This window comes from Dermacentor silvarum, chromosome 7 (assembly GCF_013339745.2).
Source record: "Dermacentor silvarum isolate Dsil-2018 chromosome 7, BIME_Dsil_1.4, whole genome shotgun sequence".
NCBI classification, from domain to species: domain Eukaryota; kingdom Metazoa; phylum Arthropoda; class Arachnida; order Ixodida; family Ixodidae; genus Dermacentor; species Dermacentor silvarum.
In genome coordinates, this window is record NC_051160.1 from 99,286,790 (window position 1) to 99,358,878 (window position 72,089).

Consider the following 72,089-nt stretch of genomic DNA (forward strand, 5'->3'; position numbering starts at 1 on the left):
CGGTCCAAGAGTGCGTGCCGCTCTTGCATGGCAAATAATTTTTTTCTGATATTCCCTGGGTTGGGTGGAATCGAACCCGCATAATATTATTCAGACAGTGCTCTCTCCTTCATAGCCGACAATAGCGAATTGGCCTCAGCCATAAAGATGCTGTGTAGTAGGCGCAGAATGTCGGATTCCGAAAATGATGGCTCCAACTGCTGCTAAAGTTACGCGGGCATGCAACTTAGATGCATCCGTGTGAAATTCAGGGCATGAGTATTTCGCTTGCTGTTTTAAAGTGCATTTCGAATGTGTTCATGTCAAGCATGCTTCAAGTCTGTTGCAAATGACGTATCGCATTCTACTATCTCCCTGTGCCACGGTGGCTGGGATCTCTCAACGGTGTTCTACTACACGACACTCATTTCTTCACTGAGCCTCCAACCCGCGCCGATCAATGTGGGGCGAATATGAAAGAGTGTAGCACATCGTGTCACTTAATGTTGCGTAAAAATCATGTTCAGGGTTGGAACGCACTTTCAGGAAATACGTAAACCTAGAGTTTAACCGTTAAGGGATGAGCGACCACTCATTCAATTGCACATAAAGAGTGTGCAGGAGCTGTCTTGAAGGCGCCTGTGCCCAGGCGGATTGCTAAATGGTGAAAGGGATCCAGCATCTTTACTGCACTCGGTGCGGCACATTCCTCGCGAAGTTAGCTCTACCGGGCTGATGAACGTGGTACTGCAAGAAGCTGCAATTAGCCGCCAAGCCCTGGTGCAAACAGGATCGGTGACAGTAAATCTACAGCTCCAGACACTGAGCGAACTCGTTCTTGAACCCATACACCGTGGGACCCTCGAAGAAGAAACTCCTGCTGGGAAGGTGAGCTGGTTTTAACTGTTATATAACAACTGCAACGGTAAATGATGCATCAGAGTAAAATAATGAGAACGTTGGTCCAACTGACTAATGAAGAGAAATCAGCACGAGATATTGTAGAGCAGGATGTTTTTGAAGGAGGATCGCAAAGTGCGCATTATTGGCTGTGGTTTTTCGAGTACGCCTGTGACAAAAATAATGGCACTCCGACGACACAAAGTTTTTGAATATGCGCCGCTATTTGGGCGCATATCGCCAGCAAATGGTATGACGTGCAACTCATGGATCAGGAACCAACATGTTGGGAACTGTGGTAAAGCAAACTTTAAGTCGCTTTCCGATGCAACACAGTAGAAAAATGGGATGTGGCAGTACGGTTCAGATATACATGTGGCTCTCTACTTGAGTACTGTCTTGAGAAGCGTCGCGCATTGTATTCTGCAGAACCGAAGCTGGCACTTCCTGCAGTTGTAGCTTTGGTAACGCAAGGGTTGTGTTCGACATCCGCAGTCAAGTCCAGCTCAAAGGTCCAAGAACATTTAATGACCTTTTGAGCTGTCTACAGACCTTAGTGCCAACGGTTACATTGAGAAGACCACCAGGTGGCAGAAAAGAACTTGGTTCTCATAACCTGAGTGAACATCTAGAGTCGTTGCCGTCGCCTGAATGTCAAGATACCTTCATAAACAAACACATGGGAAGCATCGATCATGACTATGATGATGGTGAAGGGCCAGTTGCCGAAGTTCGCGACACACAACTTCCACATAAACTGACTACCGTGGGTCAAAATGCCGAGAAAAATAGCTACAGTGAGACCATGCACTTGGTGTCGTCAAGCCTACTGTATGCCCCCATTAAGGTAAACGGCATTGAATTGAAGGCCCTCGTTGACAGTGGGGCTTCTGTCTGGATTATCAACAAGAGTCGAGTGGATGCCGGTCGTCTGAATGCTGGTAGAATGCTGCGTGTGCAAGCCTACGATGGTTCAGTGACCATGCATATCGAATGAATAACCCTTGCTATTGAGTTCCAAGGACATTCGGTTACCAGTGACGTACTGGCAATTCCCATTGTCGCCTGTGATTTTCTTTTATCCCGCCCAGACATGAAGAAACTTAAGATAAACATATATTGGGACGAGAAAGTAATGGCCGAAGACAACATACGAACAGAAGATTCTGGTGAAGAACCTAGCATATCAAGGCTGATTTTCAACCAGGAAGACATCAAGACAAAGTACCCAGAGCTTACATGCTTGGGGAGCTATCCTCTAGCGATGAAATCATAAGTCGTTCCTTTCGTGCTCGCAGATAAAACAGTGGTTCGTAGAGCCCTGTGTAATACATCCATAGATAAAACAAATCACCGCATACCCACGAAGTGAATGATGGTGAGTGGGCGAATGGGCGAAGCACCGGTGGATCTTTCGGGTAACCGTGAATCCCCCGTATATATATATATATATATATATATATATATATATATATATATGTGTGTGTGTGTGTGTGTGTGTGTGTGTGTGTGTGTATGTGTGTGTGTGTATCTCATGTATATTGCAGGCGTTTGTTACGCACATCTTCCCTCATCTGTATGTTATCATCATCATCCTCACAATTTTACCTATCCTCCTCTTCTCCTGTATATGTGACCATCATCATCGCCTATGTGCTGCGCTTGTTAGCTGGCGAGCTCCCGGGCCTAATAAACGTCCCCCCAACCGAGACGTCACAAGGGGTGGAGGCGCCCCGTCACAATTGGGGCGCCAGGCTGCACGTCCTGCGGCATGTTAGCTGACGGTGGGCGCAAGCGCCGACCTGAACGAAGCTCCAGGAGGCAGACCGGACGGCCAGAGGACTTAGAACTGAAGAGCACACTCAACCACTTGTTACGTCGCCCCAACCGAGACGTCACAATATATATATATATATATATATATATATATATATATATACTGTACATGTGTACAGTGTACATGTATGTACATGCGTTGGTATACACAGTATACATGCAAACCAGAGCTACGGACAACGGACGACGACGAGGGCCAAGGCTCGGCCCTAAGGTGCTTCGCCCCTAAAAGGTGTGGCTGAAAAAGGAATTGCAAGAGATGGTGGACGCAGGTATCATCCGGTCTTCTGTAACCCTATTTGCTTCTCCTATAACTATTGCGCCAAAAGGCGACAGAACGTTCCGCCTCTGTACAGAATACCGGGCTCTCAACCGTCAAACTGAATTGATATCTTATCCGATACCGCGAATCGACGACATCATTGACGAAACTGGTCGTTGCCATTGGTTTTCACGAATAGATCACCGCAATGGCTTTTGGCAGATTCCACTAAGCGAAGAAACGAAAAATACACCGCCTTCATAACCCCATTTGACTTGTTTGATTACAGCCCCCTACCATTTGGTTGCAAAAACTACCCTGCGTGGTTTCAGAAGATTATGAGCGACATTCAGAAACCTTACTTGGGCACATTTTGCAATGTGCACATCGACGACATCATCACCTACTCAAAAACAAGAGAGGAGCAACGTAATAATCTTTCAAAAGTTCTTCACGCTCTCAGACTTGCCCAACTTAAAGTAAACTTCAAAAAAAGTGCGTTCTTTTAAAATGAAATAGTATTTCTTGGCAGGGTGCTCAATGCACACACCAAAAGCACTAACCAAGAATCGGTAGAGAGGATCGCCAAGCTGGTAAAGCCTTATGATGTGCACTCCGTGCATGTATTCCTTGGCCTAGCAGGACACTTCAGGGCGTTTATCAAAGACTATATATGCACAGAGAACAAGGTGCCTGACACGTTTAACTCAGAAAGACGTGCCTTTTCAATGGGACGAGGAGTACGAAGGTGCCTATTGTAAACTGTTAAAACTAATATTGTCAGACCCCATCTTGCGAATAGCGGATTTTTCTCTGCCTTTCGGGCTGAACACGGACGCATCACACTATGCAACTGGTGCAGTTCTATACCAGAAACCTTTAAAACAAGCTGATCAAACGAAACACCATGTTGTGGAGTACTATAGCTATGCACTGAAACCCGGTGAAATTAATTACTCTACCACAGAAAAGGAAACTCTGGCCGCATTAAAAGCTATTAAATATTTTCGTACTTACCTGGAAGGTGCAAATTTCATGCTTTTCACTGACCATCAAGCACTGACTCGACTTCTGAGCATGGCACAACCAAGAGGCCGCATTGCTAGATGGGCAAATTTTCTGCAACAGTTTGATTTTGCAATTTCGCACCGTCCTGGCCCGCTCCTCACTAATGCTGAAGCACTATCTAGGTTACTTGTGCACGAATCAAGCGAGAATCCAGAAGCAATCAATCATTTTAGGCTGTGTACACAAGATTTGCAGTTCATCAATGGAAAGTATCATGTATCACCAACTATCGTTCAAGGATTCCTCATTTGTACCGTGACAGTCCTGGATCGGGTGGACATGATGGCTTCTGGCGCACGTATAAGAAATTGCTCATGTGGTTCACATGACCGGGCATGAAAAACGACGTCAAGCCATTACATCCGCACATGCCACCTCTGTCAGGTGAAAAAAGTTAAATTCAAACAATCGACATACGTTATGACAAACCCCGAATATTCAAGCGTTCCGTTCCAGTAATTCATTTGGACTTCTCATAAAGAAGGGGGAAGGAGTCAAACGAACGCAAGCTTTCCTGCTTTCTATAAATGAGTGCACAAGGACGATTGCGGCTAAGGCTGGTAAAGAAGACGCAAATAGCGCTATCGATCTCCTTAAGGCTGATTGTTTTAAACGCACAAAGACAATAGTCTGCGACAACCGATGCTCGAGGTGCAAACGCACAGAATCACACTGGGGACAGGAGTGTACGTCACAGGAAACGCTAGTTCAACAATGACGGCGTTTTAAATCCTGTAGCAACACATCATTGCAATCTAAACGGTCTCTTCGATATCAACTGTCCTAAAAAATGCTGCTTGTCTTCACTGATCACATGAAAGCCGGCACACACGCAATGTTATTTTGCTTACCTTGTGTATAGTGAACGCGATTTCCAGAAGGAATAATATAATGGAGTCCAGCACACTATTGCTCACGTTTTTGTTATATGGATGTTTGACATTCACACAAACATTTAGAACCAGAAAAAGCCTACCATTCGTACATAAATTATGAATGAATCGAGTGTCTCCTGGTACCTACAATATGAACTAATGAATAAGAATGTTCCCAATACTTGCAATATAAGGTGAAAGTTTGGCCGTACCAATAGCACCAACGCTTATTACCCAGTTCTCGCAACTTACCATAGCACCAATGAAGTACTGGCAAGGCAGAAAACTGCCTGCCTTTCCTTACAAGTGCCTCGAGCGGCCACCCGCGCGGCAACTTTGCGTGTCTTCACGGGCTTCTTTTGCATATATTCGCGGGCTTCACGCTCGGAACAAACCTTTTATGTAGCACGTATTGAGCAATACAAAGCTGAATGGTTTTTTATGTTGCTCTACAGTTTTCTCATTGCCACTTTTAATCTAATTTTAATATTTGATGAGTTCATTGTTTATTAAGACTAATGTAATTATTAGGAGTGGAAAAATAATCTGAGTATCTCGAAGCGATGGCAAAAACATTACCTTTGTTTTGTCCAGCTACGTGGCATTTACATATTTTAAGATCTTTGTGCATGATAGTTGAGACACTCTGTATATAGTAAACCGCAATTCTATAGAATTGGCACTTTTTTATTCCTGCTTGTTGATATATATGTCGGGGTTTGCATGTTATACCTTCTCTCAGGTCTACCAGCACCGAGACCACCAGTTTGTTCCTGGGCACGTTAATAAAATTGATTGAATAATTGGTTGATTGATTAGTTATTTTAACCAACCAGTGGTCCTTTTTAGGGAGGATGAATCAACTCGTCGGCACGCTCGTTCAGTTTATCCACCTCGTCCAGTTTAGTACAGAGGCAGTGGTTGTCCTGTTCCTACATAGACACTTGTATATAGACCCTGTATAGACATGACGGGGCTGCACGGCTATGGCGCAGTGGTTGATGTACGTCAGGCAGCATTCAGGGGAAAAATGTTTATCATTTGAAAGAAATGCATGATAGCAGTAACCGAGATCCCGCCTCATTGCGAGACGTGTAGACGACAAGCACAGATAGAATGCATGCAAGTATGCACCACTACATTTGGCCGTATATACCGCATGTCATATAGCAAGGCGTGGCATATACATATGACTGAATATATACGACCATTTTCGCTCACAGAACGCCAACGACGGCCCCGAGGCCGGTCGCCGACACCGCACCATACCATATCTTCGTTTACATAATGCTCCTGCAGATAATGCCTTAGGGACGAAATACGTGAACTGGATGCAAAACAACAAAAAAATAAAAAAAAGAAATGTTCGTCGACTTTCGCGTTCGATTCATGGAAAATGAGACTTCTCTGAAGTTGAAGCTAAACTAGGAAAGTTCTTCGTTTACATAATGCTCCTGCAGATAATGCCTTAGGGACGAAATACGTGAACTGGATGCAAAACAACAAAAAAATGAAAAAAAGAAATGTTCGTCGACTTTCGCGTTCGATTCATGGAAAATGAGACTTCTCTGAAGTTGAAGCTAAACTAGGAAAGTTCTTCGTTTACATAATGCTCCTAAGGATTTCAAACTTCCATGGGTTCTCTTATGCGTAACATGCGACACATTTTAGATGTCGTTAAACTGATTGTGGTCAGCCCATGATGGGCAACAAACAGGTTTTTATTGGCAATAAAGTGCGGCAATATGGAAATAACATAACGTTGTCTTAACCAATTGTGTTAATCGAAATAACAGATTAAACTCGTGTTTATTAAACTTGGTAAACAATAATGTGCGATTGTCTTCAGAATTTGTGCGTATTTACTGTAATCCATGAAATTTTTTGCGTTCAATGCAGGAACGCTTGAGAATTTTGCACAATAAGAAATGGACGACGCGTGCTGTGGTCCTCCTTTTAACGAAGCGTCGGTTATACCACAGGTGGAGCCGTTCTTTCTAAGGAAGATATCACTTCTTCTGAAAGCGGACCAGGGGGCTGCAAAAGAACAAAAAGACATACACCACTTGTTAGCACCCAAAGTCAGCTTGGTATTGAGGTTTCATATGATGTTTAGGTATTGGTGGGAAAAGTAATGAAATGCGTGAGCTCTAAATAACGTGGTAACGTTTGAAAACTTAGGGAACAGACAAAGCAAGGGTGACAAGAAAGAAGGGCAGGTTCGTGGCTTGTTGGACTCTCTTCTGTCGCCTGTGTTGTGACAGTGCATGAGCACGGCCGACCAGGCCTAACGAAGCCATTCTTTTAAATTTTGCAGGCTGTTCTTTATTATTAGTATAGTACTGTATAGTATTCCTAAATCTACTGCCATTTTTTGCTTGCCCTGCCGTGTTCAGAAAAATATTTTAAGGCCACGCCCGCGTGTTTCCATGTTTCAATGCACTTTTCTGTGGTGATGTTGAAGTGAATCCCGGTTCTGCAAATGTTGAATTATTACCAAAAGTGTCTTGATACTGATAATGCCTAAGGGACGAAATACGTGAACTGGATTCAAAACAACAAAAAATGAAAAAAGAAATGTTCGTCGACTTTCGCGTTCGATTCATGGAAAATGAGACTTCTCTGAAGTTGAAGCTAAACTGGGAAAGTTCTTCGTTTACATAATGCTCCTAAGGATTTCAAACTTCCATGGGTTCTCTTATGCGTAAACAAAATATATCGGAGATGAACGCAAACTTTCTAACATTGTAATTAATAGTATCGATGAGGTATAAGTAACATGCAGTAAGGGCCTCAAACATAACGTAACGATTGTGACGTTGGGTGCCAGCTAGTGTGAAGCATTGATCCATCGGTCTTATTTACTGATTTGAAAAGATGGCCTCTGAGGGACCTGTCATCGTGTTTCTTCAAAATTTGAATGAAGACAATCGGTTTTTATGAACGGTACCAAGCCCAAAGGAGCAAAACGTTTTTGTGCAGAATGTCTGTTCACGCGAAATTTTAAGAAAAAGAAGTCTGCAGTGAAACCCCTCAAGCGAGAGAGTGAAAAATACCACTGTTTTTTTTTCGAAAGGCTATGCAATCCATGGATAGCCATAGGAAAGTAATATACACATACACGAAGTAAGGTTTGCAGTTTTGTCGACCGCACAAGTCGCAGGAAACAGTCACGTCCAAGTAAAGTTACCAAACATGGTGTCACGCGTGCAGCGTCAAACTAATCTCGCTCGATGAGCGTGATCACCCGCTGTGGATAGCGCCAGCCGTGGGAAGCGCGTAACTCTTGTGCTGCTGATCGCTTCACCGCGTCTCGGAAACCTAGATTACGCGACGTCCAACCACCTGTAATGCTAGGCGCGCGTGATGACAGTGCGCCTGAAGCCACCAGCCATCTCGCCTTGCCTAACGTTTACACCCGCGTAGATTCGCTCCAGGATACGGCCCGTGGGCCTCTTATACTCTTATATGCGCTCTGCCTCGCGGCCAGCCATGCCCTACTACGCCTGAACCAACGCACGCTTGATCACGTGGACTCCAACATTGGGTGCGAGGGGAAGACGGCGCGAATCTGCCACCATACCTCGGGGCTCACCCTCGTAGGCTTAATATTGCAGTCGCCGCTTACGACGCGTGGGCACCTCGTGTGGCACCTGGACTGTATGCGGAACATCACGGCGTCGACAAGAATCCGCCTGGTGTGTCCATATGTTTGCTGTCGTCATAAAAACTTTGAGGATGCTTAAGCTTCGCCTTTAAGATTGAAACACGATAGCATTTATTAAGATCCCTGAGAGCTTCTCACGCTTCCCGGCAACTGCAGCTTATGTTACCGTAATGCTTACCTGGAAGCGCTGGTGCCGATCACTATGCAAGGGGGCGAGCTTTCTGGTAAAAACGCGGCCTCTTGCGTGGGCCGATCACGGAGATTGCGCGCAGCCGCGCCAAGAAAATTACATTTTTTTTCACGTTTCTCTTATTGTTTCACAAGTTTAATGTGCACGTCTGAGAAGATTTAACATAAAAGGCATGCGCTGTCGGTGTTTTGTTTCATGACATTAGTTTGTGGTCTGTCATTGTCAAAATTCCAAGGAATAACTTTCTCAAGAATGAAAGACAATGTATGAGCAACTTTAGCGATAGAATGGTGGGGCAATATAACCCGCATATACCGCATGTCATATAGCAAGGCGTGGCATATACATATGACTGAATATATACGACCATTTTCGCTCACAGAACGCCAACGACGGCCCCGAGGCCGGTCGCCGACACCCCACACGGTGCCCTTAAAGCTATCGCCGCGTTAAATGTACTGTTCGTTCATGATGAGTTGCATGATGAGTTGCTCAATAAAGTAATTTCTTATACCTAGATAAAAAATTGCGTCGAGAGTTTCGAGCTGTCATTCAATGCCTTGATATTAGTGATCCCTTCAAAATGGCCGGATCAGAATGAAAAATATCAACGCCCCCATACCCTTGCTAACAATACAGAGCAACATTTTGTGACTCCTATTCAGCACGTGACAGTGATTATTAATGGGCCCTGGCGGGCTCGGACTTGAATTTCCCGCATTTGAAGGATGTGGATCTTTATAGGAGCCAGCGGAAGCGTGGAGCCAGAGCACTTTGAAGCTGGAATAGTAAACATGTCAATTCTTCTGCTGTACACAAACCGGACGCACATGGGCCTTCGCACTGTCGTGCACGCCACCGCGGCATACGCACCGCCGACAGGGGTAGCTGTAGGAGCCACGTGACCGGATTTCCGACAGCTGTCGCTTGTGATCCCTAGACAAAGTTGACTACGTCTCTGAGTGCTCGGAGCTAGAGCGCAGCGCTCTCACAGAACCAGCCAAAAGTTCTTTTTGAGCTTTGAAACCGCGCGCCGTGATGATTTGAAGCGTTCCAGTACGGCCCTTCCACTGTGCCATTGGACTTGGCTGCACCAATTTGTCGCGATGTCTTGATTTCTTCTACACGTAAAATTTATCGTCGTGACCGGCCAACTAAAGACTTGGTAAACCTCGTTATGAAATGATTGTTTTATGTTAACTTAATGATGCTGAATGTTTATGTTTTAGTAAGAAACTGCTTCGGACTGTTTTTCTTGTGTCCGTTGTGTACAGGCCCCATGATTTGTTTCCGGGTTTTTATTAACGTACGGAGTCATGTACTACAACATAAAACACAACCACGCTTGCGAGCGCAGACCTGTTTATAGACCTTCCGCGGGAGCGTCACTGCTCCAGAATTTTATGTAATTTCAAGATGTAACTTTCCTTTTTATATTCTTACTCTTCTCAGTATGGAAGACGTTGAGGAATTAGCTCCATTCTCAACTCTCGCTACCAGCCTTGGTTGCTGCCGCAAATTCGACGTTCTTCTGGCGGTGTGAAAACTCTTCCTCCAACCTTACATCGAAGCGAATCTCGCCAAAATCTGTATCAGCCATGAGGCGTGTTCGCAGGACCCGAGCGATGACGTTCGGCCGCGGCCACGCACTTCGGCGAAGAATTCTCAGCGCCCCTACCCTCACTGCTCCAGACACGAGTTCGTCTCAAACAGCAATCGACAATGTCTCCCCTCCTGATACGTGCACTATCGCCAGCATCGTAGAGGTTCTAAGTTGTGAGCTACTATTTCATCTCGCCTGTCCAACAATCCATCCAGCCTCTCGCGCGCAACCCACTATCGCTGCCACCAAGAAGACCAAGACCGCTCGCCCCACCCTTTTTTTTTTATTTACGCAAGCAGTTGCGATTCTCTGCTTGCTTGAGACACAGATGAAGGCAGCACGTCATCCACAACGAGCGCCGTCACAACACCAACACGCACGTTTTCGAAACTCGCGCTATATGTAAATGCTCCTTACCTGCAGCGTAGTCTCCGCGGTGCCCATCTGTGCAGCATTAGCGAATATATGTAGAGGAAACAGCATCAAAGTAGGAGTGCGTATTTACTTGCATGAGCGAAAATTATTTTAAATGTGTACAGAACTATGACGTCTCATACGACGCCGTAACTCATGCCACCAAGTTTTTATTAGTAGTCTGCACAGCGGTACGGTTAAAGCAGCTTCCCGAAAACGCTTCAAGAAAGAGCTGCTTTGAGCGACAAAGCAAACGGTACAAGTGTCACTCGCACCTGTTAGCGAACGAGAACTCAAGGTGACTCCAAACCCGCCGGGGTGGCTCATTCAGCTAAGGCATTGCGCTGCTGAGCACGAAGTCGCGGGATCAAATTCCGGCCCCGACGGCCGCATTTCAATGGAGGCGAAATGCAAAAACGCCCGTGTGCTTGCATTGTAGTGCACGTTAAAGAACGCCAGGTGGTCAAAATTAATCCGGAGCCCTCCACTACGGCGTGCCTCATAATGATAACTGGTTTTGGCACGTAAAACCCCAGAAAGAAGAAAGAAGGTGACTACAACGGTCAGCAGAGCTAACTGTTCAAAGAATAGTTGCGGTTCTATGCTTCAGGTAGATAGCGTTTGTGTAATTTTTTGGATCGCAGTTACGACTTGGACGTGTTCATAAGTTCAATAAGCACACATTGTCACAGTATCGCCTCGAAGGGCACTGAACGGTATGCGCTTTTCTTGCTATGAAACCGCTCTTTATGCTATGGAAGCAGATTCGGCACTTGTAGCGCATACGGGCACGCCGATCCGCGCCTATTCAGACACGCTGCGTCGCATCACACACAAAAACTGTGTTGACGCCACGGAGGCGTGGATTTAGTGGCTCATCATGCTTACGCTCTATATATTAACAAGAAACATGCCAAAACCATTGCAATGAGACACGTCGGATGTGCTTTCACCACAAAACTGCTACATCCGTACTGCGTACCTGTAAAAAAAGTGGAAGGCAGACGTCAGACTTACCTTTAGCCACAGTGAAATCTTTAGCGACTTAGTCCCAGTTTAGCTCGAAAAAAAGTTGGACACTGATTGCAGCAGAGATATCAGAACATACCAGTCGGGCACGTTGGCGGCGTCTTCGCAAGTGTAGCTGTAGTGACTAAAAGCCTGGCCGTATCCGCAGCTGATGAGGCGCGGCTTGTCGTTGACACAGGTGATCAGGCGCGTGCAGTCGGCCGGGTGAGGGTAGCGTGGATACGGGTAGAACTTCGCACCAGGGCCCGTCACTTTGTCGGGGCACCGGAATCCCACGATCGCTGCATCAATTCCATCTCGCTAATTAGAGGGCTTTCTCAAAAGAAATAGCCACTCGCGTGGCTAGATAAACACACAACCTTTAACGTTCCTAATAAATCATGAATTTATTTATTGATGTAATTAGTATACCTAGGGTACGCACTTTTCGAGGCAAGCTTTGTCTCTAGCCGTTTTTCCGGCCAACTTGGGTGACTGGGTATTCCACGGTCTAAGTGGTACCGCTGCTACGATCACAGAACAAGGTGCCAAACACACCGCCGAACAAACTTGGGTAGGTGGGTATCTAACAATGGGTATTTGTCGCTCATCATTTCATCAACATGGGTCACTACCTAAGTACCACTCGGTTTGCGCCGCTCTACAATGAACAACTGTGATGCAAGCTCGGGTCACTGGGTATGTAAGCTTGGTTACGTGCACCTTTTCAATGTCAATAAAGATTCTGTAATTTGAATTCATTGTTTGGGGAAATTGAACCCCCATCATATTTTTTCGACAGCCTTGTCTGATTATATATTCACAAACGCGCCATGCGCGTCCTTCGCGGCGGCAGCGTTAGACAAGACAGCGTTTCCAGTAAGCAGAACAGAGGAGCCCGGTTCAATACGCACCTGATGCATGACGCGTTTAGGCGCTGGCAATGTGGCGATTCGCTACATTCCTTCAATGCTAATCGCAATAGCATCGACACTCATCGTTAGATGAGTTCTGACGCAATTGTTATGCAGGTGGCTCACGGGGTCTACTTCAGCAGAAACGTTTGGACGGGCAATCAAGCAGTTTATTTCTTGCAAGCGACAGTTAAAACTACATACAGTAGATCAAGGATGAGGAATAAATTTCTGGCTTCTAAAAAGTGTAACAAATGTAACATCATTGAATTTTACGGAGGATACAATTGCTGGATACAAGCAGCAACACCTAGAAGAGGAAAACATGGCCTATTCCCGTGTGCTCAATGCGCTGCGGTATGTACGAAGAAATAAATAAACAAATAAATTATTTTCAGAGCCATGTTAGTGGGGAAATGGTAAACAGAAGTAAATAGACAGATAGGTACACAGATATATATGGATGGTTAGCCTCCGCTAAGTGCATGAAATACTCTAACAATGCTAATCGCTTTAAAGCAGCCTTTTATACAGCGCGATGCCAGGGGCACTCCAACCTCCCATTTCACGCTCTACACATCAGAAGGCGCAGATGAGACGCGGGAACATAAATGTAGCATAAACATTAAAGAGATTCTTCTTTAAATTATTGTATTAATGTAAATCATTCAGTGCCAGGAGTTGTTTGATAATGAGGCTTTCATGTGTTATTTTCATATTTTTTTATAACATCATATGCACTTTCGTCCACTGCAGGACGAATGCCTCTCCCTGCGATCTCCAATTACCCCTGTCTTGCGCTAGCTGATTCCAACTTCCGCCTGCAAATTTCCTAACTTTATCACCCCAGCTAGTTTCCTGTCGTCCTCGACTGCGCTTCCCTTCTTTTGGTATCTATTCTGGAACTCTAATTGTCCACCGGTAATCCATCCTATGCATTACATGGCCTGCCCAGCTCCATTTTTTTCTCTTAATGTCAACTAGAATATCGGCTATCCCCGTTTGCTCTCTGATCCACACCGTTCTATTCCTGTATCTTTACGTTAGGCCTAACATTTTCGTTCCATCGCTCTTTGTGTGGTCCTTAAATTGTTCTCGAGCGTCTTTGTTAACCTCCAAGTTTCTGCCCCATATTTTATCACGGGTGGAATGCACTGATCGTACATGTTCTTTTCAACCATAGTGGTAAGCTCCCAGTCAGGTTTTGTTAATGCCTGCCGTATGCACTCCAACCCAATTTTATTCTGATGTGCTGTGCTGTGTATATTATGCTGTGTATAATATGCTGTGTATATGTTGTTCTAATTATGTGCTCATTTCTAGCATGTACGATGGCACAAGCTGTATACACGCACAAGCTGTATTTCTTTGCGAATTTCTTTTTATGGATCCCGCACTCAAATGTTACAACTCACTGCAGGTAAACGTTAAACTAAACTCATCGCCCCCACCCCGCCGACTCGTGATGACATCAATGAAACTTCAGCTGGGGCTAGTGGGTACATACTATTTTAAGGCGAAAAAAAAAGCTGAGCAAAAAACCCAGAACAAACCGCAAAGAAGAGACGAGACATACACTGGCGCTTCTGACATGATACAAAAACAATACAGCGCTGACAGCCAAGGCGGGGCCAATAGCACGTATGGAGGGAAGCTATATAATTAGATAATCGGTTCGCTATGGCTTTCTGCGGAATAATATCCACTCGTACACCACCTTGTCTGCATATCGAGTACGTTTCTTATGTCGATTTCAAAAAAGTGTTGCAGTCACATTTCAAGTTTGGTTACAAATAAGGAACAGTCATATATTTCCATGGGTCAGCTCTATTTTGAGTCGGCGAAGCTGATCGGTAGGATAAAAAGGATCGAACCTTCAGAGTCACAGCCGTCGACTAGGTCCGGCCAGTTGCAGGAGTGTGTTACGTCGTCATATGCCAGTCCCGGTTCACAGTTGGTCAAGTTGGCAAGCCCGAATTCGCACTTGAAGTACTGCAGACAACTGCCACTGGGAAAGATTCCAAACTGCCACGGGCAGTCAGGCGAAGGAATGGGACCCGCTGAAAAGAGAGAAAGACAGCGTTCATTTGCTACGGTACTTAAGACGAGGCAGATCGTCATCATAACGAATATCCTCTGGTGCCCATGACGAGTTACTTCGTCGTGAACATTCTGTAATTTCAGCACATGGGTATGGGCAGTTTCTAGTAATATTGACGAATAAATGTTATAAAATAATTTTTACTATATTTTTGTCAAGACTAATAGAATACGATATGCATTTCTAGTGTCATAGTTTCTAGAAAAAACATTGGCGCAATATCTGCAGGCTTACAAAATCTCTGGACTTTGTTTCATAATTTTCTAAACATTTTTTTCGTCAAATTTGTCACGACAGTTAAGGGGTAATAAGGGGTACACGCTACAAGGTAGAAAGGACGCGTGTACAGGCAGCACAGAATACATTGGTAACAACAGTACAAAATGAAATAGAGGGTGATCACTTTTAGGTTGATGGATTTTTTTTTAAATTGCCTGTTGCATACATCACCATTTTCATCCTCGAGCTGGATTATGCGAAGAGACGAACATTCCTAGCACGAGAAATCGAAACATATTCAACGAATTAACAAAACATTACCAATTACTTCTTAATTATTTGCTTTAAGGCACATATTGCAATTTGCTAATTGTAGTCGGTCAGTTTGCAAGATGTAATAATGAATCTCCATTGTGAGCCCAGCATCGAGGTATTATGCCCGAAAGTGGGGGACGACATACACGTGCGTTCCAGTTAATTTCATTGTTCACCGGCAAGTTTTATTCAAAAAGTACGTGGAACAGTGCATTTTTACGGCGAGCTTGACGGCGCATACCTCCAAACTGGTGTAACTCTAGAAAGCCATTCCAAGTGGATGCGGCTTGCAAGCTCACCGGCAACAATTCGTGAATTCCTTTATGTGCCGTAAAGTATTTCCTTAAGAAGTATATTTGTGTTTTTCGTTAAATAGTTGAATATGTGTTTTGATTTCTCGCGCTAGTAATCTTCGCCTCTGTGAATAATCTAGCTGAAGGCCTGGAACTATGTTAGCTGCGACAGACGATTTTTAAATATTCCATAACACTCAAAGATCATCACTCCATATATCTGCGACAAAGTCGTATCCTTACGGCTGTTCCTTTCTCCCTGTGAATGCGTTACCTATCGGTTTATTGCCAGAATATACTTCGCGTATTGAATTATGTTTTTGCTCAGGTTGTTAGATTGTACAAGACATTAACCATCCTTATTGCGTATTCACAACGCGTTCCATGGGTGCACTATTATTGCAATTTTGTACATGCCGCCCTGCGATTATTCGAAATGGAATTTCTAGTACGTGTAAATAAATCAATAAAGAAATAAGTAAACGGGGTGACTTCCTCCTGAAAACATATCTCTAGAAACGTGGTTGTTAACAGTGAATGCATTGCTGACTCTGCATTAAAAAACAAACGAGCTAAATGTTTTAATACTCCGTTATTCCGGCAACAGGAGGATTTTGGAATATATTACATCGCATAAAGCGAACGTAATTGTTGTAAAGAACTCCTTATGAACATTTTTGCTTTTCATGATTCGGTTTCAAACTGATACGGCGTGTGAAAGTTTTTAACGAATTAGTAATATCTAGAGCAGGCGTTTTAGTTTCATGGTTGCGTGTGAAAACTACCATCGAAGGTTCCTCACAGCTTCGTTATCATTGTTAGTTACATAGATTACGTCAACTATCCATGTGAGACCTGTTCAAATGTGAGCGCCTAGGTATTTGTAAGAGCGCACTATTTCCAATCGGGTGATATTCAAGTAATGACTTTGTCATTCACAAGTGGATCGAGTTAGCCGCATGGATTAAGAATTAGTGTTGTTTAGTTTTATATGTAAAATTTTGCATAAAGAAGAATAGACGTTGTGTTCAGACTGAACGCAAGCTTTCGCTAGTGTGGCTCAATTTGCTAACGAATACACAGTAGCAATCCAATCAATGCATTTGAGATGGCATACAAGTTGACAAGTTGTTCATTAAGGTAAAAAAATAATGGGCAATCTACTGTACCTTGTGGCACGCAGGAGTTGACGGGAGCTGATAGGGAGTTAACATTGTTAGTGGAAACGAATTTGGTGCTCTATGGCAAAAAAAAAAAAACAACTGAGCCAGGCGAGTTTACAGTGTATGCATAGAAAACGTAATTTATGCGGTAAAATTGATGACTCAGCTTATAAGGTTTACTCGAAAATCTAGGAATATCCTTTCGGCCAAACCCGCCGTGGTTGCTTAGTGGCTATATTACTGGGCTGCTAAGCACGAGGTCGCGAAATCAAATCTCGGCCACGGCGGCCAACCACGATGGGGGCGAAATCGGAAAACATCGGGTTTAGGGGAACGTTAAGGAACCGCAAGTGGTCCAAATTATTCCGGAATCCACCACTACGGTGTGCCTCATAATTAGATTGTGGTTTTGGCTTGCGAAACCTCAGAATCTCTTTTTATTTATCTTTTTTTTGCGCTTGGCCAGTGCACCACGGTCAGTGTTAATGTTTAGCTTATGCATGAATAATATATATCAGTTGTTTTTTACGGGAGTAAGCTTTGCAGAAGACGTGCTCTGAATCACTGAAGAATAAGTTGTATTCGAGAAACTTGACCAAACTTGAAAGCAAGATATGTTCAAGGCTTTTGCATGAAATGCTGGTGAGTTAAATGGGCCAATAATGAAGCGGTGAATGCTTGTTACCTGATTTATGTAGTGAATACACCTTCCCCACCCTCAATTCGTCAGGTAGAAAGCCGTAGTCATGGAATTGCCGGAAGATCTTTGTTAGTAATATTCTAGAGTAAGAACTTGTGCTTTAAAAAAATTGGCAAGTATAATTCACAACCAGGACATTAGACAATTTTACCTCTCTGATTATGTTTCTCACGCCACATGAGTCAATAATAATCGGCGAGATTGACTATGGCCGGCAAAGTGGCCATAACACTGTGCTGCCAGCAGGGGAAATAGTCGAAAGTGTCGAAACATTTGCCGCGCAAAGTGCATTAGCACTATTGTGTACTCATTTAAGGGATAACATTTCCCGAGCAGTCAACCAGGTATATTGAGTCATTTTTCTTATTGGCGCACCAAAACCGTTTGGCGATCAGATGTTAGCATGATTGTTAGCATGTTATGCAGGAAATTGTGTCTTGCAATCTTCAGTGCAGGTATATATTTCTTCGAAGCGAGTTTGTGTGTGTTGCATTGATCTGTAGTTAAAGATAGATTGGGAGATCTCAATACACGGTACTGCTTGTTTCATAAACGTTAATTGTTGCGATTATACAAAGGAACCTTGTGATTAATGATAAAAGTACCACTAGGAATATATGTGATATTTAAATTATGGACTTCTTCCAAAAACTATTTCCAATTAGTTTGAGCTCTAAAGACACTGAAATCATGAAGGAATATTTCAATAGATATCCTCATTTCATTCTTGGTCACTTAGGAATTAGCAGACCAATAGCCACGGAGATAGCTTTTATGCGGTGCCTAGCTGTAAGTCACGATATCTCAGTATAAAGCAAAGCAGATAATGGTCACACAAACCTGGTAAAATATTTATCGGCGAAACAAGATCACGGCTAGTTGTTAAAGAAAGACGGTGGGTATTTTTTTACAGATACCATCACTCTATTTGCTTTAGTGATTATTTGAGAAAAACGAGAAAGGGATAATTTACCGAGAACTTGTTTTGCTAACATCGGAAAACGGATTTATTGTCGGTCGGTGAAATTCCATTTGTAATAGGAATTGTAAAGCCGGTCAGTAAAAGAAAAAGGTAAAATGGATAACGAGACATGACCATGTAACCGCGTAGCATAGTTGATTAGCTAAATTGGAGGAAGAATTGGGGGGGGGGGGGGGGGCTCGGTAGCAAACAGCAATTATTCGTCTTTGCTGACTAAGCTCTATAGGAACGCACACTTTTCGCTGAACACATGGGTCAACTGCGATCTCTGAAAACGACTACAATTACGCTGCCTACTTTTCGTGCTGTGCCGTGACACTTGTTGATCGAAAGATCAGATGCAGTTAGAAAACGTTCTTGGTCCTGTACTTACTATTGCAGACACGTTTCTGCTAGTACAACAGAATCAGCATTACAAGTTTCAATAGAATACGGTTAGCTGTCATGCTCTAGCCGTCTATTACACCGTTATTGCATTAGAGTAATTTATTCCTATGTGGAAAGACCCATATACCACGTGCTATGTTCCTACATGACAATATGGGCTTATTTGGGAATGTACAGGTTTTCATTCAGGATACTCTAAATGAATAACGGATAAAGAGCATATGGGCAGTACGGAATTTTTCAACAGGGATCAATTACAAGACAACAGAAGAAAGTTTGTTATTATCGTGAACAAAGTAATACACTTAGGTATCTACACTTAGATGCCCATAACGTATCTAACAGTTGTGGCAAGTAATCGTGTTGCAAACATCAGAAATAAATGTAGCATGAGCTAACTCACCGTAAATTAAAGTAAGAATGAAAGAACTTTATTAAAAATAATAAACCTATTGTGGCTGCAGCACATGGTTATGCACTCGGGAGATGAAATTAGTGTTGTAATAGATAAGGTCGTAACATCTTGAGGAAAGAAATCCCATAGTTTAGTAGCATTAAATACAAGTTAAAATTTGCCATAGTTTTTTTTTTCGTATGGATGCTGATTGAAAACCGCGTTTAGAGAAACTCGGATACTTAGGTGGCATTAGATTACTTTTGTGCATGTGTGGCCACAGCGGTTGGAATACGTACGCTTGTTGATGCGGTTGCCGCAGTCTATGCGCCAGTTGTAGTTGCAGAAGTCGTAGATGCCTCCATTGGGGTCGAAGAGGAGCCCGTTTGGGCAGACTTCCTCGGTGACGGTGCCATTCTCGCAACGGGTGTAGCGGTCGCAATCTGTCGGGTGCGGCCAGGCCAGCAAGCCCGGGTCAGGGCAGTGCCGCGGTTCCACCAGGTACTGCTGGGCGCCTGCATCGTTTGCAATTCATTAAGACTCTGTCGCGCCACTTTTTTTTTGTTGTCACAGAAAGACCTTTAAGGTTTCTGAATAAACCAGCAATGTTGAGGTGACGGCAAAGCAGTTCATTTCCGCCTAAGCGATGTGTACTAACAGTACGAGGAAGCGAAGACATTATCTCAAGTAAAATCTGTGCTTGATCAAGTCGTATTTGGAGGCTCCGCATTATTTTCACAGCCTGAGATTACTTAACGTGCGCCCAATAAACAGAACATGAGCTTTTTTTGTGCATTCAACCCCCATAGGAATGAATGGAATCCGCTTCCTCGTCGTGATCAAATCCGCTTCCTCGAGCTCAGCATCGAAAACCCACAATCACTGGGCTACTGCATCGGATAAGCAAATACTTAACAAGAAGGGCAGCAGAAAGGAACATGCCGGGTGGTAGATTTCAACTCTCTTTGGACAGCGAAGGCTAAACGATACACCGATTGCGCGCGAGTGCAGGAAAAGAAGTTGGCAGACGATTCAACCTCCACTTTAGGTCATCGAAAGACAAACTCTTCCCTCGTGATTTTGGGGTGTATAACCCATAGTAATATTTTATGACTGTCCCGCTGCCTCTCAAACCATAGCGGCTGCGTCTTCTACGAGAGTCGCAGCGTCTCAACGACAGCATCTCAAAATTCTAGCTAGGACGGGGGAAGAATGCGTGAACATTCCGCTTATTACCGGTACCATCAGCACAGTAGCACTACTGGTACCAATACCACATGTACAGCAGGGCGGTGCCACCCGTATCAATACCACCGGCAGCACCCGCACTACCGGTAGCAAACTACCTTTTGGATTGTCGTAACATTGTGACTGCACTAACTGCGCGATCGACTCTCAAAATGTTCGTGCCATGAAAACCTACCTGAGCAAACTTAAATTTGAGCTATTTCGCACAGAATCATCTTGATATCTTGAGCACCAAACAAACCACAGTGGAAAAGAATGTCCACCATTGTTCGTCCTATTCCTATCGTTGTCTCCTTGGCGCCCATGACACAATAAACAGCGTGTTTAAGCGATCACTTTCAAAATTTTTGAAAGGTTGCCTGTGGCAGATAGCGCAATTTTAGTTGATGAGCTGGTCTACTCGAAGAGGTGGACATTACTTGCAAAAAATTGAAATACATAATCTACTAATTACCGAAAATCACTAATTATGCTTTTAACTAATTACTTTATGGGCATCATTGCAATTAACAAAGTCTAGCCGTAGAGTTCGCAAGCCGGATCCACTTGAAACGAATTCTCAGGATGACACGAGTTTCTAGATAATAATTCTCGAACTTTTTGGAGAAATGCACTGACGTTCCCGTTACTTTCTGAACGAAACGTCGTTTTATGCATTGAAGCACGAAAGTAACTGAAGCACAAAAGTTAACTCCTTTGGGCGTTGTAGAAATGCAGTTCAGTAATATACGAGCTCAAGTTTGTTTTTCACTTGAGTGTGTCGGTTAACCAAGCGCTGCTCGTGCATGGTGATATTGTCTGCTAACGGAAGGGAGTCGTGCTCTTCAACAACTGAGTGCCTCTTGCGTACGTGAAATTCGCGGAAATTCATTACGCTGCCGAAAGTCGCATCAGCTTTATAAATGTTTTGAACTGGATATCAACTAGGATCTTCCGTTAGGAATATTACTCTATGGATTTCGGTTAACAACCTGATTAGCCTAATTTTCATAATCACTTGTTTATTGCTTCTTGGAGACATTTGAATGTGTGTATACTTATGTTACAAATGCGATTTCGCGCAACTCGCCTAGTTTTTCGCGTCTGTTCCGCATTTACTGAAACACGCTGTACGCTCTTACGACTCGCGCTGGCAGTCATTACGGGAACCCTTCAACATCTGAGTCTGCAGAGGTAAGCGTAGCCTAGCTGGCAAAATGCCTGGTTGGAATGACACTTCATTACATCAATAATCGGCAGCGCCTGTTGCTCAAGGCACTGCCACACCTTCGAGCCTTTCTCTTATCCGAAAAAAATGTAGTGGGACACACAAGTGCGTCATTAGACTGCCGTTACTTGCTAACAGCCCATTTCCTTCAAGTGCGCTACGAGACAGACATAGCAGTCGCTGATGGGTTCACACGTGCAGAAGCACAAGTTTTTGAACTTATGACGAATCTGCCTGTGATAATTGCCATTTATTTTTACTATCAAATCGCTTCTAGCGCATATTTAGCATATTGTAGACAACATTGAGAACTGCTTTCACGAAATATGATGCAAGGATAAAGTGCAGAAACTGTTTTCATGTATTACAACTTCCTTTTTGCTATGTCTGATTCACTAGCTTCTCCATAAATTATGCTTAGCTTCCCGTTTATTCAAGCATTATAGCTGATTCTAGCAGATTTTCAATCAAGCTTCTATAGAATGCTGATCACAGGGCAACACAGCCTGAACAGTTCCCGCTTGGCACCGCAGATCCCGTAAAATGGGCTAATTTTCAACAGCTGGCTTCCATTCACGTGCGAGTAATGCACTCTACGCGATCGTTCTTGCATTCCGCCCCCGTAATAATGTAGCCGCCGCCACAGGTATCGAACCCGCGGCCTCGATGCAGTAACAAGGGGCGTGCTCAATTCCGAGGGTTATCGAGTACGACATTACTGGCGTGCTGTTGGCCTCGAGCCACGTCCTTGCCTCGAGAAAGAAAGGGTGGCGGGACATACTTATCCGCGAGGCCTCGCTCTCAAGGAGTGAGCGGCGACATCTGGGTCAGCGGCCTGGGCGCCCAAGATCTCGGGGCGTGTCGCGAGTTTATTCGTTTTATCCGACGAAGCACGGCCGCCGCGTTCTGTTTTTTTTCGTATTCTGTCGCATAAGCGCCCGCCAGCACGTGCGACAACTTGATGCCGCGTGGCTTCACGCAGCGGTGTGTTCCAATTCATTCCAACAAGCAAAGATGTCAAACCTGACGTCTTATGCAACAGCTTTGTCTCTGCACCGGCACTGCGCATGGCAGCACGCACACACCTTGACAAGGTTCACCACCCGGCGTTCAAGTTCTGACACAAAGTTAAACTGTAAAGCTAATTTGAGTAGCTTTCTTAAAAAAAAACCTACTATTACATTGCTAGTCACTTGGCTCACTCTATTTTATTCTGCGGTGCTCCCTAATCTGCGTCATGCCAGATGAAATAAGACACGTATTTTCCAGACTAACATCTCGCGCAAGTTGATTTCCTAAGCACTCCTTCTCACTCTAGCCTCAACGGCACTCACACTTACGATTGTATACACCATTCAAGCGTGCGAGCCTTCTGCACAATTGTTAATGATGGACAGGGCTCACTAGACCCGACACCATTCAAGTATTCAAGTACTCCCCATAACAGCAGTGGTCTGTGTCATCAGCTCGCTAGACAGCAAAGTAGCCTACATCGTCGCAGACTTCGGTTCTGTCTCCTCTTTGCCATCTACGAGTATGTCATGATTGGTACTGGACGTGATGTACAATACACGGGATTGGTACAAAATGTGAAGATCACAGCTGTCTGAGGAAGACGGCAAAGTAAGTGTCTATGCAGAGATTTGGAACACAGCGTGGATTGCTCCACCGCAGCACATTGTTGCCTGCTGTCAGGACAACGATGGTATTAACCCTTTCAATCAGAATAAATGTACACCTTTGGTTCACATATGATTAGAGCTGTTTGTGCAAACTTCAAACTAAGCCTCAGGTGGCTTGGGGTGAGGCCCACTTCCAGTTTTATTCCTCTGGCTTTCCCCTTGCTGCGTAACATCTTGGCGCAACGTATTTTTCTTTTCATTTATTATGCTTATCCTCGATGTATATCGCGCATTTGGATAGAAAAGAAACATTTTCCTGGGTGTATATACATGCCATCTATAGAGGGTTAACGATCTCATGTTGAGGCGACTAAAATTGTATTAACATATGGCTAAGACAGTCCAGTGTGTCTTAAAATTGCAGCTTCCACCAATCTAGCCTTGCAATGCCGATCGTGTGGTTGTTTACGTAGTACTTATATAGTAAATATCAGACTTCCCCAGAAGCGGCCGAAGAATAACACATTCCAAGAGAATGAAAAATGCATTGGCCGATCTGCAATTGTTATGCATGAGAAGGAAACGGCTTTTTTGTGGAATATACTTTATTAGCAGTAACTGAATCAGGCGGCTATGGCTACTTGTGTCACGTGTACGTTTGTGCTTGCTGTTATATGTGAGAGTGCGTCAATAAAATTTTCAGTAGCAAGTCAGCGCTGGTGGTGTATGCCGTTCTATCTATCCGTTCTAGCTTTCATGTGCGCTGTTGTATATCAAAATGAAGCATTGCCAACTAGCCCAAGTCACTGCTTTTTTTGCGACTACAGAGTTTGGAAACGGCAACGTCACACGAGATGGACGGCAAAGCGCCATTTCTTGAGCAGTTGAGATTTCAGCACGGGGTAAACCTATAAAAACGCCAAAGCATAAGTTGCGATTAAGAAGCGCAATAGCCATTCTCCGTGAAGCAAGTCGGGCTCAGATCGCTCATGCATTTTGCTAGACTGTTGCGTGAGCCAAATCCAAGATTATTGAAGAGAAGGACTGTATGATGTTAAGGAACAAGAACAATTCACATCAATCCGGAATCATCGGTCACAAATACTGTAGCCCGTGTTAGTGTTTGCTGTTTGTTACAAAGAAAACGGGCATTTTATAATGTTGATATAGCCCATATACTGTAGCGTTTATAGTCTAAAGAGACAACACCAAAGTAAACAAATTCAGCGATATTGGTATAACTGATACGAAACGCTTCAAGGAGAAGACACAGCTCCTGTTAAGCATGGGTTCATAAAATGATGTCTAGCAAACTACGTACTACATTTCTGTTGGTTATTCTTTTGTAGGCTCTTGCAGCGTCTTTTTATTCTGGACCGAAATCTTTTGCCTTTAAGACACCAGTTTCCTGGTGGATTATTACATGTCCGTGCTACATTTTTTTAAGAATCAACATTCACTCTTTGAAAGAGAGGCCGCTTCTGTAATCATGAAGGTTACACAAATCTGATCGTTATACTTAACTAACAGCAGTTACTTAGTTTGGTAAACATTACCAGATATCCTTAGAGTATTTAGACAGGCAGCTACCAGCTCAGAAGAACGTCCTTGCACGATATTTCCTGCAACTGTTACGAAACGGTAATCACTACGTAAATTTTCTCAAAAACTAAAATTGACCTGCAACGAAATAACGGACAAGAACTATCCATATGACCTACCATAACGCAGAAGGGCGTCCATAAAATTTACTTTAGCGACTTTAGCGACATGCATGTATGAATATAATAGCTATCAAAAAGCTCTGTGCAGAAACACACTTGTCCAATGAATACGTTTCGGTGCCCAAATACCAATGATTTCTACATCGATAGCGGACGAAATTAAATACAGGTGTTTTTTGCCGTTAAAATAATTCTAAAATTTCCTGCGTTTATCCCAAGTGTACTCATTGAGTTGAATTGCTAAAAGGAGTGGACATACTTAGGACTAGTATTAAAAATCATTGATTCACTAGACAATGCAGTTTCATAATAAACTACTTTAGCGCACATATTGCAATAGACGAACTGAGTCCTTTGCTTCTACAAGGCGTATCAACCTTAAACAAATTCTGAAACTAGCACCAATTTTGAGATAAGAGGTGTCAAAGTTGCATTGAAATGCAGTGTAGTTCTAGTGACTTGCTTCTACAAAACACATTTTTATCCACTGAAGCTAAAAAATGACTGGCACACCAATGCGTTTTGTCGGAAACTTTGTAAAGGCAAATTTAACAACTGGATTCATCCTAAAAATTGCTTTTAAGTGAATACGACTTGCGAAGTCACCGGGTAAAATTCATAAACCGCAGTATGTGCCATCACTAGTTTTTGTTAAAGGTAAATAACGAAACTCAGTCGATTAACACAATATTGATTTTGATTTGGGTGGAAATATTGTTTGCCACTGAGAGTAATCCCGCTGAAGAAGGTGAAGTATGCGGCCTGCCACAGGTGATATTTATAAATTTGGTTACAAAATACAACGCCCCGTCTATTCGAAGTGGGCAGGTTTGGCACCCAACAGCTGCATGTTGCGTTTCTCCCCAGGTTCATTTCTGCAGTTCATTTAAAACACAACACTTTCATGTGTACTTTCAGTCACTTATTTTCTGTGGGCTTCATAAGGTTGTGACCTTTACATTGCCTCTAACGGTTTTCTGGGGTATTTCGCGGTTTCAGGCCGAGTTCTGGAATCAAGTTCTACACTGCGATATTTTCGTGCAGTAACTTGTTATGTTACTTGTTGTGGATAAAACAGCGAATCAAGCACGTTTTTTTTTCTCCACCGCGGTAGCTTAGCGGCTACTGGCGTTGCACTGCTAAGATCAAGGTCGATGGTTGGATACCGGCGAGGCAGCCGTATTTTAGTGGGCGCGAAATGCAAAAACACTCATGTATATAAATTTAGGTGCTCGGTAAAGAATCCCAGGTGGTCGAAACTAACCCGGAGTCACTCATTACGGTGTGCCTCATAATCAGCTCGTGTTTCTCACACGTCGCTGCAGATAAATCTTGTAAGGAATGCCTCGCGGTGCATGCGTCCATGGTCCCTCTTTCCTTCTTTGGTGCTCTTTTCTTTTTCATATATTTCCCAGTTGAAATAAACTGCTCGTCTTTCTGCTCCGCGATATCGGTCTTGTTTTCACCTCGTAGCTCTCGGCTACTGGCCGATAGAACGTAAAAGTGGTGACAAGGGTTTTGTTGTAGCAAGGAGGACGGCATATGCCAACGCGCGATAGCCCGGCCGACCGAACCCACAGCCAGCAGTGGCCGACAGGCTACCAGAATTAGAAGTGGTAGGTGGCAAGTAGTGTTGTATTGCTCACCGCACGAACTTTGGCCCTCACCCGCAGCGCACACAGTTTCATCTGATGTCCCTGGTATTGAGCTTAAGTTAACCTTATCACAGCGGCCGAGGTCGTGCGTCTACTCTTCTGGTATACTTGAGCGACTGGCCTGAAGCTAAGCGAGGCATTCGTATGAAGAAAAGTACTTTTGTAGCTCAGTTTTGTCCAAATGAAGTTGAAATGAACTATTCTTCATTTCGTACAGTGCGCACACAAAAAGCGAGAAGCGACGACACGGCGACCTATCAACATCGGTACGTTGCCGTTCTCCAAGGCTCCAAGTCACGTTCGCCAGCTCTTCCCTAAATAAATGTGGCTACGAACATGGGTGTATTTTTACGTACTGTTATTCTGACTCATTATTTAGCTTACGAGGTGCACTGTTTGCCTCTCATCCGAAATGGGGAACAAGCGGAGGCCTTTTTAATGCAGCAGATCAAAGAGCCACCTCGTTCAGCTGCCAATGATTGCGGGACTGGCATCGGCGTTCCCACTAGAAAACTACGCGTTCTCTGAATGAATGATACATGCGCAAACTTTTAATGTGTCTACTTTATGCAACACATGAATTGTGTTTATGTGCACATGAATTATTTTGTTGTGTTCTGTCATTATTTGTTGTCACTGATGCGCGGCTTGCATTATATTTCAAATGAACGACGAGCGGTGGTCTGTGCTATGCCGGTACGAATAAATCCAACAGTAAGTACTTTGGACACTTTGCATCGATCTTACGCTACAATAGATGTGCATACAAATGTGGAAAGCAGCGCTCCACAATACCTTATTCCCTATGCGAAACACTTCCCTGGGAAGGGGTAATACACCTAAAATAACAAGCAACACGTCTGAAATGAGCGGTTAGGGCTACTTTTGGTATTCTTGTTGCAGCGCGATATGTTCTACTGGGCGCTGGCTCTCGTGGTGGCGGGTGCAATGTCAACGACGATTCATGTCTATTCGTCGGAACCATAATCTTCACTGTTCGAATGCTCCGAAGAGCTGGTGCAGCTGAAATTATCACCCGAACATGTTGTGCCAACGGTCCGGCGGCTGCTGTGCATCTGCTCTTCACCGTTTTTTTTTTCTCCGTGCTCGCGATACCGGCATGTATTGCGCGCCTTCCTAACTGGTTTGCCGCTCGTGACGTCATGCGATGATGTTTGCTCGACTGCTCGGTCGCGTTTTTTTTTAAATTTATTTATGTAGCACATACTGCGGATCAATAAAGGTCCAAACAAGAAAGGGAGAACAAAAGAGTCAAGGCATACACGAATCATTTCAAAAATTTCAAATTAACAGTAATACGAACTCCACAATAATATAAAAATGAAATACAACTTCAGTAAAATGCAATTCACTCAGGAGGCCTCAGAAAATGATAACTGTTTGGTAATACATTCCACTCGCCGATTGTCATTAAAAAAAAGGGAATACCAAATACATTGGTGGGTGCGAAAATCGGTTATTATTATGCATACATTTACGGCAGGATGGTTGTTGTATTTTTGTCGATGACATCGTCAGGTCCTTTCAGTTTCGTGTTGGCGCTTTTTCTTTCTTTTTTTTAATTCCCAAACAATTCTACTATCAGACGAGTGACAGGGGCGCTCGGGAACCTAAATATGTCATTACCGTGACATGATAAAAAATTACGGCAGAAACTCACAAGTGGGCTTGCCAGATGATGCGTAAAATTTCCAGCCACTCATCTTGCACTCATGCAACGAATGATTAAGTGGTAAAGTTATGTACACTACGGCTCATTGTGTCGAGGATGACTCAACGTGCTGAAAGTATTGCAAAGGACCTGTTTTGAGCATCTAATTGGTTAACCTAATTTGTAGGAAATAATTGTTTTAAAGTTATTTACTGCAGAATGGGGGTAAAAAATTTCACATAAATCATTTTAATTAGCTCCCCTATTCTTATTCGCCTTCAATCGTCATTACGCCTAAATAGTTTGATCGTAATTAATTTCTAATATGCTTCCTTACAGTTGGATTCCTGAAGCTTGATGCGACTATTTATAAGCGGTCTTATATGTAGTTAAATTTAAGCTTCAAGAGTCTTATTCGCAACTCCTCTCAAGGATTATCACCGAGTCCGCACTTTCCTATTTCGGGAAGGGTGGTTTGTGCACCACTGTAATGTCATCTCCTGAGTCAACTCAAGCATTTAGCCTGCTCTCGGCACATTTATGCGTGATCCTGTTCCCGCTGTCCTCTGCTAGTTGATTAACCCCGGTCGCCTAATTAATGCGTCTTAAGTAAACTTATCTACTGCCACGTGCGCAATTAAAGCTGTTCCATTGACACGGCCTCTGTTCGAGTCATTTGTTCTGACAACTCCGTTTTCCGTGCTATGCTTCGCAGGATGACCATACTCCTGGCATTTAAAACACTGTTAATAAAATACAGTGGCGAGCTCGCACCCTTAGATGACAGTGTCACTGGCTTTCCCTCATTGTACGGCCTTTTACTCGCATTTTCTTCGGCAGCTGCCGTCGATCTACATCAAAGGCTCTCAACAAATACCGCTCTAAACTAACAATTTCAGCAGGAGTTCACTCTTCATTAGTCACAAGGAGTATATTATACGTTTAAATAATTTGATCGTACTAAATCCTAACTAAGAATAAGTCATCCCAGTTGGCCTAAATATTCCCGATTAGTATTACCTAATAGTTGATAATCAATCGAAATTAGGCCTCAATAACATCAGGTACCCTAACAATTCTTGATTAGGCCTAATTATTTACCCTAATTACTCTCTAGCAGGCTGCAAATCGAACCTAAATATGTTGTTAGTCTCGTGGTTATTTATTAGTAATTACTAGTAATCAGTAATTCATTATACCCAATTATGCTTCCTTAATTATGCATCATTAGTCTTCAAGAGTCTTATTTAGCCTTAATTAAATTCATGATAATAATTATTCTTATTCTTATTACCCTATTTACCCTTAATACGTGTTCAGTACTCACAATATATATAATCATAATCATAATCTCTGCAGTAATACGCAGTTATAAGGCATTCTCATATATACGGCCATAAAATTGCATGTATACCTATAGAGCGCATCGTGTCACACGATACAGACAGACGAACAGACGGACAGATTTTTCAGGGAAGTAGCCCTAGAATGCTCAAGCATGAAAAATAGCCGGAGTTGCCTTTCAAAGTAGCAACTATCTTCGGCATCGCGTTCCAGTGCGTGCCGCGCGGCCGCACATCGTAGCATCATGAGGAAGCTATCGCCTGTGATGTGAATGCCAATCGAGGCGGGCGTCCTTCCTTGGTCCGCCCTGTGCAGCCGAAGAATGCTTGTGGGGCGCCAACCGCTTTCGACAGCAACTGCTTTCTACCAACCAGATCCAAGGGCATACTACCTGCTGTTCGTCGCAACCGCGTAGCTGCCGGTCACGCTTGATTGCCTTGGATGCTTCAGCGTTACCTAGTCAACGATGACGTTATAGCGATGCGATAATAGGCTCAACATGAAAGCATCACTTTTGAGTGGGCTTGCTAGCATGTCGCATTCATTCGGTGGCATTCATGCGTTTTTCAGAGGTAAAAAGATCACAACTGCCTCTTTAGCCGCCGTAGTCTACACATGGCGCTGGTGGTGCTGCTCACCGAGTGGTGTTGCATTGCGATATTTTTTATTGTAATCATGTCATTCTTAAAGTCCTACTACGATCTGGTGGCATTAAAAAAACACGGACCGGACAACCGTTCTCCAACTACACAGGCGTTCTGCCACACTCTATCAGCATTGACTGAAATTTAGGTCAGACAAGCTTGTGGTACGAAATGAAATGTAGCCACTCCAGGTTGTTTCAAAGTGAAAATATCAAGGAAAAAAACTTCGTATGGGTCCAATAGTCAGTATGCGATATCGAAGATGTTTCTTCCTCGATTATGGAGCGCTGAACTGGTTTGGTTGGTGCCTATTTCCGATTCACTTCCTTGGTTGTGTTCACCAAGTCCTAAGTTGAGGAAGTTCACACTAATGCATAAAAGAGCATTAACCTGATGGCTGATCAGGTGACCAGAATGAATGACCCCGAAGATGGGTTTTTAAAATGTTACATTCCTTGGTTTTATGGACAGCATATGAGGAACATGGGAGCAATGGTTTGTTATGACCAAGACATATCAAGCGCGCGCATGAGATGAGCCATATAAACAGACAAATATAGACCAATCAGTGTTCATTTCGCTCAATGTAGAGATAAATATAACATCCGATCACAAAATGCGTAATGGAATGGTTCCATCTACAGTGTCAATGCAGATATTGTGCCAAGCAGCCATCTCGCACGTAAAAATCTTGTAGAAAACGAAAAAAAAAACAAGCGTGATTATATTAAACTTCCGTATAGCAAACTAAAAATAGACAATACTAATTATGGTTTCGCTTTCATTCAAGAAAACGCTATTCCCCACGCTCGAACGCTACTTTACGACACTTGTGCGCTGAATAACAATGCCCATACACCTTAGTCAGTATGTGCTTTGACCTAAGGACCATCTACCGGAAAGGTGTTCACAAGAGGTGAAACACGATAAAGGCGTGTCTTCTTTCTGGTAAGGGTACCTTGCTGGAAAGGGCGATTTAAGAACTACTTTAGGGGCGTATCAGCGTAACCTCTTGTGCAACGCATCAACAGAAAACTTGTCGAAACACTTCGTAGTCTCGGTGATAATTTTATTACTTCCAAAAACCTATCTAACAGTATACAAATGCGTAATTTGTCTAACAGATAACATTTGTTTGGCAGCCATACTTTCACATAACTCGTACAACTGGGCCCGTCGCAGATGTTACCACCGCCTCATTGCGATACTCACCTCGTGAAGCTTTTCTCGTTGTCCGCATGTCTTTACGGCCATCAAGTGTCATTAGTATTTTTTTTTTGCATTGACCAGATGCGTAATCTTTCGGCGTTTTGTCAGCTTCACTTTAAAGAAGCAGCGCTGTCTGTTTTGCCGCGGTGCGTACTGAAAACATACAAAGGAGTCGGCGCTGGACTGTGTGTCACCGCCGAAACTGGTTTTCGCAAGGGGTCTTTCAGCGCAAAGTACAGGGGTTTATTTCGAAGAACGATAGTTTGTCAATGTGTCAGTGCGCGTAACGCGCCCATCATAAGTGGAGTATGTCATCAGGCGCCTGCCGATGTGTTTTTGAATAGCCTAGTTCCATGCCACACTTCATTCTATGGCCACCGCATATCGCACCGCTCTGATAATCTGAATCGGGGCCTCAATGCGTATTACAGGAAATTACCTCCTTAACTATTGTGCACCTTATTGAGTGCTGCAGCGAGTCTTTAAGCTTGTCATTCTTCTAACACTCCTGACCTTATGTTGAAACTTTACCTTGGTAACATTTTCTCTTCCAAACAGTGTGCGACCAAGCGGCTACTTGTTATGGTGCTAACTAATCGGCTAAGAATTAAAACAATTGCGTTATATGATCAATATATTAAATTGCCATGAATAATACGGTTTATTTTAAAAAAAGGTGTCCAACTAATGGTACACAACGCACTGTCTAATCTAACTAGCACCGCTCAAAATAAAATGCAGCACCTGATTCGAGGCATCGTTCCCATAATGACAGTCAGTATGGTATCCACCTCCTCGTGGGCACACTGATGTACCTTAAAATTGTGGCAGACGCTGTTTCACGATGGATGTCAATGTTAAAGCAATTAGTATTGAGGTAATGTAGCGATACACCATACTGCCGGCTTCGTCACTATTGTGTTGCCGGCTTTCAGGTTTTTCTTATTGACATATTCGTATTCACGCTTCTGTAGCTCAGCGAGCCTCGCTCAATGCCCGCTCTGGTCTCATTGTGCTCACGACGCTTATTTCTCGACACCCGACTGCTTTTGAGGCCGAGTTCAAACTTCTCTGTAGCTGAATTGTTCATTTATTTGGCAACTTTCATTTCGTGGCTATCATTTAGAATTTTTTCCCCGGCATATTCCCAGTGGCTCATACGGATTTTGGAGAATTGGCCAATAATGTTTACTTACCTAGTGTGACAAAAGGCCCATGATATAATTTTTGCTTGCTTTAAGTAGCGACAAGCTTTGAAGCACCGCCGACGAATATCATTGGTCGGCGCTCATTTCGGCAGCCATGTTCTTCCTAATGCTGTTCCCCCCGCTGTCACTTGCATGCTGCTGCGAGCAAACTTCAGGGCAGGCTGAAGACGCATTATCGTGAGCAGTGTTTCTGTGCGGCTTTATGTTTTTGTATTTTCCGCGTACGAAGGATTTTCTGCGGTCTCCGTAACCACAGCTAGAAACGCGGCAGGCGTCACCGTAAAGATGAGTTGAGAACTGACACAATCGTTAAGTACGGCTCACAATTACGGTGGCGAATTTCACGTTCGGCCTCAACGGTGCTGTGCTAAGCCGCTTTTGGGTTCGTATTTCATTGTCTGGCCACATGCCTGAAGTTTATATTTGACTCATGCGGTGCGGCAGCGTCCGTTGACAGTCCGATGCTATCTACGCGGATACGCCGCTTCAGGAGGTTAGGAAGAACATGGCGACCGACGCCGGCTGCGTGTGCGAGGGGGTCGAGAGAGGGGGTAGATGTCGCTACATAAAGAACACAAAATCTAGGGGCTTTACGTGTCACATGCCCAGTTACAAGTACCCAATGACCCAAGTTCTCTATCTGGGCGCATGTCAAGTCGAACAAGGCCAGTTTTACACATCGAGTGGTCCAAGTTGACGAGAAAGATGTTAAATGCGTATGGAGACACTGAAAAGGGCGTGAAGTTCCCCAAGAATGCCAATCGCTATACCACAGCGTCAATTACGCTTCAAATATATAAAATGTACAGTGCGTCTGGCACCGAACTATACCTCAGAATTTTTTTTATTGCCCTGCATCAATGGTAAAGACTTCATTTTGCTCATTTACTTTGCCTGATGGAACTGGCTAGAGTGAAGTGGCCCTTCACCACAGCCATAACATATACTGACGGGTAACAGCAGCCGATGCCGCACCTGTGTAATAGCAAAATGTTCCGTCTGGTTTCATGGTAGCCGCAAAGGAGCGTCGGACTTTTGATTGTGGGGTCCTGTGTTCGAATCTGGTTACACGAAATTTTTTTTAAAGGTTGCTGCAGTATTTTTTCTCGTTTGACTTCAGCTGTACTTGTTCTTTTGTCCTATTCTTCAGCACCACGCCTGACACGGAGGCAGTGAGCGAAAGGGAGGGAAGGAATCGGTTGCGTAGCCCAGGGGGATTCGGGGGTGGGGGCCTTATGTAGAAATCACTTTAGCGGCCACAGACGAATAAATAAAGACTCGTCGTGACGTTGTTTCTGTGCTTCCGAGTGAGACAGGCTGCCCAGTCTATTTACTAGCAAAAGTATGTGCACACAGCATGCGATGGAATGGAAAGTGGCTCCCTCAATTTAACGGTCAGCTGGTCCGTCAAAGTACCGTACAGATCATTATGACGGGCCCCCTCAACGTATTGAGTGCCTTACCTGATACGCGACATATGCGACAATCATCATCGCCATTATCAGGCTCTTTATTTATCGCTGCAGAACGAAGGCCTCTAAGAGCGATCTCCAATTACCTCCGTGTTGTGTCAGCTGATATTCATAATTCAACTGACATTTCCCCATTTCGTCGCGCCATCTAGTTTTCTATGTCATGCTACGAACGCTACGTCATAACCTGAACAATTCGAGAAATCTGGCAAATTTACACTGTCAGGGAACATAGTGATGCAAAATAATATTAATGTTTTACTTCAAGCACGCTCTGTGATGCACGTAGTAAATGACGCGTTTTGTTTAGTTTTTTTGCCAAATATAATGCAGGACATCTCCATACGTTTCGTTTCAATCTCGTGATCATGCCTAAAGTTATTTCGCCACCAATGGAACTCCCGAAACTACATATACGCTGACAACCGCATTTACTATACGCTCCATCAATGCGAAACATTTGAAGAAAATAACACGTGCCATTTTGTGGCATATGGGCATTTTTTAAGTAAACGAAACGTTGAAAAATAATCTGTGCATAAAGCACAAATCTACTGATTGAGCTCGATTAGTTCAGGAAGCGGATATTACTTACACTCGAATCTAGACTGCATAATTGACGAAATACAAAAATTCGCTAATCAACATGTTTACAAATTACTTTATCTCCCATACACGGATTCAAGCCACTCAATTCGCATACCGCATTCATTTGGAACAAATTTTTTATTTATTGCAAGTTTTGACATAACTGCTGTCAAAACTGTGGTAAGACTTCACCATTGTACAATCTACGCTTTTAACAAAACGCCTCCTAATGCATTGAAGTCAACAGTTACTGGAATACCAGTGTCGCAAATTGTGGTAATGCATATCCCGAATATGTTCCTCAGAATTCGTTTGAATTGAAGGTGACGTTCGAGGTAGCCAGCTACAATGTGAAAATGCTATATTTACCGTAAAGTAAATAGTTTTCAAAGTTAATTATCGAAAATTGGGTAAATATTGAAGTGTTCGTTTAGATTACTTGCGCAAATAATGTCCGCCTTTGAGATTAACCTAGCTCGAGAAATAAAACTGGGCTACATGCCACGGGTGATTTCTTTTAAATTCGGGGAGCAATAAATAAAACAGCGCATAGAATGCCGCTGTCTATTAATCTGTCGTGGTGCCACAAAACTGGAAGATGAGCAAGGTCATTACAATCTGTAGAAAGGTGCTACGTATTCATCTAAGCGGCTTGTCCCACCTCCTCACCCAGTGCCTGCTCAGAAGTAATGGAACATGTTATGTACTCCGCCATAGATAAATTTCAAACGTGTCTTCTTTTTTATGTAAACCTACAAGGCTTCCGAAACAACGTTTCCTGTGATATTCAAATTGCGCAGTTCATATTGCTGATTAGCTGTGGCAATGTAGATATCGCGGTCGACGACTTGGAAAACGCCTTTGATAAAGCGCTTCAAAACACCTACTTCAAAAACTCGCGTTTTAGGGCTTGAAAATTTTGGTCGGCGATGGATTCGTGACATCCATGCTAAGCAGCAGCAAATTGTTTATTCTACAAGTGTGTAATTTTCCCTTAGGCCCGGTCTTGAAGCGAATCTTTTTTTTTTTTGCTTACTTGCCCGGGTTTGACGTGGCTGCCTGGCTGCTTTTGGGACAGTCGCTATCTCTGGCGATATATTTGTGGATATGCCATGGGTAACACCGCAACTTGTTCCAAAATTTAAAAGAAAATATTCCATGCGGCTGAACAGAACCAAGGTATTCTTATTTGCCATCGCTTGGAACAAGTCAGACTATTTCTTGTATTTGGAATAATTACATTAGTTATAATTAGCCAAATTCAATAACTATTATATTCAGAACAGAATTGTCAATGTGAAATTTGTAGACAATCCTGAGAAATTCCCAACCCAGCTCTTCTCGTGATCAGTACGTGCTACATAACATTTGCTTCTAAGCCTGAAAATAGCCTATGAAACACGCACACGAACAAAAAAGCGTCGTGTCATTGTCGCGCAGCAATTACGTGGTCTAGGAAATCGCAACCGTTTCCAGAAATGAAATAAAAAAGTTGACGCCGTTTATTTTCACACCGTTGATAATTCCCGTCACAGTCACACACTCCAACAAAAGTGAAACTGAACAGCGAAGGAGTGCAACTGTCAGTTTCTTATTAGACGCTCACGTATGAGTGACGTCACTGATTGCGCCTCACTGTCGGGCGCACATCAAGCGAACATCGTTATCAAACCGTGATCGCGTTAAGCATTATGCTCGGTGAGGCACGTCACTCATCGATGGGTGTCGACTAAGGGTGTTGACCTTCATTAGTGCGTAGTTTTGCCATGAAAGAAGCAACGTTATAAGTGACTGTTCGTAGACGGCTAGTATACCGAGTGTTTTAGATAGCTTTGTAACAGGCAGAGAGCGCGTGAATATACAAACACAGGCTATAGTTAGTTTTCATGTGATGCCACGAACACGGATTCTCGTAAAACTATTACCCAAACATGGCGGCCGCGATGACGTCAGTGCATCTTTTTATCACGCGTACATCGCTTTCCCCATTTCAGTGAAGGTTTCGCCGGATTATCGCTTATCGATTTGTCGCTCGACACGAGGCGCACCTTTCGTGCTATCGTACTGTCGCGTGTCCCGTTTACGCCGCTTCTGGACATGATAGCAACCGAAGATGGTGGCACGATGACGTCACGCGAAAACTGTGCATACTCTAGCGCAGTACGACCACTCACTCACCGGCGTATGACACGAGGGCCACGAAGACCACGATTGGGCTGATCATTGTCGCGGGGTCGCAGCTGTCGACGGTCTCCGTAGCGCGACTACCGGGGACGCAGTTGCTCCGTTTTTCTCGTCTCCCCGAGGAGGAGGAGAAAGTGGCGCGGCGCGAGGACCGGTTCACCTGGTTGTCGCCGCGCTAACCCCCATTCTCAAGACCGCTATGTTGCTGCTCGCTGACTTCGTTCATTCGAGTGCTCTCTCCATTTACACTTGCCCTTCGCCCGAAGCAGAGCACTCGCATTGCGTTGCTGATACTGAAACCTCATAGTATGTTGGCAGGATATGACCACAGCTCTAGTAACTCTGCAAAGTGAGGCACTTATGCAAGCAGGAAACATGAAACACTAAGCAGTAACAAGAAAGCCCCCGGTTCTTTCCTGCGGTCCCCCATTTTGTTTGGCATTACGCGCAGAGTATTTATTTAATCCACTAGAAATGCATGCGCAATGCAATCATCTCAGAAACAACAGTTTCAAATGACATAAAGAGGTCACATGGCTGCAGTATGGAGACACGTGCTTATAATGAGAGATTACGAGGTGAGCCAAAAAATAAAAATAAAAAACTTGGTCGACGCGGTTTGGTCTTTCTACTGCGACATGGGGGCTTTTTGCTCTAACTGTTGTTTTGCCCGCCGTAGTGGCTTTGTGGTTATGGCAAGGTTGATCCAAATAGGTCGCGAAGCTTCGGGCGAAAAGTGGTTCAGAACGAATTGTCACCGACATCAGCAAGGGTAGTTGTGGGAGCAACGATTGAAGCACGACTCTGTATGGAGGGAATAAAAACTAGAAAAGAAAAAAGCGTTTTTTTTTAATTAAAGCGAGACGCAGTTAGATTCACGCAACGAAAATAAACTTCGTCATCAATTTTATATACGTATGGCGAGAAAAGAAGAGGCAACTCTATTTTACATGATCATTATCAATAAATGTCTTTTTTCAGCGCCCATCGATAGCGGCGGGCGTTGACACCGCTATCACTTGCAATGCAATGTAGCTCTTGGAATGCGTGGAAAGGCGTGCTCGTAAAGTTCACCTGTGACAAAACGCCCCCCCCCCCCCCCTCCCCGCACACATGTTGTTTTGTTTTGCTTGTCGACGTTTGTCTGAATTTGATGAAGTGGGTAGTTTCATTGTTTCTTAACCTGTGCAGTCAAAAGTAGTGAGTTGCGACCGTCAGTTACTTCTTTACTTTAGTTGTTTTCGTGCGACAGTGATGGCCGACGGGCTTGGCGTCCGACGAAAGGACGAGCCCTCTACGCAATCTACGTCCAAAGCGTTCGTCGCCCTCGAAAGAAAGTATGTTCTGTGCAGCGAGGCGATTTCGACACCCGCACAGCTGGCCTTTTGCTGCATCGCTTTCCTCGCTGAAAGCTCGGAAGACCCATCAAGTCGTATGGCGGGGCATTTGAATATAAAGCTCTAATGGCAGGCCTCCGAAAACACATTTCGCGCCTATAAGAAAACAAAATGACGTCACTTCTGTTTTTAACGGATATGACGTCACATTATTTTTTCTTCCGCCGAAAGTGATCCCTTCTCACACAGACGGCGCTAAGTCCCATTAACCGCCGATGATCCGCCATGTTTTGAACGTATGGGCTTCTATTGAAGCTTCCCTTACAGGTATATTAACCTTGGATATGGCGTTGCGTTCCTAAGCGCAAGGTCGCGAATCCCGTACACGTCAGCCGCATTTCTACAGGGATGAAATGAAAGAACGCCCGTACACGTAGATGTAGATGCACCTTAAAGAACCCCGGGTTGTCATAATCATACCGCAGTCTCCATAGTCGTTATCTTGCTTTTGAAATGAAAAGCAAACAATTTTTAAAGATCAGGTCAGTGTTCGAAAATATACCTAGCTTTTACATACCCGGCGCAGAGACAAATAATATCCTGCTACCCTTGTCGAATAGCCTTGAGGGATTCGCCTTGAGGAATTCGCCTTGAAGATTGCTTTCTCCATTGGCCTTCGACACTGTGCTATCTGCATACTGTCAATAAACCTCAATTAAGTTGTTTTTCCTGCAGTTTTTTCATTTATAGACTGTCTATTTAGACCGCACAATTTTTTAGAAAAAAAAGCTATTAGCGTAGTGAATGTACGTTTTGCAGAAGATTTTTATGCGAGGCGGTTATACTTTGCAGCTAATAACGACAGCTTCAGAAGACTAATTAACAAAATTGTGCCAATGACGTTTTACTGACACTTTCAGGGCAGTTGTTCTTTAGCACCCTTGGAGGCAGCTACATTTCAATGCATGCGCCATTTTTTAATCTTGAAAATTGCACTAATTTCAAATATTGATCATCAAATTTATACGCTCAATCTGGGCAATTTCACCCGCCACGGTGGCTCAGCGGCTATGATGTGGCCTATGAAATCGCGGCCGCGGCTGCCGCATTTCGTTGGGGGCGAATTGCAAAGACGCCCGTGTCCTGTGCATTGGGGGGCACGTTAAAGATCCCCTGGCGGTCAAAGTTAAACCGGATTCCCCCACTACGGCGTGCCTCATAATCAAATCGTTGTTTTGGCACGTAGAACTTCAGAATTTAATTCAATCCGGGGAATAGATTCAAAGGGAAGGCGAAGCGCACGCATCCCTCGGCGAGGACTCCGCCCTACGCACGTGCGCAATGCGAGGAGGTTGCGTGGCTCGGCGACGCACAGCTGGGCCGAGTTTTCTGTCGGCACGAAACGGACTTACGAAGAGCTTAAAAGCTCCGCTGCAAAGCAGTTTGCTCTAGAGGAACGAGATGGCGCTTTCGGCGGCGCGCCATACGTTGCCTCAGCGAATGCGCGCGAATACGAAACCATTCGTGCTTCTGCCCTACTACTGTGCGATCAGCTGTCGGAAATGCAACTGGGTGCTCGCTAATGCGCTGTGCCCAATTCATGCTGCAGAATGTGTTACGATAAAGGAAATACGTGTGCGGTTGTTAGCTGGAAAAACAATGAAGATTCGATCGACCAGATAAAGTAGCAAAGGCGCGCGCCGATCGGCCCGGTGATGGCAGTGGATACCTATCGGCAGTACGACGCAACTTCCACACAGAAAGCTTTTTATTGGTTTAATCTCCCGTTGTTATAGCAACCGGCGGTTCGCGCGAAATCCGAAATGATTGAGTGACGCACGAAAGTAGGTCACCGGGGAGAGGGAATTCACGCGTTCCTTGTCGGCGCACGCTCTCGATTGCGTTCTAACTGAAGTTGCGTCGTTCCACCGATAGGTATCCGCTGCCATCACCGCCATGATAGACACGCGCCCTTGCTACTTTATCTGGTCGATCGCGTCTAGCAAGCAAGCCGACAAGTGTCCCAACCTAAAGAGTATATATCTTACACCGTGGTGAAGGTCCACAGAGTTAGCGAGGGACTAGCGATAATGCGTCTTTACTACAAGCTACCACACAGTACAAAACATTTACATTCCAAGCTTTGTGCGCAGCAAGAACAAATCTATCGCAACAGAACACACCCGCGAGAGGTTAGACTGAAAATAAACAATGAGATAGTGGCCGCACCGGGGAACCGAAGAATTTTACGGAGTTAAGGCCCGTTTATAGTCAGAAGTTATCGGCCCGCGGGCCAGCGTCGTTCGCGGCCAGCCATGCTACGTTGGTTGCGCTGCGCCAGCCGACACGCCATCTCTTCTATTGACCCTTTTCGCGGAGCAGTTTACTCCTAAGGAACGAGATGGCGCTTTCGGCGGCTCGCCATACGTTGCCTCAGCGAATGCGCACGAATACGAAAGCACTACTGCTTCTGCCCTGCTACTATGTGATCAGCTGTCGGAAATACAAGTGGGTGTTCGCTAATGCACTGTGCCCAATTTATGCTGCAAAATGTGTAACGATAAAGGGACGACGTGTGCGGTAGTTAGCCGCAAAAATAGTGATTCGCGTATTAAGGAATGGAATCAACCTGTGTCGCCGCTGCTACATAAGGACTGCCTGTGTTGTCGACCCTTCGCGATGCACGGCTCTCCTTGAGGATAAAAAAGGATAATTCATCCGCCAGCGCTGTATAGCTAACCTCCAAAGAAAAGACTTCAACTCCGAAACGTCGGCATGTAAGAGTGAGTACCGCTTGTTACAAAAGGAAGTAACGCAACTTACTGGCATAGTAAGTTTCTCGCACGTTATTTGGACACATCTACCCTTACTCGCACGCGAACTTACGCCCACCGTATCGCCAACGTAACAATAAAAAGTGAATGTGCGCACACTTTAATCAATGTGCTGAAGCGTGAGTGACGGCGACTACACCAAGACACGAATGCTGGAAGCTGAACGTTTCGTGACGGTCCACAGTGTAAGCGACGGACTAGCGATAATACGTCTTTGCTACAAGCTACCACAAAGTACAGAACATTTACATTCCAAGCTTTGTCCGCCACAAGAACAAATCTATCGCAGCAGAGCACACCCGCGAGCGCGATTAGGCTGAAAATAAACAATCAGATAGTAGCCCCACCGAGGAACCGAGGAACTTAGTATTGCTGAGTCAGAAACAAGACAAGCCGCTGCTTCAAAATGTTTGCCAAATAAAGAACGAGAACAGTGATCCTGATTTAATTCATAAGCGGGAAGTTTGGACAGCTTAGAACACATATCTAGCCTCGCTTTTAGTACAAGCACCGCACCGCGCCGTTTGGACAAGGCACAATGAGCTATGAAAGCACTTACATGTCCTCTAAAGCTGTGGCGAAAGCTTCGTGTCGTCCGCACAGTCACCGTCTACGATATGCGTTGAGACGGCGGTTTGCTGCGCCGCACCGGCGTCAAGCGCTTGCATTGCAAACACGGAGTCAACGGCGGCAGCTGAGGCAAGCAATGGACGCGTCACCACGTGATCAAACATGGCAGCGCCCACGGGAGCGCCGGGAAAAGGGTCAATACTCGGACGCGCGCGCCGTCGGCTCTCATCTTCTGAGCATGCGCAGAATGATCCCAAGCCCGCGCGCCGCTTTGAACGGCTGTCTGCGACCGTCGGCGAAGCGGCGTAGGCGCCTCTATGTCTTCGCGCGAAATGCATTGTGGGTTGGCGCAGTAGGCGCGACCAACGCGCGAATGGGTCAGGCGGTAATTCAGCGCCGGGCCCGTCGGGGCGCGTCGGTAGCCGCCGATGCACTCGACGGGTTCGTTTTCGCCAACGTGACGTGGCGTGCGCGCTCGCTAGCGTTACGTCGGACTATAAACGGCCCTTAGAAGCATGAAAAGCCGCCGCTTCAAATTGTTTGCCAAATAAATAACGAAGACCACACTGATTCAGATTTAATTCATAAGCGTGAAGTTTGAACAGCTTGGAATACATTTCTAGCCCCGCTCTCAGTACAAGCACCGTATACCGTATTTGCTGCTCGTGCCATTTGGACAATGCGTAATGTGCTCTGACAGCACTTACATGTCCTCTAAGGCTGTGGCTAAAGCTTCGTGTCGTCTACAGTCACCGTCTACGATATGCATCGAAACGGAGGTTTGCTGCGCCGCACCGGCGTTGCGCGCTGCACTGTAAACACGGAGGCAACGGAGCAGCTGAGGCGACCAATGGATGCGTCACCACGTGATCAAACATGGCAGCGGCCACGGGAGCGCCGGGAAAAGGGTCAACAGTTCGGCCATAGAGAAAGAAAGTCTTGAAGGTCTTTCGGTATGGTTTGGTGCGCCAAAGTGGCTTTCGTAATGGGCGACCGTCAGCTCGGCCTGACGGCGCCGACGTCAAGATCGCGGAATTAATACAGAGAGCCCACTGCTCTGATAACACTGTTCCGTTGGTGATGCGGTGCTAAGACTAGTCGAACTTTAGCTATTCTGGGAAGGCAATAAAGTTATCAAACGTTACAAACAAGATACAACAGCTGTCCGAATGCTGATTAATAGTATTCATTTTATTCAAATTGCACCAGCAAACAATTTTTATGCCCATTTTCTAAAAGCAGGCTCTTACGCAGCCTCACGTTCTTAGTGAGATGCTGCAATCCTCCGTCATACAGTAAGAACTGTTGACTCGATATTTTGAACGCTAACTACAGAAGTAAAAATTGCTACAATCTTGGGTTCTCTTAGCAGTTGTGTGCTGCTGGCGATGATGATATTGCATCATTCTTAATTGGTACTTTCATTCGAAGTACCATCGGGCCACTGACTCACATTCAGATGTGGCCGGGTTACTGCAGCATTCCCGAATAAAGTACCCATGTTACTGTTATATTAAATGGCGCAAATAAAGCATAGCTCCTCAACTGCTGGCTAAATTTAGTTCTGCAAATTTTCTCTACGTATGCCGATAAAAATATTTCACATGCACTTCTTTGGTTTCCCGCACTCTAGCAATTTCGTCAGCAATCAGGGGCCGTATAACGTAAAACTATTTCGTTCCTATTATATTCCAAACTCCTGACGTCAAATTTACGAAATCAATGACTAAAACATCGGTCTGTGACCGGCAATGTTGTTTAACAGCTTAACCAAATAGTGTCCTCGCTTATAGGAGGCATGTCCGTTTTGTTTCCTTTGAAAGGAAATAGCATTGCCTACCTTGACAGGACATCCTTATCTAATTGGCTGACCAGAGGCGAGGAGCGCGCCGAAGTACATAGGGTTTCGGAGGTTCCGAGTTAGCGCAGTGAACGTAGATAACCGGACGAGGAGAGCGGCGCCGACGTCAGCGATTGGTCCACTTCCTCTTGCCTGTCTTACGATTTCTGGTTGAAGACCGCGGCGACGTGCAACGGCGGGTGGAAAGGGTCGTTAAAGTGGGTCCTCAGCGATGAAGAGTTGACAGAACGAGGGTGGTGCGATACGTGCGACAGAGCGATACGGGCCGAAAGGGTTCGAAAACGTTACATTGTCACGCAATATTTTTTTTTAATATACGCAGAGAAATACATTTTCCCTGGGAGTACCGAGCAGCCAACGCCAGAGCTATCGGAGGGAAACCAACGTCTATTCCGTTTGGAAAGGGGCAGTCACCAGCTATTCCAAAAACAAAATTCACGGTTGTTTGGTATATTTAGGCATTTTTGTGCGTTCATATCCCTGTGACGAGGTGAGGTCTCGCTCTTTTGTGACGTCACTTCACAGACTGACAAATTGGGCGCACCCCGAATTTTTTTACCTATAGTGAAGGGATCATGGCAAAAGGAAAGATGTAGAGGAGGAGGAACAAACTTTCATTGAAACCAGCAGGCAGAATTGGAATAGAAACAGAGTGGACAAGCTTTACGTTAGAGCGCCCCAGCAGTATAGTTTCTAACCCAACAAGTCGAACGAAACTGCATTACTCTATATATTAAAGAAATATTGACATGGGATATATACAGCGCAATGTCATCTGGAAACATTAGCCACGCTTACCAACTTTGTCACGGTGTAGTTTCGAGCCGGCTGTGTGTTGTGGTGCTTTGCCATCTTCGGCGTGCCTTTATTCAGGGCTCTAAAATGCAATTATCACCTTCATCGTCCAGCGAGTAATGAACTGCGAACTTCAATTTGCTTTCACGAATCAACGAAGCCACGCATAGAGGGTTTTTCCGCTTCTGAATGTCCATCCGTACTGCATTTTCAAGAGGCGTGCTTTTTTGAAAACGAAACCTACGTCGACCTTCTTTCTGCGACGACGAACCTTAGTGCCTAAAAAAAGATACCGATTAGCTCCCAAAATTTCGTTTCAAACCCCTAAAAGAAATTTGCATTGCAACGCAATGCTTCAGATTCGTGACGTACGCAAGAAAACTCGTTGCATGTGAAAAGTAGAAGCTCACAAGTTGTTTGCAGCACTGTCTAAGGTACGAAGCGTACTCACATAATTTGCTTGCACAGCGCAATATACTTCCGGGTCCACATCTCCGATTATTCTCGTGATTAGGGGGTTTCATATTTGCTTGGTACATGATACGTTACTGCGATTCGTGACATGTTAGGACCTATGCCGATGCATGTCGCACATCACGAATTACTGTGGCGGTGAGCAGACGAAGCGGCGGGGATGGACACATCATCTCGAGGGGCATTCAGCCTTCCTATTAGCTGAGGAGTCCTGCAGCTTCCGCCGTGCCGAAAACGACTTGTGAAATGAAGTGCAGTGCTGTTCATCGAAGCTGCTAATATAAAGCTTCGTGCATGCAGCTAATGAGAAATGTGGTTTACCCGCTAGCGCTGGGTTCTCGCTTCGAGTGTTGGAACTGAAATTGTGCAAGTCCGAGTCAGATCGCCCATGCATGCCCTGCGACCACGGAGAACAACCGTGATCGGCATGTGGAATGTAAGCACTCTCGGTTCTGCGCGCTGCTGCTTCCGCTCGCCGTGCGCGTACCAATTTCTCGTGCGATAGGGCATGGGGCATGTTTTCTCTCACTCGTGTTCTGGGCACTGCTTATTTTCGCCATTTTTTTTTTGCTACAAGCATTTGTAAGTTGTGGGGACTGCGGTGATACCGGCGATTTTTCTTCCAGGTATTTTTGTTTTCTTTTTTTTGTCTGGCATACACTACTAAAAGACTTGTTAAATCTATGATATCTAATCATTCTTTTTGTGTCCTTATTGTGCCGATCTACCTTGTAAAGCAGTTTTTGTTACTTGCACTGCAGAAGTTTTCATCTACTTGATTACGACTATCCTATGGCTGTGGGTCTACACAGACTTTCTGTATTTTATTTTGATGTAAAATAGAAATAAATAAATTGAATAGAATATATTGCTCGTGACAACAATCGATAAGCAGACACGGTTACATAATGCAACGGCTGTGGCACACTAGTCACGTGGTTTGCACGATGCAATCGACGTGACCCCAAAAAATCTGAATATACAAACAGCTACCCTTTCGGCAAAGTTATGATTTACATTTTAGTTTGTGGTAAAAAAACATATCGAGCACACGTTGCAAATACTCTTCAACGCATGAGGCTAACATGAGAGAGTCAGGTAGCGCACATCATTCTGTAATACGTCTAAGAATAAAGCATTCCTTGTAACAGTAATTTCCCATTTGAGGTGGTGTAATGTACTGGCTATCGCGATGTCTGGATGTTTCATTTGTAAAGACTTTGAAATACTTGTGTTTGTCGACAAGCAAGTGCGTGGTCTTCCTCTTATAAAGCTGCATAATTTCTTGCGGGCACAAGCCAGAATTTTTCTTCGTTTACCCTTACTGGTCTAGATGGGTCTGTTACTACTTTACTAATATTGTTCTTTCTATCTTCAAATTGAGAGCAGCCACAGACCTCACTAACCCGTGATCACTGCCATTTACCCTACCTATCACTTTTACATCCTACACTATGCTGGAATGTGCAAAATTACCGAAATCGGTTTTACGTTCTGTTTCTCCATTAGGGAGTTTCCAGGTCCACTTCCTATTACTGCGGTTCCCATGGTGTTCCCATTATTAACAATAATAACGCTTTTCTATTAGGACTCAATGCACAAGTAACATCCTCCGAAAGAAGGATGTTTCCCAGCGGACTTACACAATTTCGTGTGGAGCCACCTGACCTGAAGTGGGCATTTTCTTAGTGTAATGATTTGCTCTGGTTGTTTTATTTAAAGGAAAAAAAGAGTTTCATGGCTAGGTCAGTAGATGTAGTTACGGTTCAAATTTGATTTTTTATATAACTCTTCTGCTTGACTTGAATCGAGAGTACACGTGCGTCTTACTTTGATTAATATATCTTAATAACAAGCAAACCTAATTTCGAAAACATAAAGGGCGATATCAACTACACTAATGTTTGTCCCGCGTATTCTGTTTTTGAGGTTCTTGAATTAAGCTTAACGGAAAAATCTTTGTTTGAGATCGAACAAGAACTCGAAGCTTCTCTACAACAATTCACCACACACACTTATTTAGCCAAAGTCGGGAGCTTTTAACAATAAATTCGATTATTCGGCCTAAACTTAAGTACGCATGCATTCTCTGGGATCCCTATACAGAACTAAATATTACAACTCTTGAAAGCAGAGCGGAAAAGAAAGAACGTTCCATTCATTAGTCTAATTTTTCACAGTTGGATTCGCCATCATGACTCGTGGTAACAAGGGGTGTACAAAATTTCAATTTATGAAAAAAATTGTGCCTTCACTTTCTTTTATTTGGTTCATCACACATTAGTAATATTCTAATTATCTAACGTTTATTGTACCTTAAATCTGAACATCTAGACACCCGAGACCACCAACCGCCTTCTTTGACCTCTTATGATTGCACGTACACAAGTGCTTAAATACTAATTTTTTTCCGCGAGCCAATAAAGTCTCGAACGTTTTATTTGCCCTACATAATTGGTTGTACTGCTGACATATATTAGTTATATCTTCGTGTGTGTTGTTGCTTCTATTCATACTGCTTGAACGTGCACATTGTCCACACTGTTTACTAAATAAATAATCACAAAATATATTCACGAATAAGTGATATCCTACAGCGACTAAAAAATCGTTGCTCGGATCAATAGTCTCTCCGCTTCTCTCAAACGGAGTGTTAGGTTTTGTAAAGCTAGATTGTTGGTTTGTTCATTCACGCTCTTAGCTCTCAAAAGGGCCTTCAAAACAGTGGTAATAATACTTCACATAATATATAATATGCATATGTAACTGTCATATCAAACATAACTTAACACTACATAAAGCATAAACATACCAATAGGCAAAGTAATGCACGTGTTTTGTGCATATGAGGCAATAAAGTTCCCAGTAAAGAAAACATTCTTCACATTCAGTGGTAAGGACAAGATACCGCGCCGTGATTACGTAGCACACGTGACGAGCACATAAAATCTGCAACATGACGGAGTTGCGCCACTGGAATAAACAAATGAATCAAGCACCGTTAAAAAGTTTTTTTAGAAGTTCAGCGGTGATTTAGCGGTGTATGCGAGAGAAATACGTTAGCATTACGTCGCACGCAGCTCTTTGAGATCTGGGATCCATTGCAAAGTGTTAATGTGAGGAGCTCACGCGACACACGTCCTTCGTCTTCGAGGAGCGAAGTGCAGCTCACGGTAGGCCGGAGCAAGCTCCTTCAGTTGCACTATATAAACATGTATATATATATATATATATATCGACCACGTCACCAAATTCTCGCACTTTACAAACATAGTTTTCTTGCACTTTGGCAATCCTAATGCTAACGTAATAAAGTGTACTCACAGAAGGTGTAGCCAGAAATCTCGACAGTGGCGCAACAGCGTGTTCTCTCGCAAATGTCAGCGGCTAATTTTGAAGTCAACAGGTTAAAGAAAACACAAGCGCTTGTGACCGGCGCGAGTTGTTTCTCGGCGAGGGTTCTGCTGCCGTGACTCCGACCCCGGATCAATGCCGTGGGCAGGGCCGTTACCAAGGCTCCGCGTCCGTGGCTCGGTACTCACGCAGCGCGGTCCACGAAGACGACGCCACGGGAGACGAGTGAGTAGCACCTTTTTTTTTCTCGCCATAGCCTCTGTCGCGAGCATGGTGGAAGCTTTTAAAACTTGTAACGGCCCCAGAGCACGAACCAATCACTCGATCAATCAATCGAACATTATTTCTGCTCAGTTTCAAACAAAACTGGCGGTTTGAGAGAAAAAAAGCCGTCTGGACGACCGCTTGGCCAAGCTATCGAACGCGCACAACAGCATTGACAGTTACGAGAAGAATAAATCAATAAGCGGCCAAACATAGTGCAATAAGCTCGAGCAATGAAATAGCGAATAGTGTTGTAGTGAAGAGTTTGGTTTAATAGAACACATGAGTACACAACAAATATGATTAATTAGTATTCAGCACAGATAAGCAATCAAAACAGAAAGCGATAAAGAAAGGAAAGTAAAAAAATATAAGAATATAAATCATTGTGCCAGTTACAGCATTGTCTCCAGCAACATTTATACAAGGACAATGGGTACAATGTGTTAACTTACAAAAGGAATGTTAAGGAGTTTACTGACAAATTAACTTCGTAGGGCAGAAAAGGATACAGTGTTTACGTTCTCACACAACTTCAGTATTAGATTGCTTAGATGAAATATATTTCCATACAGTGAACCTATAATTAGCTTTACATCGAGGTAAGATACACGTGCTACATTTCCAAGTTTCGTACGGTGTTTTAAGCTGGGGTCAGTGTTACCGTACGAAAAATAAAAGGGTCATTTTGCGCTATTCCGGTTCATCTGCGTCTCTGCGGTGACAGTGAGCTAGTTGTGACTGATTCTTGTATTGGGAAGAAACGACGACTGATACAAACAACACTAGCACTCAGTGGACTTTCATTGGACGCGTGCTCTCATCTACTACATTGCGCAGATACATCTGCTGCCCAGTCAGCGAGATAATATACAGGCGTGTCAAAGTGAAAAAAGTGTATGATGTGAAATTTTGGGAAGCCGGTCACGTTGTAGGCGTAGAGAAGACATGGAAGTGCTTTGCGCTGTTCAAGTCATAAATGCGGGGCCTCAAAGAAGTGCGACGTTATGCTAAGTTTCTCTCGCATTTAGCGCTGAATCACCGCTGAATTTCTATTTCTTTGGTTGCACGCGGACTCTGTAGTCACCTATTGGCTGAAAGCTTACTGGGGTCCGGAGCATGGTTGCCCTTGCTCGGCCGATAGATAAATATATGAATAGATAGATAGATAGATAGATAGATAGATAGATAGATAGATAGATAGATAGATAGATAGATAAAGCTCGTAGTTTTGTACGAGTTCTTCTGATTTTAGAGGTGTTCGAATAGCGTGTAGTGGCGTAGCGAAAGCAGCAGTGTCGTCTAGGTCGTGCGGCACTAATTCATGATCTTCTGAAAGCTAGCTGCTGCGTTTCTGAGACCGAATGGCATCTCCGTCCTGGCGAATTAATCCAGGTGTGACACACATCGCGACAAGTGTTGAGTTTTCAACTGAACTACCCCTAGCCTTGCTACAGATGAACGTCTAGCCTGCCCGACATTCATGATAAAATACTGTCCTGTGTGAATCCATCGTGTGGCGCCGTGATCGCGTTTAAAGCTGTATAATTGATACAGTGCGCCGTCCTTCTTGAGAACGCAGACGAGCAGGTGAATGAGGGGGCTTTCGCATCTCTAAATCAGTAGAGTTATGGCTTGTCAATTTTTTATGTTAGCATAATGTTACGGTAAACGTAGACGGCAGTATCAATGCTGGTAGCGACACTTCGGGAAGCCTTTTCCAACAACATGGGAAAAGTTTTACAGGTAAACACTTTATTGGTGGCGTAAGAGTGATTTTGGGTTCATGTTGTCTAGGCTTCTCGTCAATTTCGTATCATAAATTAGGCAACCTGATTCCTTCTAGTGAATTTATGGGACCGAAAACAAAGCTTGGAACATAAAAGAGGCACCAAATTAGCATATAGCTATGTACGGTGCAGAAATGATGCACAATTCGCGCAAAATGTCCGGAAAAGAAACCAGATGCACTCGCAAAACTGTACGCACATGAACCTGGAACCGGATAGGTCGCTTTACTAAACGAAAAATATGGGCCGATCCTAGAGATAGTGAAGTAAAAGAATTCGTTCTTCCTGATATTAGTGCAGTGTAGAGAAACCACATGGTACACGAATGCGACCCACAAGACCTTGTCTTTCTTCCATTACAGCAGCTGTTACGTCATCTCTATTTTGTTACATGGGTTTTCTCGTCGAAACAATATCAGGCTTAAATGGCTCAACAATGTTGTTTGCACCGCTGCCGAAGCTTCGCACTAGTAGTTAAATAGCAATTTTTAAGTTAGTGCAAAAATACTCTGCAATTTTTGGCTAAACTCTGCTTCACAAGCTGCTCACGTTTAATCCCTCGTGATTGATCATTGAGTGAATGGTAGCTGCGTATACAAAACAAGCCAAAACTCTATTCTTAGCTATAGTAGTTCCGGAATCTGTTTTGAACCCTCACTTTTCAATGCTGCCGCAATGCTATGGCAACGTTTCCCCTAGTGCTCCTTGATGCACGTCCAGTCACGCCATTCCGCAGTAAACAAGGCAACATGCTCTTTAAGGAGCCCGGTGGTGCCATAAGCAAATAGAAGAGATGCACCGACGTGAACCCCGCTCGAACGCAGTGTGTACATTCCTTGCCATTCTCACAGTTATCATGAAATATGACATCACACTCGATCGATCGAGAGATCAGATAGAATTCGCTGAACTGTCAAAAGTGATGAGCCAGAAGAAAGTAAGGGATATTCGAAATTATAAAGTGGAAAAGATTGAGGAAGCAGTAAAACATGGACGCAGCATGATATCAGTGAGGAGAAAACGTGGCATAGGACAAGGCAAGATGTATGCACTGAAAGATAAGCAGGGTAATATCATCAGCAATTTCGATGACATAGTAAAAGCAGCGGAAGAATTCTATACCGACCTGTACAGTGCCCAGAGCAGCCAAGCTACTTTCATTTGAAGTAGTGATGAACCGGAGATAGAGGCTTCTTCTATAACTGGCGATGAAGTTCGAAGGGCCTTGCAAGGCATGCCCAGGGGAAAAGCTGCCGGTGAAGAGGGAATAACACTCGATTTAATCAAAAAAGAGGAGATAGCATGCTTGAAAAGCTTGCGGCCCTTTATACGCAACGCCTCACGACTTCAAGTCTACCACAGAGCCAGAAGAACGCCAATTCATACGAAGGGAGACCTTAAAGAATTGAAGAATTGTAGACCCATTAGCTTGCTTTCAGTAATGTATAAAATATTAACCAAGGTAATTTCTAATAGAATCAAGGAAACACTTGACTTCAGTGAACGAAGTGAACAAGCTGGCTTCAGGAAGGGATATTCTACGATGGATCATATCCATGTCATCAATCAGGTAATCGAGAAATCTGCGCAGTATAATCAACCTCTGTGTATGCCTTTCATAGATAATGAAAAGGCATTTGATTCAGTAAGAGATACCAGCAGTCATACATGCATTGCGTAATCAAGGAGTACAGGAGGCATACGTGAATATCTTGGAAAATATCTACATGGATTCCACAGCTAGCTTGGTTCTCCACAAGAAAAGTAGAAAGTTACCTATCAAGAAAGGGGTCAGGCGAGGAGACCCAATCTCTCCAATGCTATTCATTGCATGCTTCGGTTTGCAGATGACATTGTCCCTATGGAGCAACAATGGGGACGTATTACAGCAAATGATTGGGGACCTTAACCAACAAAGTGTAAGAGTGGGTTTGAAGATTAATATCCAGAAGACAAAGATAATGTTCAATTGCCTGGCAAGGGCACAAGAATTCAGGATCGCCAGTCAGCCTCTAGAGTCTGTAAAGGAGTACGTTTATCTAGGTCAATTAGTCACAGAGTACCCCGATCATGAGAAGGAAATTGACAGAAGAATAAAATTGGGTTGGAGTGCATACGGCAGGCATTACCAAACACTGGCAGGGAGCTTACCACTGTCGTTGAAAAGAAAAGTGTACAATCATTTCATTCTACTGGTGCTAACTTATGGGGCGTGGAGGTTAACAGAAACGTGGAGGTTAACAAAGAAGCTCGAGAACAAGTTAAGGACCGCAGAAAGAGCGATGGAACGAAAATTGGTAGGCCTAACGTTAAGACACAGGAAGAAAGCGGTGTGGATCAGAGAGCAAACGGGAATAGCCGACATTCTAGTTGACATTAAGAGGGAACATGGACCTGGGCAGGCATGTAATGCATAGGATGGATAACTGGTGGACCATTAGAGTTACAGAATGGATACCAAGAGAAGGGAAGTGCGGTCGAGGACGGCAGAAAACTAGGGGGGGGGGGGGTGATGATGTTAGGAAATTTGCAGGCGCAAGTTGTAATCAGCAAGCGCAAGACAGGGGTAATTGGAGATCGCCGGGAGAGGCCTTCTTCCTGCAGTGGACATAGATATAGGCTGATCGTGATGACGTCAGGTGGTTTGTGTGAATTGAGTTGACTTGACTTTGATTTCTAATTTTCACGTGGGGAGGCCGGAGGTAAAACAGCTGAGCTTGATAAGCTCGTCGACCCCTACAGTGCGTGGCGGCTGTGAACAAACAATATGCATAATGAAAAACCAAATAACAAAACATTTTCTGGATATTCCCGAATAGTATACCGAGCTTGACCATGTGTAGGAACATCGAAATATACAAATGATGATGAAGCCATTGTAGCGCAAATAAGACAAGGACAAAGAAAGAACCATATACAACGGCCGCAGTTTCTGGTTCTCCTTTCTTTGTCTTACTTTCGCGACAATGGCGTCATCAAATGTTGACCAACTCGCCCGAGAACAAGTTATACTGTAATAAAGCTATATAGCGAAGTGTGATGTGAGTGGAAGACGGTACAGAAGTAACGAATAGACCAGAAAATAATTATAAAAATTATCACAGTAAGTGGCTAGTACGACAAAAGATAAGCGCTCATATGAAAGGACTTACCAAAGTACAGGAAGATTGCATTGCATTGTCATGGTATATACATTGTAGCCAACCAACATGGAGCGTAACAGTAAGCAAACTCCTTTCAAAAAATGAAATAAACACATGGATAGGACATATCAAGAAATATATGAATTGTAGTTTTGCAAGAAATGTTACAAACATCGACATCCATAATAATAAGTTTGTTTACAGATGTGGCAGTGTGTTACCTAAACTAAGAGTTTTATAGTTCAGCATTTCCGAACGTTCGAAAGCTCCGAGTGTAATCTGTTATACACAGGTAGATTGGAATGAAGATGCTCCAGAACGCGCAGGTTGGCGATGTTAGCTGTCATTTCTCCCCTGTAACTATCAAAGCCTAACCTGATCAATGGTAAAAATTTTTATTGAATTGTACCTAACGAATAACGTATCCGTGCGCGTGAAAACTTTAAAGTGGTATTGCGCGCAATAACTTTTCTATCACAAGAAACGTTTTTTGCAAGTTAGCAACAGTGCTTGTTGCCCTACAATTTGGTAATAATTCAGGCGTAAAGAGACCGTAGAATTATCCAACAACATATCGACTTTAGTTGGATTGAGGTGTGAATGCCGCATTAAAACCCGTGTTACACGTGGGAGCTTCATTACAACTGCATATACATGGTTATCCCAAATTAGGTGACACAAAAAACGCATACATAATAATTGCATGCTTTCTACGATGTGAATTCTATTTTTCGGTGACAAAATATAAATCACAGGAGATTGAAACTTGTTTATGATAGATCCGTGAATAAGATTACTTTGGTTTTACACACATCATTCTTCAGTTGATTTAGAGCTTACCACCACTGCAAACCTTTCAGAGCTGAACTATATCATTTATGTGTAGGTTAAAGAGGAGCGGGCAATAAATGTTACCCTGCGGAACACCAGCAGTTAATTGTCTAACCGAGAAGTTATGTTCGTTTATAATACTCCGGTATACCTAGCCCAACTTCCCAATCCCGAAATCACCATGTAAGTAGTCTTTTAGCAAAGTGGCCCAGGTTGTCACCAGCTTAGGCCACTAGGCATGAGCGTGTGGTCGCGATGCCGTCGTAGTTGTTTCATCTTCGTTATTCCAGCTTCGTGACCAAACATTCGTGATGCCTTCGCCGTTGCGCCTTCTACGCCTGCTCAGTGGCCGGAGTTGCCTAATAGCTTGGGTGACTAGGTATGTGTTTGTGGTCGTGATATCGTCGTGGTCGTCGCACTGTCGTCGTTCCAGCTGTGTCATCCGACTCTGTGCAGCCGCCGTGATCACGCCATCTTCGTCACGCTGTTCTCGCGCATTCATTGTGACACTCCCGTCGAGATTGCGTCGTGCTCGTTCCATCGGCGTCACCGCAGCTTGGTTCATTCGACTCTCGTCATGCTGTCGCCGTCACGCCATCATCGTCACAGAGTAGCTCGTCATACCTATTGTCCTCATGCCGTCATTGTCATACTGCCCTTCACCATCCCATTGTCATCATTACCGTATAAACCGGATTATAGGTCGAGTGGGAATAAAGGTCTACCATCTAAGTTTAGGTGAAAAAAAAGAGGGGAAAAAAGGAAAACAACCAAAAATCGCCGAAGCGCATTTATTTTTAAACGCGCTACCCACCACTGGAGCCGCAGACTCATTCGTCGGAAGTAGTAGCGCTGTCCTCAGAAGCCGACCGTTTGTCGCCGGCCGCTTCGAGTCAGTTTCTCGCGCGAGCTCCACGGCTTTGCAGCGCATTACATGTACGGTCACTGACAGCGAGCGCGCATGAAGGTCCCGCACAAAGTCCGCGAGTGTGTCCTCAAGCTGCGGATCAACCGCACTACGCCCCCGAAATGACGTTTTGCGCGGGTTGCACTTCAGCAGCTTTCCTTTCGGCACTGTCCAATACCGCATGCTTTTTCCGGAACGCCGAATTGGCGCTGAGTGGCCATGTTGCCTTCCGCTTGGGCAAGGTTGCCACGGGTTGCCAGGGGACTCACATTCGGCTAAAGACCGTTATGTAAGACGAGGGGTGGCTTTAGCTTGTTTCTTTTTTTTCATGAAAGAAATCTCGACATATTCCGGTTTATATGGTATTTCTCAAGCCATCGTCGTCATTACTGTTGTCGTCACACAGTCGTCGTCGTGCATTCTGCGTCACACCATCCTCGCGATGCCGTCGCGGTCATACCGTATTCATCATTTTGGCTTGTTTATCCGACTTTCGTCATGCCGTTGGCGTCAGCCATCGTCATCACAGAGTTGTTGGCATACTATTGTCCTTTATACTGTCGTCGTCATGGTGTCTTTTTATCAGCTTCATCACTTTAGCAACACCAATCCCTTTTTTCCTCCTACGGTCGTCATCATACCCCCTTGGTCAATCCATCAATTGATTACGACGTCATCTATTCGTCAGCCTGTCGTAATCAGGCTATCTTCCTTCAATCGTGAATAAGCTGCCGTTTACATGCCATAGTCGTAATTGCGTCTTCGTCAGACAAGCCGCTATCGTGCATCCGTGGTCTTAAAGTCGTCGCGATGCCATCGCGGTCTTGCCATCGGCGTCACTCAAGCTTCGTCATCCGGTAGTGCTCATACCATCATCTTCGTGACTTCGCCGTCATGCACTCGTCGTCATCACATTGTCCGCACATCTTCGTCGGCACACTGTCTGTGTTATACCGTCGTCATTTTATTGTCATCATTTTTTTTTCAGATCGTCATTTTATTGTCATGGCCGCCAGGCTCCAAGGCAACTTAAAGTGGGATGATGCCGGAGTATCTCGCATATAGCAGAAGCAACGGAAGTCGCACCATAATTAACACCTACAAATGGTAAATAATGACTTCAGGAATACGGTCTGTCGCTATTCTGCTATAATGTTGACCGCATTACCATCGACAAGTCTTCGTGAAATGAGTTCTGCTGTAACGTTTTTGTAAAACAGAACTGCGCACAAAGATTTCATTTTTATGGATATTTAGAAAATATACGTAGTACCGAAACTGGTGCATAATTGGCTAAACGTTTTTATCGCCGTCTTTGTACGGCGCAGAAACTCCGTCTATTTGTATACGGTGAGTGAACACTCCGGACGCAATTTGTTCATTAAATATGCGTGTGATCATTGGGGTTATTATGTCTAATACGTACTTCATTGGTCTAATCTGTAAATTGCCGGCACCACAGCTCTTGCAGTTTTATAGGTTCAGAAATACCGCGTAATCCCCGGCGCATATTACTAGGTTCATGAAAATAGAGTCGAGATTGCTAAAAGGACGAGGAATTTCAATTTATCTCGTGACAAAATGTTAATTAAAGCTTCAGCTAAAGCTGGTTCCACATAGATTTTCGCCACTTCCACTGACCTTGTTAGCAGCAAAGTGGAACTCCTCCAGAATTTCTGTGCCACTGCAAGATACAAATGTTCTATTATAGTACAAAGGTTTTCCCGTATTAGCTTTCTTGGTAATTTGTTCCTATAAGGCTTGTACGTCACAAGCAAGTGGGAATCATGTATAATAATAAATACTCGGGACAATTTATCTTTGTACCGTACCAGTTGTCCGCCCAGTACCCCTGTTCTCCTTCCATGCAGCAAACTTCGCGTCATTCAATTCATGCGAGCTTTCCTTTGAGGCAATGTCTTATATAGAAAGTGGTTGCAATAAACTGCTATAAATTCAACAGCACATTATCGTACATGCTGTTTGCGTCCGTATCTAAACAAACTCATGCCAACTAGCATTCATAAGTTCCTATCGTGGAGGCAAGGCTAGAATCAGTAATCGCTTCGTTGACACGAGGGCACTTCTGCTCTTTCTTTAGGGGTCCTGAAACGACTTTTTATCGAAGTGGAGAAAGACATTTGAAGTGAAAATAGGCTATTTTCGAATCATTTTGCAGCAAAAAGTACTTCAATGCGTTCAGCAGAAGCGGAGTTATCGGCAATCGAACACGGCCTCCGTTTTGCTCCCCTTCCTCCTCCAATGCCTTGCACTGCGAAGGCTACGGCGGAGGCGTCCCTGTGACGTCCGAGACGTCACCGTGGCACGCAGTTCAAATTTCCGATTTGGTGCCTACGCCGCGCTAAACGTAAGCCAAACGCGGCTGTCCTGAGAGAGCCGCAGTGCGCTTAGCCAGTGGAATCGTGGCGGCACCCCGCGGCGGTCGCGAAATAAAGCACGCAGAAAAGAGCCAGGTTCATGGGGTTTTTGAAACTAGAGCGTTCGAGAAAAAGGTGACTTCGCGCTCCGCTTGCGAGCTCCACAGGACCGCGTACGACAGCAGAACTTGGCTGAGATGTTCACAACAGCGTATGCTACCCGCGGACTATGTTATTTCAGCAAGCCCGAGGGCTGGTTCAGGGCTCCTTTAAAGGTGCACTTTACATGCCATATTATCTGAACAATGGCCACTAAGGTAATACTTGAGAAATCAAGTGTGGCATTGGTTTATGTCAGAATTAGCAATGAACAGATCAATCAGCGACTGTTTAGTGATCTTCTTTCACCGGCTAACAAATGCTTAATGTTATCGCCCGGCCCAAGACACACCTTTCTGTAACAGCAGTTTGTTGAATGTTATCGCTGATTATATCTGTTGTTTATGTTGTCACCGAGTCTTGTGTAACCAGCTTGCATGCGCGACGACAATTCAGGTGTTCATTCTAGAACTTAAGCGAGCAGCAGCGATTACGCTGGAAGGTTCAATGAGTATCGTATAAATAGCCAATGCCTCTGATGCGCTGATCAGAATTCCATGATTGGCGACTGTGCTCGCCGCTATAGTTCTGCTTTAAGCGTCACTTTCCTTTTTGGGCACAAGTTCACACAATGAACATGTTAGTTTCATGATTCACAGTTCTAACGCGACAGCGTTTAGGGACCCTTGTCGCAGAAAATCCGGCGTCGGCTTTGACGCCCGCGGCCGAGAAAATCATCCCCAACCATGTTTGGGTATGCCGCACCATTCTATCATTAATGTTGCTCATACCTTGTCTTGCATTCTTGGCAAAGCTATTCCTCGGTATTTTGACAATGACAGTCCACAAACAAATATCATGAAACAAAACACCCACAGCGCATACCTTTTATGTTAAATCCTTCTCAGACTGAAATATTAAAAGTGCGAAACAAATACGGAAACCTGAAAATGATGTAATTTCGTTGGCGCGATTGTGCACTATCTCCGGGATCGGCCCACGCAAGAGGCGGCGTTTCCACCAGAAAGCTCGCCTATGTGCATAGCTTTGGCCGCAAATGCTTGCCAGTAACCATTACGATTGCATAAGCTGCAGTCGTCGGGAACCATGAGTAGCAGTCAGGGATCTATGAATGCTAACGCGTTCCACTCTTAAAAGCGAAGCTTAAGCGTCCTCCCCATTTTTTGCTACGGTGTTCTTCATCTTCACTAGAATCTGGCAGGCAACCGTTTGCAGCAAATAACAAGAGAAAATGGATTGCAATGCTGCCGTAGGCTACAACGATTATAATGAAATGTGCTCCCACAATCACATTTATCTATATTGACAAAAGCAAAACTTAAATCATTGAAAGATAGAACAATTGGTGACATTACCGTCACATAAATAGTGCTGAACTAAATAAACACAATTAAACACGTGCTTAACTAAGTTTCAAAGAATTTACCTCAAAATCGCGAGGTATGCATGAATATTTGCATTTTATTTCACAAGCACTACATATATGAACTCGAATACGAACACCTCCATCGCGGCCGGACGGCCTATTCACTAAACATGAGTCATTATCTTGGAAACTTATTACATCTTCACCAGTTTTTACCCTGTTTCTCTCATTATCAAGGTATCTACCATGTACAGCTGGCTAAAAAAACAATCTCAGCTGCTTTGTTTACAGCCGGGCAAACGTTTTAATGCAAAAATTGTGGCGATTTGAGCCTGTTGGTTGTACATCGGAAACGTTTTACAGCGCAATAGCAACTTAGACACAAAAGAACACATCGGACCACAGACGAGCGCTCGTGTGTCGTCCCTTGTGTTCTTTTGTTTCCGTGTTGCTGTTGCGCTGCAAAACATGCGAGCAGTGGAAAAGACTACCTGTTACGACGATGTTCTGCTTAACTTCATTTAGAGAGACAACCCGTATCAGACGTTGCCCTTGAGCATGAATGGGTGCCATAACAGTTTATTTCTTGTTACATGTTCAATATGATGAATTCATTTGTGCACTTGATCAATCGCGTTAATATCCACAAGCGACATGAGTCTCGTAATACGAGCGTTGTGTGTGCTTTTCCTTGAGCCGCTTCGGGTAGATCCTACCGGTATGGTTACTATCATACTCGGTTTCCTCGTTGGTACGCATTTTCCCTCGTGCTCAAATTGCACTATGTGGCGTATGCCCTTTGCCGGTTTGCTGTAGAAAATTCAGCCACTTAAGCGGCTACCTCTTGCTGCTTTGACTTATTCCTCATGCACTCCAAAGGTCTGTCTGCGACTGTCACGGACACTCCCTTTTCTCCTGATTATGCCTTCTTTAATATGGCGATTGCATCGACTGCTTTTCTTCCATACATCACGTGGAATGGGGACACACCCGTAGTCTATAGGTTCACAACAAAAACGCGAACAGATTATCCCACGTTCACTGATCACATGGCATAACACCCTGTTCTAACACTCTCTGACACTCTTCGTGTACTACCGAGGGGCTGTGGACCACCGATAGCTGATGCGAGTGAGAACTCTTTCGTTGTCGCACCGCTGTCAAAAGAATGTATCCCAGTCCAACTGAAACATCGTGTCACAGTAAGCATTCGCTGTTAGAGTTGAGATAGACGTCTAGGACAGTGGTTGTAAATGTCTGTGAATCAAAAAGCAATGGTTTCGACTGGTTAGGAATTGATCGGCCGTAATGTATTGATCTTTTGAAATGCATACTGCGGACATGCTCATGCGTGATGCGCACTAGGTCTGTATGCATTTTATAGCCTTGATTAGACACGTGGTACAAGTGTTGCAGTAAAGCTCATTTTCGAAGCCTTGCCACAAGTACCGCAACATTTTATTTATTTGTGACGTCCGCCCTCGCAGATAAGCTCGACATCAGCAGTAGCGGTTGTGCCGCTATTACGGCTAAAAGAGCGCAAAGTGGAGAGCCGCCATCTTAAGTGTCGCTCGAATTCTGAGGAAGCCACCAAACAGGACAGCTTCGTAAAGACTGCATCAGAGTAATAAACGTTGAAGGCTACTTTGTCGCTCAACCTATATGGCGGCAGTACAGGAAGCTTAAAAGCTCCACATGAAGGTTGTCTGAACACACACACATAAAAGGTGGTCACTCCTTACTAAGCACGTAATGTAAGCTAAGTGGTGTTTCTCCTACATTCACACAGAAAAAAGCTTGAAAATAGCAATGTACTGTGCTTTTCTTAGCTTTTTCTTGCAGACGCGAGGAGGCGTCACGTCACACAGATGACTTCTAGACGTGTTTTGTTAGAAGAGTGCGCATTTAGGGATTCAATGTCAACATACCGGGCAAGTAGTTCTGACAACTGAACAGAGATTGCATCTGTGTTTTCTTTTTGTAGTCTTGTTATCTACACTGCTTGGCGGCCTAGGCTCGACGCTGTCGACGCACACTGACTCCAATCTTAGCGAAAAGTGCAACACAACGTGATCTCTGCGGCATCTCACCCACTCGTAACATTACTGTACCTGAGTTGCTGCGACATGCGGCCTCCACCGGGACGTAATTTCATCCTCAGTCGTGACGTTCCACGACCGCCTGTGTCGGAATTTCCTGTTCGATTTCTACAGATATCACTAGCCCTTTATTCATGCTCGTCAGTTATTTAATAGTAAGTGGCCCCAGCGGTTGTGCAAATTAACAAATATAAAAGGCTATACTGTCCTACTGAACCGATGATAGCAAATTACATATCTATACAAGCTTTACGCATAGCGTTATGTATTACTTTCGCTTATTGCACATTGGCAGTTGCCAACCTTGTGTCCTTGTCTTGTATATATTGTGAATAAAGGTCAAAGTCAATGCAAATGCACCGAAAAGCTACCGGCGCAATGAGGTCAAGAAATAATTGGCACCAACATCAGCAAGGGTGGTTAGGGAGAGAAACGATTGAAGCGTCACTACGGGAAAAAGGAACCAACATTGAGAAATAAAACCGTTTTATGTAAACAGTACACAGTTTCATTTCTTTCAACAGAAATCAATGATGTATACCTTCGGCGAGCAAAGAAAAGACAACTCTATTTTACTTTACCATTACCAATAAATGGCTCTTTTCCAGGGCCCGCTAATAAAGGGGGGCGCGGGTTCGTTCCCGTTCTTATCAATTCCAAAGCAATGCAGCTCTTGCACTTGCCAGAAAGGTGTGTTCGTAAAATTCACCTGGAACTATACGTGCCCCTCACATGATGTGTTACTTTGATTGTCACCGTTTGTCTGAATTCTGGTGGCATGCTATTTGTGACGTGTGCTTCATTGTTGTTCACCGTGTTCAGTCAAACGTAATGAGTTACTACCGCCAAAAAATTATCTAAATTAGCTGGTTTCATGCGGCTGCAATGGCCCATGCTCTTGACGCCTGACAATGCGACAAACACTCAACACCCAAAGTTTCTTTGGCGTGAAAATAAAAAAAAGACAGAAAGAAAACGATGCTCTTTGCGTGGGTGCAATTTTGACACCCATACTGCTGACAGTTTGCTGCATCGCATTCAGCAGCCCATCGAGTCTAATTGCAGGGCATTTGAAAATGCTGCTCTATGGTAATCCAGCAAAACAAATTTTGTGACGTTGACAACGAAACTGACACCCCTTCTGTTTTTAGCGGATGTGGTGTCAGGTCATTGTTTGGTTCCACCTTAAGCATTTCCTCGTCAGACTAATGCCGCTAAGTCCCATGACACGCCAATTAACCGGATGTTTTGAACATAGGGGCTTCAATGGAATCTTCGCTATCAGCTATATGTACTTTGTAAAGGTGCTTTTTAGTTGTGTCGGTGGAGTGAGCTGGTCACACCCTTGAAAAAACGGGAACGTTAACGGGAACACTGCAATTGCGACGAGGGAAAGTAACGTTCGGGAGGCGCAAGCGCCAAGGAATCGTTGACATGTCTGGCCCAGCTCAGCCACCTTCCTCCCTGCCCGCTGAAGGCAGTGTAGCTATCCATCCATCCATCCATCCATCCATCCATCCATCCATCCATCCATCCATCCATCCATAAATCAATCCATCAATCAATCAGTCAATCAATCGATCAATCGATCATTTTTATTATTTCACAAAAAAAGCTTTTACAGATAGAGGTACAGAGAAGGAGGTCCCATTGTAAAATCTGAATGGAGACATCTTGTTCATAGTTCACATAAAAGTTACTATGGCAAGAAGGGTAGCTGAATCAGTACTATTGCAAAAATGATAAATGATGACACAGATGGAAGCAAATAAGATATTAATAGACAACAGTGTATCGGAGGTAAGTAGTACAGTGCAACTGGATAAAGCTAACATAGACGAGCAGGAAAAACAAAGAAAAAAAGGAAAAATTAAAGAAAAACTTATGCAACACGATGACGTACATATGAACGGCAGGTCTCAAATGAAATCGGGTTATATAGTACACTATGTTACATACACATACCACATAACGAAAAAATTTAATTCAAGACAAAACCTACTGGCTTTCTGCAGTTTTATGACAAATGGTAATGTATTCCATGAGGTTGAATGGTACATATTGAAGTTAATATGCAGCGCGAGACGTGTTCAGTTAGTATTTCTTAGATATGATATAGGAAATAGCGACAATGAGATCTTGTCTTATTAGTTTGCAAAAGAAAGGACAGCGACAGAAACGAGAAGGGAAAGGTAGGGAGGTTAACCAAGGTCGTGCCCGGTTGGGTACCCTACACTTCAGGAGAGAGAAAGGGGAAGAATAGATAAGAAGGAGCGAGAACAAAAATAATAAAGAGCCAGTCATTCGCAGAGTCAGTCGCAGAGGAAGATCCACTGTCACAAGCGCTCATACAGTCCAGCCGCCTTTACGAAGTGCAGAAGGGCTTTTGTGGCCTATCATATGCAAGAATGCATAGGGCATGGTCCCAGGGTCTTTTCCTCTGAGAGCACTCTATGATCTAATAGGCCGAGTTGAGCTTGTAGAGTACGTCGTTGAGCGTCAAAGTATGTGCAATGACAGATAAGGTGCTCTAGAGTCTCATCGCACCCGCACAATTTGCACACCGCACTGTTCGCCATTCTTATTAGGAATGAATGGGAATTTGTAAATGCGACGCCCAACCACACGCGACACAGTAAGTTGTTTCGCGACGGGGGAGTCCAGGTGGCAGGCAATGTCGCAAGTTAGGGTCGAGAGAATGCAAGCATGAGTTGCTCAAACCCAGTGAATTCCATCGTAGAAGTATGGTGCGGCGAGCAAGTGATTGAAGTTGCCGCGCAGCATCTGTTTTTGAGAGCTGTATAGACACCCGCCGATGTTTTTGAGGAGTAGAGCGAGCAGCTTCATCTGCGCTGTCGTTGCCGACAATTCCGCAGTGGCTCGGCAACCATTGAAATACTACGTCGTGTCCTTTCTGGAGCGCGTGGTGATGAGCTTGTGTCAGTCGTACACTCGTGGCTCGTGTAACCCGTGACCTACGGGCAAACTGCAGAAAAGTGGCAAGGTTGAACTTGACAAGGGTGACACCGCGAATAATGTTATTTTCTTGCAGTCACTCTTTAGCATTAGGACGGCGTACGGAGCTGTTCAGTGGTTGCAATGGATGTGTTGAGGGGCAACGCATAGACACTGCCACTTCCACAAGGCAACGATGGTGCACCTGGTGATCCAGCAGCCGCAATTAAGTCTTCCGCTCAGGGCTAAGTCACCACAATACCGCCATCGATTGAAATCAAAGCTCTGCAGCAGGTGATCAGCAAGGTAGCAAGGAATGTCGTAGGCGAAAGCCACCATTTTAGTGGGCCTGCTCAAAAACTAGCCGAGCCGAATTAGGATTAAGTTGCAGCCTTTTGAGAGTTAGCTTCTGCATCTTAGTTTTCATCCTGTGAAGACGTTATTCGTAACCAGTTGGTGCAAGGAGTAGCATTCCCAGCCGTTCACGAACGTCTTCTCGAGGGCTAGTCACTCACCTTCACTAACGCTCTTCAGATAGCTACACAAATGGAACAAATTAGGAAGATTTACAAGGGTCTTCGTCGAATGATACTCAGAATGTAGCTGCCCGTCTTCAGTATTGCGTCAAAAGTATGCGCCATTTCAAGGCCGTCAAGCCCGGCATCATTCCCTTCCTCATCAGCGCGCCGAGAGCGGTTCGCACGCTGATAGCCGCAAGCACACCAACTGTCGAAACAGGCGATCAGCGTCATATTTTTACCGTGGCTCTCAGCTACACTGTGTCGCGTCAGCCCGCAGTTTCGCTTGCGCTCGTACTGGCCAGTTTTAGTCAGTCCGTAACAAGAGACTACTCCGACGTGGAAAAGGCAACGATTCCAGCATTCTGCAGTGATACCATGCACATGATTGCCACCATTCGGTCGGGGCCGGTGAAAGCTTATTTAAAAACCCGGTATGCCTGCGCATCAAACAGTTGGTAAACATTGCCATCGTGCAGTCTGTCTTCGTCAGCGAAATTACAACAATCTGCTGAGCAATACCTGTGGTCTCTATTCTGAGCTAACGCTGTCATGTCGCCGCTCAGCTCTCATCAAAATTGCACCCATATTCTGCTCACTGCGAGAAAACAACCACGCATTGCTGCTGAGAGCTGCGTGGAAACGATTCATCAGAATTAAACCAGTCAGGAGACGAAGAACAGAGGAGAGACTTGGCAGATAAAACGACTGGACTAACCCCCCCCCCCCAACTGTGCTTTATTGAAAAAAATCGCTTCCCAGGAAAACGAGGCGAGCATGAGCAGTTCAACAGTCAAAACACACACAAAATAACGTTGATTGTGCGATAGACCAAGTGTATAACGCCAGTGCGATAGGACACTTAGTTCCCTCCGCATCGAAAAACGATGCTGGGTACAAGATCTTATGCCCACGATGAGGCAGAGAGAGACCTGTGTATCAGCAGATTTTACGCCTGCGTTACCAAGGCGCCAACACAGATATGCGGAGGCGACAGCGGGGAAACAACAATTAGGCAGCTATTAAGAGATGTGTAACTGAACTACTGGTTGTGTAATTATTTTATTGAATAAAGCCGTGTGTACGCGCTGTGGGGGATCTGATCACCTGGTACAACAATACACAGCCTACTTGTGCTAAAATGCACAAGTAGGCTGTGTTGCTAAATATTTGCATTCTCCTTCGAATCTGATACTGCAAAATGTATCTGAGGTACAGCAAAAATACTTCTCTCTAAAAGTACTTCTCTAATACAAAATACCCTTAAAGTTATTTATGATTGAGTAACTCTAGTGGAGTCATCGTGAAAAAAGGTAAGGCGTGTAGACACGGACACAATAGAACGAGACAACATATACACCCAACAAAACACTTACTCTAGTAGAGTATATAGGATATGTACAAGGTCTGCTCTTTAAAGATGGCGCAATGTTTAATTTTGTGGACTCCAGTGTTAGCTGGGGCAGAAAGATCATGGGTTTGTTGTCGCCCGGAATAGGATTGCCTTTGTTGTTTTACGTGTTCGTGTTCAACGACGAAACGGTACTACACTCCCAAGGCCTATCAAGCATAATACTGGCTTTTATAGCTCATTCGTAATCGAATTTTTAGAACAGAATAACACTCGGGTCATCCACATAAATAACAAAGTGAGCGCTGCCATGAGTGCGGACTGTGCCATCGAGAAAGATATGGAACAGTAGGCGGCCATGTATACTACCCTGATAGGCACCAAAGTAAACTGCTTAGATATCTGACAAACAATTACAAAATGTTAGTAGTTTTTTTCTGTGATTTTTATACGCCTAATGAGGTTTAAAGTATTACCACAAAAGCCACAGTGGTCAAGTTCTTAATCTCCTGAGACCCGGAACGTAATCATGGAGCGTAATCAGTCTTCAAGGTGGTTTTTATTGCCTACTGTTATGTTATGAACTTGTAAAAGAATTAGTGAAATTTAAATACCATGGTTAGAGGTCAAAAACTCTGTCAGTGTACGTGAAAAAAAAATCACATCTCCTCAAATTTGCTGTGGTAAAAACTGGCTTTTATTGCTTAAACGCCGAGGTGAAGATGAAACTACGTGTAGTACATTGCCATGTTGCTGCCCCGTCCGGTATTGTCACGCAATCTCAGTGATTTCGAAACACACCTCAATGCTGCTACATAGGTATAGATCAATACGATGCAGCGGTATAGATCAGCTGCATGTCAAGTTCCTCGAAACTGGATGACAACAGTATGAGTAAACCACTTCTTTACACTTGCTCATGCACCGTAATTCATACCCAGAATGAATATTTCGCATAATCGCTTCCGAGTGAATAAAAAAATGTCTAAGGCAATGTGCAATATATTGTACAAGGGGACTTAAGAGGTTAAAGGAACATTTTGTGGTAAAGGCGATCTAAGGCATCTGTGAAATGAACGTGTCACTTCACATCACTTTATTTTCCTTAAAGGTCCCTTTCGGGGTGTTACCTAAGGCTAAGCATAAGTTCCCATGGTGTGCCCTGATTTTTAGAATAATCTAAAACAGTTTCTAAATTGGAAGAGCTAATTCTTTAACATTTGTTTCACGAAGCCAAACTGAGCGGTTGTCATGATTGCGTTGTCGTTACGAAAGGTAAACGTTGCGGTTATATTATAATATATAGCGATAAATTTGTTATAAACTACATCCGGATCTGACTTCAATATACACCCTCCCACTTGGCCTGGAACAGAAGATGCTTAAATTCTGCATAGTGAATTTGGTTGCATTTCGAAAAAGGGATGAAACCATTTCATTCTGTTTAGCATAAGATTTCCCGTGATTGATGAACATGTATACAGGAAAATCCTCGCTAACACTAGCCAGCTATAACACCAAAAGTTATGAGTTCTTCACTTGCATTTGTAAGTACAGTGACGTTGATTTGTCACACTGACTGCCAAGTGTATGGCAGATTTGACGGCGTTTGCCTCCAGTAAATAGGCAAGTTTAGTAGACACACAAGATGGGCCTAAAATGTCTATGTTCAAGTCAACGCCAAGTATAAATCTATATTTGGGATCATTCTTCCGCCTCAGATACTTATTGCAAATATAAAGGAAGCTTGAAATTGAACAAGTACAATTAATATTGTGAGACTTTACGTGCAAACGCCACAATATAATTATGAAGAACGCCGTAGGGGGGGACTCGGGATTAATTTTGACCACCTGGGATAGATTATTTAACGTGCACTCAATGCGGAGTACAAAACACGACCGTTTTTTGCATTTCGTTCTTACCGAAATGCGGCCGCCGCAGAGGATGCCGTGACGCATACGCCATGGTCCGACCTTCTTTATTTAAGGCCATTAGCATATTTGCCTACTTCAGCCGTTTTTAACCTCTCTCTCTATATATATAGCCGTTGCATTGTCATTCCAGCCATGTCATCGGACTCTCGTCATGCCGTCATGACGCCAACGAGGGAATACATTCGGTGCCACACCACCTTCGTAATTCCGTCGTCGCCACTCCAGCTTCGTTAACCGACTTGTTATACCGTCGTTGTGATGCCATTGTCATCATACATGCTTGGTGATAGAGTAATCTTCACTCCATTGTGGTCATACACACGTCGTCATCCCATTTTCCTCATACCGCTGTCATGTCATTGTTTTAGTTTCATGAGTTATTCAGTTTAGTCATACATTCGCTGTCATACAGTCGTGATGCCACCATCGTCATCACGTTGCCGTTTTACCGTAGTCATCACTTCAGTATCGTCATTTATTTATAGTCGCGCCATCGTCTTCTAACGCCTTCGTCATTCCATTAACGCCAATCCTTCTTCATTATAACGTAATTATACTGTCATCGGGAGAGGCCTTGGCCCTGCAGAGAACATAAATATAGGCTGATGGTGATGATGATCGTGTCATTATTCAATCGTGCTTATGTGGGCATTGTCATGTCAGTGTCGTCATTCAGTCATCGTCATACAGTCGCTATCATACATCCGTTGTGATACTATCACCGTCACGCCGTTGGGACCGTGCCATCTTCCTCACTCAAGCTTCGTAATCCGAATTTCGGCATGCCGTCGTGGTTACGCCATCGTTGTGACAACATCGTTGTCGTGCAGCCTTCATTGTACAGTCGTCATCACACAATTGTCATATGCTCGTTGTCATCGCATTGTTCTCACACCGTTGTCTTCCAATGGCTGTTATTGCGTCATCATCATACAGCTTTCGTCATGCTTTAGTTCTCAAACCGTCGTGATGCTTCGAGATCGTTCCATCATTGCGATTCTAACTTCAACACTCTACGCTCGTCTTGCCATCGTCCTCGCACAGTCATCGTCATATCATCGTTGCCCTGTCATTGTCGTCATGCTGTAGTTTTACCTTCGGCATCACTTCAGTAACGTCAACCCATTGTCGTCATGGTTTCGTCGTAATGCTGCCTTCGTCGATGCATCAACGTCATCCATTCTTCGTCAATAAATCGTGATTATGCCACTGGTTTGCTGCTATTGTTGTCATTGCAACGGCGTCAGACAATCGCTGTCATACATCCGGTGCCTAACGTCATCGCCACGCCGTGTTGGTTTTGCGATCGTCGTAATTCTCGCTTCTCCATCCAGTTGTTCATGAATCCGGAAAGACGGTATGTCACTATATTGCTCGAATGCTAATCGCAATACCATCCACTCAGCCTGATATGAGTTCTGGCACATTTATTTAAACACTCCGAAGTTGGCAGTGGTAGAGTAAGTACGTACACATTTGAAAAATAAGTGTGTCATGATGTTAAATTATTGTCATGTTTTTCTTTATTCTAAATTTACCAAGAACAGCGTCACGAAGAAAAGGCGTTATTGCACTTATAAAAGCCTCGAGTGCTATAGACAATATTTAACTTGTAGTTTTGAAGAAGCCTCAACAGTGAGTGAGCCTTTGCTGTCTCTCTTGTAGATTTTTTACGTAAGGAGGGAGGGGTTTCGGAAGCGGCGATCGTAATTTATGATTTCGCTGCAAATTTACATGTTTTGTAGTTAGTTGTATCGCAAGAACTGAATAAGTTTGGCAATCACGTCACATAATGTGCACTTCTAACCTCCGCAGATAGCTTATGTTGGATGACACTATTTGACAAGCAGGACAATAAAATTGATGTAATGTGTTTAAAGTAGATCTTTGTCTAGTCTTATTACACGTATTATTACACGTCTTGTGTACACGTCTTGTATATGAGTTTGCGAAATAAGATTATTTGTGAATGCGTATTGTATTGAGCAGTCATTTGCTCTGTCATCCGAGTGTTCGCGCAATGCTTCTTTTGAGAGCTCATTACCCTTTTCACTGCGCATAGGCAGACACGTTTTTGCTGTAACCAAACTTCACAAAATGCATCTTTTAAAATCTTTACGGACGGACACCGCGCATCTTCGAATCTATGTTAAGAATGCTTTCATGAAACCAGTAATGATATGTTATAAACTTGACCATTTCATTCCTGCGTCTTTGGTACAAAGGAAACTGGCGCGTGTCCATGTGATTTCGGGCACCCGTGCTACGCACTATGACCCACGCGTTGGACGTCTCGAAAGACCTAGTTGGCGTTTTCATGATGGTATTGTACAGGCGATTGTGGCCAAATGCTAAGAACATCGTGCTGCTGCGTTTGATAACCGAAGTTCGAAGCCACTATTGGGTCATGGAACCTCGATGAGCCATCATTTATTCAGTTTCCCCGCGAAGCTGTTAAGAGCTGGTTCCCCGATGATCGTGTCCGCGTGTAGAAAAAAGTTATCATCATCAGCACTGGTTCGAGCGTCGTCGTCTTCTTCCGCAGCTGGCTCGTTGGCGCCCCTCGGTTTGCGCTCGCGTCACTGTTCCTGCGCTCGTCATCATCTTTGTCTGTTTCCACAGCTGACTGCGTTGCCGCTAATCATTCCACCGTAGAATTTCACTTCTCTTCTGTCGTCGTAATGAGGAGGCTGCGTGTAGGGGAGTATGAGGTATTGCTCAAGGGGGTATGAGCCATTCATGAGCAACTGACGACGTGTCCTAAGACTTTAGAGCAACACCACCGCGAACGCGCTCGGGAAAGGGCTCGTCCTCGACGTGCCGATTCTAGCGTGAGGGCTTCCGAAGCCCAGTCGAAATGTCAGCGAAGAGCAGCGGACACCGAGCTGAGGGAGCGCGATGTTGAGGCCAAACGTAAGCGTCGTGTTGCCCTCCAGGAACCCGACAACGGTGGTGCACGCCTCGGCGACGCTATACCCAACTTGCCCTGTGCGACCACCAGGTCTCTGCGTGTGTTTTTTGAACGTTCATGATAGCCATGTTCGGTTGGGTGATCCCCAACAAAGATACACCAGTTCAACCCCCCCTTGTTGATAATGCTGGGATCAACTGCATACATAAGCAATTTTTTGCAAAATTTTGCGAATTTGATAAGTGTCGGGCCCAAGGACTGATACTGCGGGCCCACGAATTACAGGTATTTCAGACCACATATGCTTCGCAAGCATCTGCCCAATTTTAGCTATTAGTTTGCTCATGATGCAATACCAAGATTAGCCTAACGCATTGCAATTTACTGTTTCTTTGCAGATGCCACCTTGTACACCATGGGCACCAGGAGGACAGCATAGACACAGACTGCGCCACTGCGCCACGACCAATGCCTACACCGGCGGTATCACTGGTTCCCGCCAACCAGGTTGGTTGCACTGCTGGGAATTTTTATTCCTGTTCAGGAGCTAGACCTTTAGCTTTTCAACGTGGGACCGTTGTAATCAGCCTGAGACCGGAGTAGGGAACACCTTTCACGTTTCTTTTTAGTACCGGCTAGACGAGCGCCAGAGGACCATCTGTTTTTGTTTAAATACCGGGGCCAAAAGCTATGCAACCGTCTCGTATTATGGCTACTGTAAAAATCGTCGCCGAAACAAAGAGACGAAGGGTGACTTAACTTCACTGGTTGCCGAGCTGAAAGTTTTTTTTGCACAATTAGGTCACGCTTCTCTGTGCAATCATATACCCGCTTCCACAAGAATATATATATATATATATATATATATATATATATATATATATATATATATATTTCTTCGGGGCTGGTGTTTATAAGTGAAAAGAACTGCAGGCGCACGTGGAAATGCACAAACATTTATAGTCAGCGCTTCGGCTGGGGTCCGGCCTTCATCAAGAGTTGAAGGCGTCCAAGTTAAATGTCTTTGCCGTTCTACCGTTTGTCTGCACTTCTGTTACCACACACACACACACACACACACACTATATATATATATATATATATATATATATATATATATATATATATATATATATTGTTACGGTTAATGTTGAACCGGCTTTATTTAAAGGACGAGGTTGATGCTGAAGTAAAGATGGCGTCCTGAGGCTGCGCCAGCTAACGTCTTCCTCCTCTTCTCCTTGCCC

The 72,089-nt window shown here is 44.2% G+C and overlaps 1 protein-coding gene across 1 annotated transcript; it reads right to left on the reverse strand.

Annotated features, from left to right (window-relative positions):
• Positions 1-6,586: 6,586 nt before the first annotated feature.
• Positions 6,587-37,217, reverse strand: LOC119458307 (protein obstructor-E-like). Its single transcript, XM_037720140.2, has 5 exons — positions 37,042-37,217; positions 19,570-19,785; positions 14,591-14,776; positions 11,903-12,104; positions 6,587-6,957 (listed from the first exon to the last, which is right to left on the reverse strand). The coding sequence occupies exons 1-5, from the start codon at positions 37,085-37,087 to the stop codon at positions 6,930-6,932; spliced, it is 678 nt and encodes a 225-aa protein (XP_037576068.1). The 5' UTR covers positions 37,088-37,217; the 3' UTR covers positions 6,587-6,929.
• Positions 37,218-72,089: the final 34,872 nt, after the last annotated feature.

Bases quoted from the DNA above. Each gene is read 5' to 3' on its own strand.
- LOC119458307 (XM_037720140.2), bottom strand. From the start codon at position 37,087: ATGATCAGCCCAATCGTGGTCTTCGTGGCCCTCGTGTCATACGCCG. The intron at 14,777-19,569 runs GTACGTATTCCA...CTCTCTTTTCAG, and splicing joins CGGCAACCGCATCAACAAGC to CGGGTCCCATTCCTTCGCCT. The intron at 6,958-11,902 runs GTATGTTCTGAT...GTTCTTTTGCAG, and splicing joins GCCGCCAACGTGCCCGACTG to CCCCCTGGTCCGCTTTCAGA.